Raw genomic sequence first — 71,774 nt, 5'->3', positions numbered from 1 at the left:
CCATGCACATGCGCGGCCACGGATCAGGCCATTCTGCGGGCGTATCTGCATGGGGGCTTTACGCTGCACGGTTGCTATCCTCCCATCGTACGGGGGATCAGTGCGAGGGGCTGGGCCGACTTTCTGGTCGTAAGAGCAGAGGGATCCTACGGACATAGCGGCAGGTTCGGAGAAACCAGCCCTTAGTCACAAGAAGTGGAATTCCGCAGAATGCATGCAAAGTGGCAAAGATTAGTGGGAAACTAGAGGATTGGGAAATCTTTAAAGGTCAACTGAAAGCCACAAAAAAGCTATAAAGAAAATTAAGATAGATCATGAGAGTAAACTAGCTCAGAATATAAAAAAAGATATAGCAAATGTTTCTGCAAATATAGAATTTGAAAAAGAGTGGCTAATATTGGACCTTTAGTGGATGAGTAGGGAGATTAAATGTTGAAATGGCCGAGGCATTGAACAGGTATTTTGTGTCAGTCTTCACAGTGGAAGACACAAATGACATACCAATCATTGATGGCAAAGAGGCTATGGCAGGTGAGACCTGGAAACAATCATTATCACTAAGGAGGTAGTGTTGGGCAACCTAATATGGCTACAGGTAGACAAGTCTCCTGGCCCTGATGGAATGCATCCCAGGGTACTAAAAGAGATGGCGGAGGTAATAGAAAATGCGCTCGTGTGAATTTACCAAAAATCGCTTGACTCTGGGGCAGTTCAAACAGATTGGAAAACAGCAAATGTGACGCCACTGTTTAAAAAAGGAGGTCAACAAAGGGCAGGTAACTATAGGCCAGTTAGCGAGATAACAGCTACTTATCGTGAGAGTTCTGGTGGCGCTCGCAAGTGGCGCAGCCGCATTAAGAAGAGGCTCCCACCAGCGGACATTATTTTTGGTGTTTTTTGGGGGATTTTCCCGTTTTGTTTTTCTCCCCGACTTTTTTCGGCCTTTAGAGCCTATGGGATGGGCACCAAACCAAACCGGTTTAAAACCGGTGAAGGACCCCGCGGGAGTGTCGGTCAGCCAGAACGGAAGCCCCGAGCTCGGAGTGCGCGGCAGTTAGAGCAGTGGGGGCGGAGCCTAACATGAGGCAGTTGAGGCGGCAGGCCTGAATCCAGGAGTGAGGCAGCTGAAATGGTGACAGGCGGTGAGGCAACTGGAGCAGCAGAACTGAAGGCAAAGAGTGGAAGAGCAGGGCTGATGTTTAAGTTAAAGTGTGGAACAGCAGGAACAGTGCAACTGAGGTCAGTGTTTGAAACAGCTGGAGCAGCGGGGCAGGGCCCAGAGCATGAGCATGAGGTAGCCGAACACAGCATGTAGAGGGGCCGGCATACGCAGAGCAGTCACAGGCAGGCACTGTTCTAGTTGATTAAAGCCACTGTTCACTTCAACTCTCTGTTTCGTGTGAATTGATGGTCGCATCAATTAAATCAACTACAACATCGCAATGGAATCAGCCCTCAAACCTGACCGACTGGAACTCAACCCACAAGCCAAAGGGATTTTTTCACACTGGCTCCGATGTTTCGAGGCCTACCCGCCGCCTCCTCCTCGCCCTCCCTCACTGACGGTCGGAAGCTGAGCCTGCTCGACGCCCAGGTGAGCCATCGAATCTCCGTACAACTCGAGGAAGCGACCACATACGCAGATGCCCTCGCAATGCTGAAGCGCCTATACGTGAGGCCGGTGAATGAAGTGTACGCACGGCATCTCGTCACCACTCGCCACCAACGACCCGGGGAATCACTGGAGGAGTACCTACGCGACCTCAAAGTCCTCGCGCGAAGCTGCAACTACCAGGCCATCACGACCTCCCAACACATGGAACCCGCCGTCCGGGACGCCTACGTGGCTGTAGTCCAGTCCAACTACGTCAGACAGAGCCTGCTTGAGAAAGGCGTGCTCGACCTAGAAGAGATGGTAAAACTAGCCACCTCGCTAGAAATAGCGTTCCAAAGCCTCAATGCATTCCCGTCCGATCACGCGACCCCCTCGTGGACCCCCGACCAGAGAGTACCCCAGGTCTGTGTCGCGCGGCTACCCGCCCAACCCAGGGGGCTACCCTGCTATTTCTGTGGCCAGCACCAGCACCCCAGGCAACGCTGCCCGGCTTAGAACGCGAACTGCAGCGACTGCGGCAAGAAAGGACACTTTGCCAGAGTTTGCCTGGCCAGGTCCAAGTCCTCCAAATCGCAGGCCCGACTCTCGGACTCATAGGCCCTCAGACCCCGCAGTGTGGCTGCGTGCTTGCCGGCTCCGCCCCTCCGGACGTGTAATCTGCCTCGTGTTGTCCGTGGGGGCAGCCATCTTCAACTCCGCACAACACGTGCGACTTACGGGTGCCGCCATCTTGCTACCGTCTCCCAAATCACCCGCCATGTGCGACTCATGGGGGCCGCCATCTTGGACAGCATCTTCCTTGCTGCCCGACACGTGCGACCGATGGGGGCCGCCATCTTGGCCGCCGTCTGCAATGCCGCCCGAAACGTGTGACCGACAGGGGCAGCCAGCTTGGGACCACCCCACCACCTCTGACCACGCCGGCTACCAGCAACTTGGCACAGTCACCCTCGACCAGTCACGCCCAAAGCACCTCCGGAACTCCATGATAACCGTCCGGGTCAATAGACACAAAACGCCTTGCCTGTTTAACTCCGGGAGCACGGAGAGCTTCATTCACCCAGACACCGTAAGGCGCTGTTCGCTCCAAATCTCCCCCGCACTTCAAACAATTTCCCTCGCTTCCGGATTGCACTCAGTGCAGATCCGGGGGTGCACTGCCGCAAACCTCGTGATACAAGGCGTCGAATACGCAAACTTTAAGCAATATGTACTCCCCGATCTCTGCGCTCCTCTCCTGTTGTGACTGGACTTCCAGTGCAACCTCAGGAGCCTAACCCTGAAGTTCGGCGGGCCCCTACCCCCACTCACCCCATGTAGCCTCACAACCCTGAAGGTCGACCCTCCCCCGCTCTTCGCAAATCTCACCGCCGACTGCAAGCGAGTCGCCACCAGAAGCAGGCGGTGCAGTATCCAGGACAGGACTTTTATCAGGTCCGAAGTCCAGCGACTCTTGCAGGAAGGGATCATCGAGGCCAGTAATAACCCCTGGAGAGCTCAGGTGGTGGTCGTCAGGTCCGGGGAAAAGAACCGGATGGTTGTAGATTACAGCCAAACCATAAACCGGTACACGCACCGTGATGCGTACCCCCTTCCCCGGATTGCAGACATGGTAAACCAGATCGCACACTACCGGGTGTTCTCCACGGTGGATCTGAAGTCCGCATACCACCAGCTCCCAATCCGCCCCAAGGATCGCCACTACACGGTCTTTGAGGCAGATGGCAGCCTCTTCCATTTCCTCAGGGTCCCTTTTGGCATCACCAACGGGATCTCAGTCTTCCAAAGAACGATGGACCGAATGGTGGACCAGTACCGGCTGTGGGCCACATTTCCATTCTTGGTCAACGTCACCAACTGCGGCCACGTTCAGCAGGGCCATGATGCCAACCTCCAAAAGTTTCTCCAAACTTCCCAAACCCGCAACCTCACTTATAAAAAGGGAAATTGTGTTTTCTGCACAACCAGACTAGCCATCCTTGGCTATGACGTGGAAAACGGAGTTCTAGAGCCCGTCTCTGTCCCCATGCACCCCCTCCTGCAACTCCCCCGTCCCCACTGCCCCAAGGCCCTGAAGAGGTGCCTCGGGTTCTTTTCTTATTACGCTCAGTGGGTCCCCAACTATGCGGACAAGTCCGCCCACTGATCAAAGCCACCATCTTCCCACTGGCAGCTGAGGCCCGCCAGGCCTTCAGTCGCATCAAGGCAGATATTGCCAAAGCCGCGATGTGCGCGGTGGACGAGTCTGTCCCCTTCCAGGTGGAGAACGAGGCGTCAGAGGTCGCCCTCGCTGCCACCGTCAGTCAGGCGGGTAGGCCAGTAGCATTTTTCTCCCGTACCCTCAACGCCTCTGAAATTCGACACTCCTCAGTCGAAAAAAAAGCCCAAGCCATCGTGGAAGCCGTACGGCACTGGAGGCACTAACTCGCTGGTAGGAGGTTTACCCTCGTCACCAACCAACGTTCGGTAGCCTTCATGTTCGACAATACGCAGCGGGGCAAGATCAAGAACGATAAGATCTTGAGGTGGAGGATCGAACTTTCCACCTTTAATTACGATATAGTATATCGTCCTGGGAAGCTCAACGAGCCCCCAGATGCCCTGTCCCACGGCACATGCGCCAGCACGCACGATGACCAACTCCGGGCCATCCACGGTGACCTCTGCCACCCAGGGGTCACCCGGCTTCTCCACTACATCAAGGCCCGCAACCTGCCCTACTCCACCGAGTAGTAGAGATGACCAGGGTCTGACAAATCTGCGTGGAGTGTAAGCCGCACTTCTATCGACCAGATAAGGCCCACCTGGTGAAGGCATCCCGGCCCTTCGAGCGCCTCAGTATCGACTTCAAAGGGCCCCTCCCCTCTACCAACCGCAACATGTATTTCCTCAACATCGATGACGGGTTCTCCTGCTTCCCCTTTGCAATCCCATGACCGCGGCCACTGTCATTAAGGCCCTACATAGTATCTTCACCTTGTTCGGTTTCCCCACTTACATCCACAGTGACCGGGGCTCCTCGTTTATGAGCGACGAACTGTGTCAGTACCTGCTCAGTAAGGGCATCGCCTCGAGCAGGACTACCAGTTATAATCCCCGGGGAAACGGACAGGTAGAGAGGGAGAACGCGACGGTATGGAAGGCCGTCCTCCTTCCCCTACGGTCAGGGCTGGATTAAGACCCTTAGAGGCCCTAAGCACTTAAAAGATTTTGGTGCCCCCATATATATGTAATTCAAAATATAAACAATAATAAACCATAAAATAAAATTTTATTTATCTAAATTAAACAAAACTTACAGTAAGATGGAAAATAATGTTTATTTTTGTATACTTCCACTTTATTTATATTTGAAAAGTTTTCTCCTACTTTTTTTAATTGCAAAGTCTTTGATCAGATCCTCAAAACTAATCTTATGTAACACATCTGCTTCTGTACTTAATAGAGATAAGGCATCCAGCCTGCCTTGTTGCATAGTTGTTCTGATGGGATTTTTAATAGACTTCAACTGAGAAAATGAACGCTCAGCTGAGCAATTTGTGACCATTAATGTTAAAAATATACGAAAGCCAATGTCTACATTTGGAAAGGCACACTCAATATTGTCTTCTACAATTATTTTATAAAGTTCAGCATGACTGAATCTTGTTTTTACATTTTTTGTTGCACTGAACTTATGGCGCACATATGAATGAAACTGCTGAAGCTCAGCTGAGAAATTACTGCTGAAGTCCTCTGGGTAAGCATCAATCAGCTTTTGACAGCACTGAGAATACCTTTCAATGTTAGTAGATGATGAAGTGACATTATGTGGCACATCACTTAGAAAAGAAAATCTCTCTGCTATTTCTTTGTATATCTCTCCTCTTCTTTTCATCTCAGTTTCAAGTTTGTCAATAATTGTGTAAAAGGTGGTGATACAAAATTTATCTCTGGCATTCAGATATACTTCTAATGCATCTCCGTCATTGGGTACCTTCTTTCTGATATGTTTGCGAGTTGTAGCTGCCTTGTAATCAACATCTGGTAGCATTTCCTTTGTAGCTGCTTCATATCTTTCAAATTCATCTCGTGAAGTGTTGGTCAGCTAATGATACATACAGATCTGCACATGTTTTTAAGTTCATATCCTCATTTTGTAGAACTTGGCTTACTCTGTGAAAATTCTGCAAAATCTCATTCCAAAAATTCAACATAAAAACAAATTCTAGCTCTTGCATCTTATCTGCAATATTATTTGCTTCTCTTCTAGCGTCTCCCTTTTGTGACTGGTCTTCGGCTATATATTCTAATGCTTCTAAAATTTTAAGGAAAGATTTCAAAATTGCTGCTGTTGCCATAGCATGTGCCTCCCATCTGGTATCAGAGAGGGATTTTAAGACACTTTCATTTCCAATACAACCTTTAAGAATTTTCCACCGGCTGCTTGAGGCTGAAAAAAAGGTATAGAGTTACTGCACTGTAGAGAAGGAATTAACTGCCTCTTGACAGCAGTCAACAGCACTTTGGCCTACCAGATTTAGTGAATGAACTGCACAGGGCACATATATAGCAAACTTGTTTGTTTCTAAAATGTTTTGCTGCATCCCCTTATAACGCCCAGACATGTTAGCAGCGTTGTCATAAGACTGACCCCTACATTTTGAAACGTTTAGCCTACAAGCTTCACGTAAGTACTCCAACACCTGATTTGCCATTTCCTCACCGGTATGGCTTTTCATTTCCAGAAAGGTTAAAAAGCGTTCAATAGGCTGTCCATCTTTTAAGTACCTAAGTACAACACTTAACTGATCGACATGTGATAGATCTGGTGTTGAATCAACTGACAAACTAAAATAACCAGAAGATTTTACTTCGTCAACAATGAGCGCATGGACCTTTTGTGCCATGGAAAATTTCTGTGGTGCCCCCTTCCCTTGATGCCCTCAGCACGTGCTTATTTTGCTTAATGGTTAATCCACCCCTGCCTACGGTCCAGGAATCTCCCAGTCTCCCACTGGCAGGAGGTCCTCTCCGACGCGCTGCACTCCATTAGGTCCCTCCTTTGCACAGCCACGAACGAGACCCCTCATGACCGCCTGTTTGTTTTCCCTAGGAAATCCACCTCCGGGGTCTCGCTTCCAGCCTGGCTGAAGATACTGGGGCCCGTCCTACTCCGCAAACACGTAAGGAGCCATAAGTCCGACCCCCTGGTCGAGGGGGTCCAGCTCCTTCACACCAACCCCCAGTACACATAGGTAGAGCACCCTGACGGCCGACAGGATACGGTCTCCCTCCGGGACCTGGCACCCGCAGGATCCCCTACCATCACCCCAACCTACCCCCCCCCCAACCTACACCGAACAGCGCCCCTGCCCCTACATGGCCTCTACATCCCCTCCTATACCCTCTCCCCAGTTCGCCGACCTACAAGGATGAAGCTCCTGAAGACACGCTCCCGGAGTCCCCGCCCATGCCCGCACCGACGAGTTCGACACCCGTGCCCACTGCGAAATCAGCGCTCCGGCGATCATAGCACACGATCAGGGCGCCAGACAGACTGAACCTGTGGGCTCTTCACCCCCGCCGAACTTCAATTTTTTGACAGGAGCCCTTGTGGGCTCCGCCCCCTTGAGGGGAGGTACAAAGAGCAGCTGCCCTGTAGGTGGCTCTCATTGCAGAGTAGTCACAGGCAGGCACTGTTCTAGTTGATTAAAGCCACTGTTCACTTCAACTGTCTGTCTCGAGTGAATTGATGGTCGCATCATGTATATGTTTTTTTTTTCTTTTTAGGAATTTTTAATGCCCGGTCCTGGGGATAATTCATGAAGGACTAAGAACCGGCAAAGAGGCAAAAGATATCCAAAAATCAGAGGAAAACAGCAGCGAGGAGGGGAGAGAATGAGAGCTTGCCGCCGAGCGTGAGGACCAGCCCCGGGGGCTGACAAGAGGGTGGAGGCCGGGCCGCTGGTTGGAGCCACACTGCTTCCATCAGAGAAGATGGCTGAGGTGGTGTCTCTAGAGCTCAAAAAGCAGTTTGCAAAGCATATTGAGGTGATGAGAAAGGAGCCGGCGGTGGTACTGAAGGCGTGGGTCGGGGGGCAATTACCCCAGTGAAGGTGGCTGGTGCAAATGTGTCGGCTGAGGTGAGGGAACAGAATGAGAAGATGAAGGAAGTGGAGGAGGCCATGTTGCGGCACAGTAAACAGCTCACCTCGATGGGAGGTGAGCTGCAGAGGATGGTTGAGGCCAATAAGGGGCTGCAAGCAAAGCTGGAAGAGCTAGGGCAGCACGGTAGCATGGTGGTTAGCATAAATGCTTCACAGCTCCAGGGTCCCAGGTTCAGTTCCAGGCTGGGTCACTGTCTGTGCGGAGTCTGCACGTCCTCCCCGTGTGTGCGTGGGTTGCCTCCGGGTGCTCCGGTTTCCTCCCACAGTCCAAAGATGTGTGGGTTAGGCGGATTGGCCATGCTAAATTGCCCGTAGTGTCCTAAAAAGTAAGGTTAAGGGGGGGGGGGAGGGGTTGTTGGGTTGCGGGTATATATAGGGTGGATACGTGGGTTTGAGTGGGGTGATCATTGCTCGGCACAACATCGAGGGCTGAAGGGCCTGTTCTGTGCTGTACTGTTCTATGTTCTATGTTCTATATGGAGAACTGCTCAAGACGATAACATTTAAGGATTGTGGGCCTGCCCGAGGGGGTGGAGAGCCCAAGGCCGACAGTGTACTTTGCCTAGTTGTTGGCAGAACTGATGGGGGAGGGTGAGGAGCCCTCCTGGTAGGAATTGGACTGAGCTAATCGGTCACTGAGGCCTAAGCCTAAGTTAAACGAGCCACCAAGGGCAGTGATTATCTGTTTTCACAGATATCACATGAAGAAGAAGGTATTGAACTGGGCAAAGAAGGAACGGAGGTGTAATGGGCTGGTGCCAAGGTTCGTATCGTTCAGGACATGATGGTGGAACTGACAAAGCGGCGAGTGGCTTTCAGCTGAGTGAAGGCGGCATTGTACGATAGTGGAGTACGGTTTGGAGTGGTGTATCCAGCAAAGCTAAGGGTGACGTACAACTCCAGAGACAGTTATTTTGAGACGGTGGAGGTGGCAGAGGCATTTATAAAGGCGGAAAGCATGGAACGGAAGTAAAGAGTGGGAGAATGTATATATATATAACTTTGAATAATGGTCCTACTTCATACTGTTATAGAGGTTAATAGTTTTTTGTTGTTCTTTGTAGCTTTGAATAATGTTCTTACATCATGTGGTTATAGAGGTTAAAGTTTTTTTTGTTGTTGCTGTTCTTTGTAGTTTGAATAATGTTCTTACTTCATGCTGTTGTTGAGGTCAAAATTTTTTGTTGCTACATACGACATTTTCTTTAATGAAAAGTGTATATTTGATTGTTTTTTTTCCTCTGGGACTGGGCGGGAGGGGAGGAATGGTCTGAGCAGGGCCCCCCGGACTAGCTAACTTTAGCCGGCTAGTGAGCAGAGGTGTTTGGGGGGGGGGGGGGGGGGGGGGGGGCTGCGGACATTGGAGCCTGGTGAGCAGGTTTCAGTGGGCAATATGCAGGTCAATATGTTGCCACCCAGTGCTCCTCCTCAAGTTCAGTGCCATAGGGTCAGCCTGGGTCACGGCGCCTAGTGAGTTAGGCATTTTACCAAAGTCCTCAACCATGGCCGTCACTGACTGTGCAATGCCTTGGATGCCTCCATTAATGGTGCTGACATCGTGCACCAGGCTCTCCACTGCGGTTGCCACCATTGTTGGCCTCGGTGACACGCATTGCTGATGACATCTCCTGCGCCCGTAGCCTCTGGGACTCCTCCAATGGGCTACGAATCATCTGGAGTACCATTGACACCTCCCTCTGAACATCCCGGCCGCACCCTAACATCTCCATCAGCTCTGGGATAGCATGTTCCACAGGCCCGACATCTGGCTGGGACCCAGCTGGGTCCTGATATCCAGCTGCCCTCTGACTGCTGTCTCACCTGAGCATTATTGCCTCCACCTGATGTGCATCAGCAGTGTGGTGCCTCAGCAGTGTGCTGCCTCAGCAGTGTGGTGCCTCAGCAGTGTGGTACCTCAGCAGTGTGGTGCCTCAGCAGTGTGGTTCCTCAGCAGTGTGATGCCTCAGCAGTGTGATGCCTCAGCAGTGCGATGCCTCAGCAGTGTGGTGCCTCAGCAGTGTGGTTCCTCAGCAGTGTGCTGCCTCAGCAGTGTGGTTCCTCAGCAGTGTGGTGCCTCAGCAGTGTGCTGCCTCAGCAGTGTGGTTCCTCAGCATGTGTGCCTCAGCAGTGGGTTCCTCAGCAGTGCGATGCCTCAGGAGTGTGGTGCCTCAGCAGTGTGTTACCTCAGCAGTGTGCTGCCTCAGCATGTGCTGCCTCAGCAGTGTGTGCCTCAGCTGCGATGCCTCAGCATGTGGTGCCTCAGCAGTGTGTGCCTCAGCAGGTGTACCTCAGCAGTGTGGTGCCTCAGCATGCGATGCCTCAGCATGTGTACCTCAGCAGTGCGATGCCTCAGTAGTGTGCTGCCTCAGCAGTGAGGTTCCTCAGCAGTGTGTTCCTCAGCAGTGTGGTGCCTCAGCAGTGTGGTACCTCACATGTGGTGCCTCAGCATGTGCTGCCTCAGCAGTTGATGCCTCAGTAGTGTGGCTGCCTCAGCAGTGTGGTACCTCAGCAGTGTGATGCCTCAGCAGTGTGGTACCTCAGTAGTGCGATGCCTCAGCAGTGTGCTGCCTCAGCAGTGTGATGCCTCAGCAGTGTGATACCTCATGTTGTGCTGCCTCAGCATGTGGTACCTCAGTAGTGCGATGCCTCAGCAGTGTGCTGCCTCAGCAGTGTGATGCCTCAGCAGTGTGATACCTCAGTAGTGTGGCTGCCTCAGCAGTGAGGTTCCTCAGCAGTGTGGTGCCTCAGCAGTGTGGTGCCTCAGCAGTGTGCTGCCTCAGCAGTGTGATGCCTCAGTAGTGTGGCTGCCTCAGCAGTGTGGTACCTCAGCAGTGTGATGCCTCAGCAGTGTGGTACCTCAGCAGTGCGATGCCTCAGCAGTGTGGTTCCTCAGCAGTGTGCTGCCTCAGCAGTGAGGTACCTCAGCAGTGCGATGCCTCAGCAGTGCGGTGCCTCAGCAGTGTGATGCCTCAGCAGTGCGGTGCCTCAGCAGTGTGCTGCCTCAGCAGTGCGATGCCTCAGCAGTGTGGTGCCTCAGCAGTGTGATGCCTCAGCAGTGCGGTGCCTCAGCAGTGTGCTGCCTCAGCAGTGCGATGCCTCAGCAGTGTGGTGCCTCAGCAGTGTGGTACCTCAGCAGTGCGATGCCTCAGCAGTGTGATGCCTCAGCAGGGTGGTGCCTCAGCAGTGCGATGCCTCAGCAGTGCGATGCCTCAGCAGTGTGGTACCTCAGCAGTGTGATGCCTCAGCAGTGTGATGCCTCAGCAGTGTGGTGCCTCAGCAGTGTGCTGCCTCAGCAGTGCGATGCCTCAGCAGTGTGGTGCCTCAGCAGTGCGATGCCTCAGCAGTGCGGTGCCTCAGCAGTGTGCTGCCTCAGCAGTGCGATGCCTCAGCAGTGTGATGCCTCAGCAATGTGCTGCCTCAGCAGTGTGGTGCCTCAGCAGTGTGCTGCCTCAGCAGTGCGATGCCTCAGCAGTGTGGTGCCTCAGCAGTGTGGTACCTCAGCAGTGTGGTGCCTCAGCAGTGCGATGCCTCAGCAGTGTGGTGCCTCAGCAGTGTGGTACCTCAGCAGTGTGCTGCCTCAGCAGTGCGATGCCTCAGCAGTGTGGTGCCTCAGCAGTGTGGTACCTCAGCAGTGTGGTGCCTCAGCAGTGTGCTGCCTCAGCAGTGTGGTGCCTCAGCAGTGTGGTACCTCAGCAGTGTGGTGCCTCAGCAGTGTGGTGCCTCAGCAGTGTGGTGCCTCAGTAGTGTGGTGCCTCAGCAGTGTGATGCCTCAGCAGTGTGGTGCCTCAGTAGTGTGGTGCCTCAGCAGTGTGATGCCTCAGCAGTGTGGTTCCTCAGCAGTGCGATGCCTCAGCAGTGCGATGCCTCAGCAGTGTGGTTCCTCAGCAGTGCGATGCCTCAGCAGTGTGGTTCCTCAGCAGTGCGATGCCTCAGCAGTGCGATGCCTCAGCAGTGTGGTGCCTCAGTAGTGTGGTGCCTCAGCAGTGCGATGCCTCAGCAGTGTGGTGCCTCAGCAGTGTGGTGCCTCAGCAGTGCGGTGCCTCAGCAGTGTGGTGCTTCAGCAATGTGGTTCCTCAGCAGTGTGCTGCCTCAGCAGTGTGGTGCCTCAGCAATGTGGTTCCTCAGCAGTGTGCTGCCTCAGCAGTGTGCTGCCTCAGCAGTGTGGTTCCTCAGCAGTGTGGTACCTCAGCAGTGTGCTGCCTCAGCAGTGCGATGCCTCAGCAGTGTGGTGCCTCAGCAGTGTGGTACCTCAGCAGTGTGGTGCCTCAGCAGTGTGCTGCCTCAGCAGTGTGGTGCCTCAGCAGCGTGGTACCTCAGCAGTGTGCTGCCTCAGCAGTGTGGTGCCTCAGCAGTGTGGTTCCTCAGCAGTGTGGTACCTCAGCAGTGTGGTGCCTCAGCAGTGTGCTGCCTCAGCAGTGCGGTGCCTCAGCAGTGTGGTTCCTCAGCAGTGTGGTACCTCAGCAGTGTGGTGCCTCAGCAGTGCGATGCCTCAGCAGTGCGCTGCCTCAGCAGTGTGCTGCCTCAGCAGTGCGATGCCTCAGCAGTGTGATGCCTCAGCAGTGTGCTGCCTCAGCAGTGTGGTGCCTCAGCAGTGTGCTGCCTCAGCAGTGTGCTGCCTCAGCAGTGCGATGCCTCAGCAGTGCGATGCCTCAGCAGTGTGCTGCCTCAGCAGTGCGGTGCCTCAGCAGTGTGCTGCCTCAGCAGTGTGCTGCCTCAGCAGTGTGCTGCCTCAGCAGTGCGATGCCTCAGCAGTGCGATGCCTCAGCAGTGCGATGCCTCAGCAGTGTGCTGCCTCAGCAGTGCGGTGCCTCAGCAGTGTGCTGCCTCAGCAGTGTGCTGCCTCAGCAGTGTGGTGCCTCAGCAGTGTGCTGCCTCAGCAGTGTGCTGCCTCAGCAGTGTGCTGCCTCAGCAGTGTGCTGCCTCAGCAGTGCGATGCCTCAGCAGTGAGGTACCTCAGCAGTGCGATGCCTCAGCAGTGTGGTACCTCAGCAGTGTGATGCCTCAGCAGTGTGCTGCCTCAGCAGTGTGGTACCTCAGCAGTGTGATGCCTCAGCAGTGAGGTACCTCAGCAGTGTGGTGCCTCAGCAGTGCGATGCCTCAGCAGTGTGGTGCCTCAGCAGTGTGCTGCCTCAGCAGTGCGATGCCTCAGCAGTGTGGTGCCTCAGCAGTGTGGTGCCTCAGCAGTGTGCTGCCTCAGCAGTGTGCTGCCTCAGCAGTGTGGTGCCTCAGCAGTGTGCTGCCTCAGCAGTGAGGTACCTCAGCAGTGTGATGCCTCAGCAGTGTGCTGCCTCAGCAGTGTGGTACCTCAGCAGTGTGGTGCCTCAGCAGTGTGCTGCCTCAGCAGTGTGCTGCCTCAGCAGTGTGATGCCTCAGCAGTGTGGTACCTCCGCAGTGTTGTGCCTCAGCAGTGAGGTTCCTCAGCAGTGAGGTTCCTCAGCAGTGTGGTACCTCAGCAGTGTGCTGCCTCAGCAGTGAGGTGCCTCAGCAGTGCGGTGCCTCAGCAGTGTGATGCCTCAGCAGTGAGGTACCTCAGCAGTGTGATGCCTCAGCAGTGTGCTGCCTCAGCAGTGTGCTGCCTCAGCAGTGAGGTACCTCAGCAGTGCGATGCCTCAGCAGTGTGCTGCCTCAGCAGTGTGGTGCCTCAGCAGTGTGCTGCCTCAGCAGTGCGCTGCCTCAGCAGTGTGCTGCCTCAGCAGTGCGATGCCTCAGCAGTGTGCTGCCTCAGCAGGGTGGTACCTCAGCAGTGTGCTGCCTCAGCAGTGTGCTGCCTCAGCAGTGTGGTGCCTCAGTTTGTGCTGCCTCAGCAGTGTGGTGCCTCAGCAGTGTGGTGCCTCAGCAGTGTGATGCCTCAGCAGTGTGGTGCCTCAGCAGTGCGATGCCTCAGCAGTGTGCTGCCTCAGCAGTGTGGTGCCTCAGTTTGTGCTGCCTCAGCAGTGAGGTACCTCAGCAGTGTGGTGCCTCAGCAGTGAGGTACCTCAGCAGTGAGGTACCTCAGCAGTGTGGTGCCTCAGCAGTGTGGTGCCTCAGCAGTGTGGTGCCTCAGCAGTGTGGTGCCTCAGCAGTGCGATGCCTCAGCAGTGTGGTACCTCAGCAGTGTGCTGCCTCAGCAGTGTGCTGCCTCAGCAGTGTGGTGCCTCAGCAGTGTGGTGCCTCAGCAGTGTGGTGCCTCAGCAGTGTGGTACCTCAGCAGTGCGGTGCCTCAGCAGTGCGATGCCTCAGCAGTGTGGTGCCTCAGCAGTGTGGTTCCTCAGCAGTGTGGTTCCTCAGCAGTGTGGTTCCTCAGCAGTGTGGTGCCTCAGCAGTGTGCTGCCTCAGCAGTGTGGTTCCTCAGCAGTGTGGTTCCTCAGCAGTGTGGTTCCTCAGCAGTGTGGTACCTCAGCAGTGTGCTGCCTCAGCAGTGTGGTACCTCAGCAGTGCGATGCCTCAGCAGTGTGGTACCTCAGCAGTGTGCTGCCTCAGCAGTGTGGTGCCTCAGCAGTGTGCTGCCTCAGCAGTGTGGTGCCTCAGCAGTGTGGTTCCTCAGCAGTGTGGTTCCTCAGCAGTGTGGTGCCTCAGCAGTGTGCTGCCTCAGCAGTGCGATGCCTCAGCAGTGTGGTTCCTCAGCAGTGCGATGCCTCAGCAGTGTGCTGCCTCAGCAGTGTGGTGCCTCAGCAGTGTGCTGCCTCAGCAGTGTGCTGCCTCAGCAGTGTGATGCCTCAGCAGTGTGATGCCTCAGCAGTGCGATGCCTCAGCATTGTGCTGCCTCAGCAGGGTGGTGCCTCAGCAGTGTGATGCCTCAGCAGTGTGATGCCTCAGCAGTGTGGTGCCTCAGCAGTGTGGTGCCTCAGCAGTGCGATGCCTCAGCAGTGTGATGCCTCAGCAGTGCGATGCCTCAGCATTGTGCTGCCTCAGCAGTGCGATGCCTCAGCAGTGTGCTGCCTCAGCAGTGCGATGCCTCAGCAGTGTGATGCCTCAGCAGTGCGATGCCTCAGCATTGTGCTGCCTCAGCAGTGCGATGCCTCAGCAGTGTGCTGCCTCAGCAGTGTGGTTCCTCAGCAGTGTGCTGCCTCAGCAGTGTGCTGCCTCAGCAGTGTGATGCCTCAGCAGTGTGATGCCTCAGCAGTGCGATGCCTCAGCAGTGTGATGCCTCAGCAGTGTGATGCCTCAGCAGTGCGATGCCTCAGCAGTGTGCTGCCTCAGCAGTGCGATGCCTCAGCAGTGCGATGCCTCAGCAGTGTGATGCCTCAGCAGTGCGATGCCTCAGCAGTGTGCTGCCTCAGCAGTGTGCGTGCCTCAGCAGTGTGATGCCTCAGCAGTGTGATGCCTCAGCAGTGTGGATGCCTCAGCAGTGCGGTGCCTCAGCATTGTGGCTGCCTCAGCATGTGGGTGCCCTCAGCAGTGGTGCCTCAGCAGTGGTGGTGCCTCAGCAGTGTGCTGCCTCAGCAGTGTGACTGCCTCAGCAGTGTGGCTGCCTCAGCAGTGTGTGCCTCAGCAGTGTGGTGCCTCAGCAGTGTGATGCCCTCCAGCAGTGTGGTGCCTCAGCGTGTGGTGCCTCAGCAGTGTGCTGCCTCAGCAGTGTGATGCCTCAGCAGTGTGGTGCCTCAGCAGTGTGGTGCTCAGCAGTGCGATTGCCTCAGCAGTGTGGTGCCTCAGCAGTGTGTTGCCTCAGCAGTGTGGTGCCTCAGCAGTGCGGTACCTCAGCAGTGCGATGCCTCAGCAGTGTGGTACCTCAGCAGTGCGATGCCTCAGCAGTGTGGTGCCTCAGCAGTGTGGTGCCTCAGCAGTGTGATGCCTCAGCAGTGCGATGCCTCAGCAGTGTGGTGCCTCAGCAGTGTGGTACCTCAGTAGTGCGATGCCTCAGCAGTGTGATGCCTCAGCAGTGTGGTACCTCAGTAGTGCGATGCCTCAGTAGTGTGATGCCTCAGCAGTGTGGTACCTCAGCAGTGTGCTGCCTCAGCAGTGTGGTGCCTCAGCAGTGTGGTACCTCAGCAGTGTGCTGCCTCAGCAGTGTGATGCCTCAGCAGTGTGGTACCTCAGTAGTGCGATGCCTCAGCAGTGTGATGCCTCAGCAGTGTGGTGCCTCAGCAGTGTGATGCCTCAGCAGTGCGATGCCTCAGCAGTGTGGTGCCTCAGCAGTGTGGTACCTCAGTAGTGCGATGCCTCAGCAGTGTGATGCCTCAGCAGTGTGGTACCTCAGTAGTGCGATGCCTCAGTAGTGTGATGCCTCAGCAGTGTGGTACCTCAGCAGTGTGGTGCCTCAGCAGTGTGGTGCCTCAGCAGTGTGGTACCTCAGTAGTGCGATGCCTCAGCAGTGTGATGCCTCAGCAGTGTGGTACCTCAGTAGTGCGATGCCTCAGTAGTGTGATGCCTCAGCAGTGTGGTACCTCAGCAGTGTGTTGCCTCAGCAGTGTGGTGCCTCAGCAGTGTGCTGCCTCAGCAGTGTGGTGCCTCAGCAGTGTGGTACCTCAGCAGTGTGCTGCCTCAGCAGTGTGTTGCCTCAGCAGTGTGGTGCCTCAGCAATGTGATACCTCAGCAGTGCGATGCCTCAGCAGTGTGATGCCTCAGCAGTGTGGAACCTCAGCAGTGTGGTGCCTCAGCAGTGCGATGCCTCAGCAGTGCGGCGCCTCAGCAGTGTGGTGCCTCAGCAGTGTGGTGCCTCAGTAGTGCGATGCCTCAGCAGTGAGGTACCTCAGCAGTGTGGTTCCTCAGCAGTGTGGTTCCTCAGCAGTGTGATGCCTCAGCAGTGAGGTACCTCAGCAGTGTGGTACCTCAGCAGTGTTGTGCCTCAGCAGTGAGGTTCCTCAGCAGTGAGGTTCCTCAGCAGTGCGATGCCTCAGGAGTGTGGTGCCTCAGCAGTGTGGTACCTCAGCAGTGTGCTGCCTCAGCAGTGTGCTGCCTCAGCAGTGTGGTGCCTCAGCAGTGCGATGCCTCAGCAGTGTGGTGCCTCAGCAGTGTGGTGCCTCAGCAGTGTGGTACCTCAGCAGTGTGGTGCCTCAGCAGTGCGATGCCTCAGCAATGTGATACCTCAGCAGTGCGATGCCTCAGTAGTGTGCTGCCTCAGCAGTGAGGTTCCTCAGCAGTGTGGTGCCTCAGCAGTGTGGTGCCTCAGCAGTGTGGTACCTCAGCAGTGTGGTGCCTCAGCAGTGTGCTGCCTCAGCAGTGTGATGCCTCAGTAGTGTGGCTGCCTCAGCAGTGTGGTACCTCAGCAGTGTGATGCCTCAGCAGTGTGGTACCTCAGTAGTGCGATGCCTCAGCAGTGTGCTGCCTCAGCAGTGTGATGCCTCAGCAGTGTGATACCTCAGTAGTGTGGCTGCCTCAGCAGTGTGGTACCTCAGTAGTGCGATGCCTCAGCAGTGTGCTGCCTCAGCAGTGTGATGCCTCAGCAGTGTGATACCTCAGTAGTGTGGCTGCCTCAGCAGTGAGGTTCCTCAGCAGTGTGGTGCCTCAGCAGTGTGGTGCCTCAGCAGTGTGCTGCCTCAGCAGTGTGATGCCTCAGTAGTGTGGCTGCCTCAGCAGTGTGGTACCTCAGCAGTGTGATGCCTCAGCAGTGTGGTACCTCAGCAGTGCGATGCCTCAGCAGTGTGGTTCCTCAGCAGTGTGCTGCCTCAGCAGTGAGGTACCTCAGCAGTGCGATGCCTCAGCAGTGCGGTGCCTCAGCAGTGTGATGCCTCAGCAGTGCGGTGCCTCAGCAGTGTGCTGCCTCAGCAGTGCGATGCCTCAGCAGTGTGGTGCCTCAGCAGTGTGATGCCTCAGCAGTGCGGTGCCTCAGCAGTGCGATGCCTCAGCAGTGTGGTGCCTCAGCAGTGCGATGCCTCAGCAGTGCGATGCCTCAGCAGTGTGGTGCCTCAGCAGTGCGATGCCTCAGCAGTGCGATGCCTCAGCAGTGTGGTGCCTCAGCAGTGTGCTGCCTCAGCAGTGCGATGCCTCAGCAGTGTGGTGCCTCAGCAGTGCGATGCCTCAGCAGTGCGGTGCCTCAGCAGTGTGCTGCCTCAGCAGTGCGATGCCTCAGCAGTGTGATGCCTCAGCAATGTGCTGCCTCAGCAGTGTGGTGCCTCAGCAGTGTGCTGCCTCAGCAGTGCGATGCCTCAGCAGTGTGGTGCCTCAGCAGTGTGGTACCTCAGCAGTGTGGTGCCTCAGCAGTGCGATGCCTCAGCAGTGTGGTGCCTCAGCAGTGTGGTACCTCAGCAGTGTGCTGCCTCAGCAGTGCGATGCCTCAGCAGTGTGGTGCCTCAGCAGTGTGGTACCTCAGCAGTGTGGTGCCTCAGCAGTGTGCTGCCTCAGCAGTGTGGTGCCTCAGCAGTGTGGTACCTCAGCAGTGTGGTGCCTCAGCAGTGTGGTGCCTCAGCAGTGTGGTGCCTCAGTAGTGTGGTGCCTCAGCAGTGTGATGCCTCAGCAGTGTGGTGCCTCAGTAGTGTGGTGCCTCAGCAGTGTGATGCCTCAGCAGTGTGGTTCCTCAGCAGTGCGATGCCTCAGCAGTGCGATGCCTCAGCAGTGTGGTGCCTCAGTAGTGTGGTGCCTCAGCAGTGCGGTTCCTCAGCAGTGTGGTTCCTCAGCAGTGCGATGCCTCAGCAGTGCGATGCCTCAGCAGTGTGGTGCCTCAGTAGTGTGGTGCCTCAGCAGTGCGATGCCTCAGCAGTGTGGTGCCTCAGCAGTGTGGTGCCTCAGCAGTGCGGTGCCTCAGCAGTGTGGTGCTTCAGCAATGTGGTTCCTCAGCAGTGTGCTGCCTCAGCAGTGTGGTGCCTCAGCAATGTGGTTCCTCAGCAGTGTGCTGCCTCAGCAGTGTGCTGCCTCAGCAGTGTGGTTCCTCAGCAGTGTGGTACCTCAGCAGTGTGCTGCCTCAGCAGTGCGATGCCTCAGCAGTGTGGTGCCTCAGCAGTGTGGTACCTCAGCAGTGTGGTGCCTCAGCAGTGTGCTGCCTCAGCAGTGTGGTGCCTCAGCAGCGTGGTACCTCAGCAGTGTGCTGCCTCAGCAGTGTGGTGCCTCAGCAGTGTGGTTCCTCAGCAGTGTGGTACCTCAGCAGTGTGGTGCCTCAGCAGTGTGCTGCCTCAGCAGTGCGGTGCCTCAGCAGTGCGGTTCCTCAGCAGTGTGGTACCTCAGCAGTGTGGTGCCTCAGCAGTGCGATGCCTCAGCAGTGCGCTGCCTCAGCAGTGTGCTGCCTCAGCAGTGCGATGCCTCAGCAGTGTGATGCCTCAGCAGTGTGCTGCCTCAGCAGTGTGGTGCCTCAGCAGTGTGCTGCCTCAGCAGTGTGCTGCCTCAGCAGTGCGATGCCTCAGCAGTGCGATGCCTCAGCAGTGTGCTGCCTCAGCAGTGCGGTGCCTCAGCAGTGTGCTGCCTCAGCAGTGTGCTGCCTCAGCAGTGTGCTGCCTCAGCAGTGCGATGCCTCAGCAGTGCGATGCCTCAGCAGTGTGCTGCCTCAGCAGTGTGGTGCCTCAGCAGTGTGCTGCCTCAGCAGTGCGATGCCTCAGCAGTGCGATGCCTCAGCAGTGTGGTGCCTCAGCAGTGCGGTGCCTCAGCAGTGTGCTGCCTCAGCAGTGTGCTGCCTCAGCAGTGTGGTGCCTCAGCAGTGTGCTGCCTCAGCAGTGTGCTGCCTCAGCAGTGTGCTGCCTCAGCAGTGTGATGCCTCAGCAGTGCGATGCCTCAGCAGTGAGGTACCTCAGCAGTGCGATGCCTCAGCAGTGTGGTACCTCAGCAGTGTGATGCCTCAGCAGTGTGCTGCCTCAGCAGTGTGGTACCTCAGCAGTGTGATGCCTCAGCAGTGAGGTACCTCAGCAGTGTGGTGCCTCAGCAGTGCGATGCCTCAGCAGTGTGGTGCCTCAGCAGTGTGCTGCCTCAGCAGTGCGATGCCTCAGCAGTGTGGTGCCTCAGCAGTGTGGTGCATCAGCAGTGTGCTGCCTCAGCAGTGTGGTGCCTCAGCAGTGTGCTGCCTCAGCAGTGAGGTACCTCAGCAGTGTGATGCCTCAGCAGTGTGCTGCCTCAGCAGTGTGGTACCTCAGCAGTGTGGTGCCTCAGCAGTGTGCTGCCTCAGCAGTGTGCTGCCTCAGCAGTGTGATGCCTCAGCAGTGTGGTACCTCCGCAGTGTTGTGCCTCAGCAGTGAGGTTCCTCAGCAGTGAGGTTCCTCAGCAGTGTGGTACCTCAGCAGTGTGCTGCCTCAGCAGTGAGGTACCTCAGCAGTGCGGTGCCTCAGCAGTGTGATGCCTCAGCAGTGAGGTACCTCAGCAGTGTGATGCCTCAGCAGTGTGCTGCCTCAGCAGTGTGCTGCCTCAGCAGTGAGGTACCTCAGCAGTGCGATGCCTCAGCAGTGTGCTGCCTCAGCAGTGTGGTGCCTCAGCAGTGTGCTGCCTCAGCAGTGCGCTGCCTCAGCAGTGTGATACCTCAGCAGTGAGGTGCCTCAGCAGTGTGCTGCCTCAGCAGGGTGGTACCTCAGCAGTGTGCTGCCTCAGCAGTGTGCTGCCTCAGCAGTGTGGTGCCTCAGTTTGTGCTGCCTCAGCAGTGTGGTGCCTCAGCAGTGTGGTGCCTCAGCAGTGTGATGCCTCAGCAGTGTGGTGCCTCAGCAGTGCGATGCCTCAGCAGTGTGCTGCCTCAGCAGTGTGGTGCCTCAGTTTGTGCTGCCTCAGCAGTGAGGTACCTCAGCAGTGTGGTGCCTCAGCAGTGAGGTACCTCAGCAGTGAGGTACCTCAGCAGTGTGGTGCCTCAGCAGTGTGTTGCCTCAGCAGTGTGGTGCCTCAGCAGTGTGGTGCCTCAGCGGTGCGATGCCTCAGCAGTGTGGTACCTCAGCAGTGTGCTGCCTCAGCAGTGTGCTGCCTCAGCAGTGTGGTGCCTCAGCAGTGTGGTGCCTCAGCAGTGTGGTGCCTCAGCAGTGTGGTACCTCAGCAGTGCGGTGCCTCAGCAGTGCGATGCCTCAGCAGTGTGGTGCCTCAGCAGTGTGGTTCCTCAGCAGTGTGGTTCCTCAGCAGTGTGGTTCCTCAGCAGTGTGGTGCCTCAGCAGTGTGCTGCCTCAGCAGTGTGGTTCCTCAGCAGTGTGGTTCCTCAGCAGTGTGGTACCTCAGCAGTGTGCTGCCTCAGCAGTGTGGTACCTCAGCAGTGCGATGCCTCAGCAGTGTGGTACCTCAGCAGTGTGCTGCCTCAGCAGTGTGGTGCCTCAGCAGTGTGCTGCCTCAGCAGTGTGGTGCCTCAGCAGTGTGGTTCCTCAGCAGTGTGGTTCCTCAGCAGTGTGGTGCCTCAGCAGTGTGCTGCCTCAGCAGTGCGATGCCTCAGCAGTGTGGTTCCTCAGCAGTGCGATGCCTCAGCAGTGTGCTGCCTCAGCAGTGTGGTGCCTCAGCAGTGTGCTGCCTCAGCAGTGTGATGCCTCAGCAGTGTGATGCCTCAGCAGTGCGATGCCTCAGCATTGTGCTGCCTCAGCAGTGCGATGCCTCAGCAGTGTGATGCCTCAGCAGTGCGATGCCTCAGCATTGTGCTGCCTCAGCAGTGCGATGCCTCAGCAGTGTGCTGCCTCAGCAGTGTGGTTCCTCAGCAGTGTGCTGCCTCAGCAGTGTGCTGCCTCAGCAGTGTGATGCCTCAGCAGTGTGATGCCTCAGCAGTGCGATGCCTCAGCAGTGTGATGCCTCAGCAGTGTGATGCCTCAGCAGTGCGATGCCTCAGCATTGTGCTGCCTCAGCAGTGCGATGCCTCAGCAGTGCGATGCCTCAGCAGTGTGATGCCTCAGCAGTGCGATGCCTCAGCAGTGTGATGCCTCAGCATTGTGCTGCCTCAGCAGTGCGATGCCTCAGCAGTGTGATGCCTCAGCAGTGTGGTGCCTCAGCAGTGCGATGCCTCAGCATTGTGCTGCCTCAGCAGTGCGATGCCTCAGCAGTGCGATGCCTCAGCAGTGTGATGCCTCAGCAGTGCGATGCCTCAGCAGTGTGATGCCTCAGCAGTGCGATGCCTCAGCATTGTGCTGCCTCAGCAGTGTGCTGCCTCAGCAGTGTGCTGCCTCAGCAGTGCGATGCCTCAGCAGTGCGATGCCTCAGCAGTGCGATGCCTCAGCAGTGTGATGCCTCAGCAGTGCGATGCCTCAGCAGTGTGATGCCTCAGTAGTGCGATGCCTCAGCAGTGTGGTGCCTCAGCAGTGTGGTACCTCAGCAGTGTGGTTCCTCAGCAGTGTGGTGCCTCAGCAGTGTGATGCCTCAGCAGTGCGATGCCTCAGCAGTGTGATGCCTCAGTAGTGCGATGCCTCAGCAGTGTGGTGCCTCAGCAGTGTGCTGCCTCAGCAGTGTGGTGCCTCAGCAGTGTGCTGCCTCAGCAGTGTGGTGCCTCAGCAGTGTGCTGCCTCAGCAGTGTGCTGCCTCAGCAGTGTGGTGCCTCAGCAGTGCGATGCCTCAGTAGTGCGATGCCTCAGCAGTGTGATGCCTCAGTAGTGCGATGCCTCAGCAGTGTGGTACCTCAGCAGTGTGGTGCCTCAGCAGTGTGATGGTTCAGCAGTGTGCTGCCTCAGTAGTGTGATGCCTCAGCAGTGTGGTACCTCAGCAGTGTGGTGCAGAGAGTGTGTGTCTCTGCGCTGATGCAGGGTGGCGATGACAGCTGTGATGCATTCATTGTGGCATCCTCGGAACTCTCCTCCAAGGTGGTCTCAGGGGAGACACCAAAGGGGACCACCCCGGATTGGCCCACGCCGTCGGCTGGAGCATCTGTGGGAGAACGAATACGTGGTCAGTGGGAGGGATAGGTCAGTCTGTAAGGCAATAAGAACTCACGTGTGATAGGTCCTCCGGGTGGGTCCCGGTGGGTCCTCGCCTCTGTGGCGCGCGCTGACCTCTGCATTTGTGACCACCCTGTCCTTGGCCATCCCTGTCACCTCCAGGGCCCGTTCCTCTAAGGTTGTGAGGATTCCTATGACTGGCAGCCCTCCACCAGTCTGGGTCCTCTCCCGATGATTGTGGGACAGCTTCTCCTACGGAGACACAGAAAGGGCATTGTCAGCCACATGAGTGGTTCACAGTGGTGGGGAGTGGGTGGTGTGAGGAAGGGTTGGGGGTGATTGAGGGGAGGGAGGGTTGGGGGGGAAAATGGAGGGTTGGCGGAGGCTGTTCGCATGGGGACAGGAAGGTTTCGGGCGGTGCTGGGGTTGTCAACTCACGCATGTGGCCCAGTGTAGGTCACTGACCTTCTTGTGGCACTGGAAGTCTGTCCTCCTGGTCATGCTGCCTGAGCTGATGGCCGCTGCCATTTAACCCCAGGCGGCACTGGATGTCCTGTGACACCCTGTGTTAGCCTCTGGGGAACAGCACATCCATCCTGGCCTCAACCGCATCTAGGCGTCTGCCCATGTCTGCGCCTCCAAACCTTTGGGCCGGTCGTTTCGATGTCATGGCTGCGAGCTGAGTGGGGTTGGCTGTGCAAGTGCTGATTAAGTGCTTCTCGAACCTGGAAGTGGGGGATTGGCGAGCGCGGTCCCGGCGAATCGAGCCTTCATTTTTGTGTGCAGCCCGTGAGGCATTGCTAAGTGGACCAATTAATGTTGTATTGCATTGCCGGCCTTGCTGGCCGAGCACCGGGAAGCTCGCGGCAGTTCCCGCTCACTACCACACTTAGAAATTGTTCCGGAGAATCACGGCAAATGTCTTCAGAGAAACCTTGCAGCAAGGTGCTTCAGGAGACAGGTGATGATGCCAGTATGCTGCTTTCTTCCATCTGGAGGAGCTGTCCTATTCCACACAGGACGGCAGTGCCTTATCTTCTTTCCTTCCTTGTCCTTACAGGAGAAATGGACGCACAGTGCCAGGGATATGGCCCAGACGTGGGCTGGGGGTGACCCCAATAATCAGAGCAATCGAGGAAATGGCTGTGCTGATTGCCAGGATCCTAGAGCAGCAGCAGCCTGGTGAAGGCAAAACTGTTGTCCCTGGCAACATGGCATTGAGGCCGCCCATGTGCACATGGTATAATGGTGGGGCGGGAGGGGGGGGGGGGGGGGGGGCATGGTGCCATCGCACAGAACCTTGTCCGAAAGCATGCCAAGCACCGAGTGGCGCGGAAAGCCTCAACACTGCAAATTCTTTAAAGTCTCCAAGGTTAACTCTCATTAATTCCTCTTGTGTCTCACAAAAGTAGTCTCAGGTCACCCCACCCCACCCCTCTGATAACTCCTTTGGACAGGAGCAGGAGGAGGAGACACCCTAGGATTCACCATCTTGGTGAGCATAGCACTAGAGTGAAGGAGGTGTCGGCTGAGGCTAAGGCATCTGTGGACAGTTCCCCTCAGAAGGGACAGGACAGGCATGGTGATGTTCTGCTGGACAGTGAAGAAGGGCCTCGGCAGGCTGCATGCTAATATTAAGTTTGACTCACCATGTAAATAAGTTCACTCTGTTATAATGGGTCAAATAATCTTTATAACTTTGTGCTAAACCGCAATAACAGTGTGTGGACAAAACAACAGCTTCTCACTGGTGACAGTGAAGACTGCAGCCTGTAGTTTATCTCTCTGTGGTGATATGATTGCATCTGTTGGATGCACAGTAGTCTTTCCTGTGCCAGGGCAGCCTTGCTGCATTCACAGCCATGTGGTTAGTTCCGCAAGCTTCAGAGTTTATCTGCTGAACCTTAGCTGGATCAGACTGTTGCTCCAACAGTGACTTCCTACACAAACCTTGTTGTGACACCACAGGCCTGGCCACCCCCATGATCACCCAGACCAACTTGCACCGCAGAAGGCCCCCCTCCATGTCCCTTTCCACATCCTCTTCCACATCCTGCTCACCCTCTTACTCAGAGTAGATCATCTTTCTCTCTCTCTCTCTCTGTCTGTCTGTTTGTCTCTCTCTTTCTCCTCTGCAAGGGTTATTTCCCTTTGCTTGGTCATGTAATGAAGTACACAGCAGACCACAATCATTTGAAAAACCCAGGTAAGTAAGTATTGCAGGGTGCCCCAAAAGTAGTCCAGGCGAAGAAAGTCCAAATTAAGAAAGCCAATGGACTTCTCCATGAGGGTTCTTGTCAGCAGATGGTTGACATTGAAGCACCATCCATAGAGCACATGCAGGGGTGATTAAACATTGCCTTAGGGGGTGGTCTTTATCTTCTAGGAGCCATCCACACACCTTGGGGTAGGCATGATTGGCAGAGAATATATTCATCATGGCAGCTTCCTGGAAAGTGTGTACAGGCATGCCAGAGGTTTTTCTTGTGGTTGGACAGATACTGTCCATTCAAGGCGTGATAGGGCCTTCCGGTCGTTGAACTTCTCTGGACTGTCACTTTGTGCTCTGATGGGCACATGGGTTCATTCAATGATGCCCGTATTTGTGGAAACCCAGTGATTGTGGCAAATCCAAGTGCCCTCTGAGTCTATGAAGACTCATTGGTGGCGAATCTGATGTTGTCTTCAGCCTTGGCAAAGGTGGCATCTGTGATCACCACAATGCAGCTGTGTGCAGCTGGCTATAAAATGCTGCAGTCGCCCATGGCTGAGGCCTGAGGTGACCCAGAGGTGAATAGATTCAAGGCCACACTTACCTGGACAGGGCCTGGCTATGCGTGAAACAAGGTACTCCAAGGAAGAAGGGTACCATTGGTTGTATACATCTCCCTAGATGGAGAATCAGTTTCTTTCAGCACTTTATTTTTGACATATCCAAGTGGTTTTGGTACTTCAGGAGATCCTACGTTCTGGGTAGTCTCTCCTTCTTTGGCTTTGGCTCTGCAGCTATGCACACCTGATGTCCAAGGACCTTTCTGCTGCTGTTGCGATGCCAAGACTGTGATGGAGCAATCCCATGCAAGTGCATCCAAGCTGCTGCCCAGGTGATGTCCAAGCAACCTAGTTCAGTGCGCCAGTTCCCCGGCGATGTCCGTAAAGTTCCCAGTCCCCATGCTGGAAGGGGCATCACTCTTGACTCTCTATTCTCCCTTGTTGAACCCCTGCAACCTTTCAGTACATGCAGTTCAAACAATCTCAAAGAAGTTTCAAGATGTTCATTGCTTGTTCACACCTCTATTCACTGACCCTGATTGCAGGCAACTCCAGATTCCCACCTGCCTCTTACAGTGCATCTGCAGTTGAACCTTTTCATAAGGCCTCAATGTGCTTCATTGCTGCACTAATAGACATGGGTCTCGTTTGCCATTCGTGCCCTTTCCTGTGCTGTACAAAATGGCGGAAACAGAGGCAGGATTCTGAGCTGTTCATTTTGTTTGTTAACCTGCCTCCATTTCACCCTAATTTGGAATGAAAAAATTCCAACTCCATCCCACTAATTCTTGAGCAGCCTCTAATCACAAACCCAGTCTCCTCCCTGACCATCAATGCCCCATTATCCAGAACCAACACAACCCTGGACCAAGTTGGCCTGAATTTCTAGGCCACGGAGTCAATTCAGATACTTTATCTTATTAGAAAAAAAAGAGCTTGGAGGAAATGGGTAACAAAATACTAGTTTTCTGTGGGTCAGTTTTGGTAATGTATTTCAGCAGAGCTGATGCTAACCACAAAGAAAACATTATTTCCATTCAGGTTATGACTAAGGTCACGCCAACACATAAAAGATAAAGTTTGTGACAAGGAATGTGTTAGTCATTTGCAAGACTGACCACAACAAAAACACACCCTGTGCTTCTGACCCTTCAGAGAACCAAGCTTGAACGGCAAGTGACAAACAGCTCGATACACACGGCAGTCGTTTTCAGCTTGTGGTAAGTAGCCAGCTAATTCTGGAGGTGAAAGATTACTCATGTTTCAAATGGCTAAAAATATACAATTAATTCTATGGAATGTAAGAAAGATACTTATATTTGGAAACAAATATCAATTTGTTGATAAACAGCAACATGTGCAAATTCTGCTGCAGGGTGAGCATCCCTTATCCAAAATTCTGAAAACTGAAAAATTCCAAAATCCCCACTTTTTTGAGCGCGAAGGTAATGTAACAAGTGGGAAAACCCACAAGGCTCTGGGAAGATTCCCGGGCAATGCACAGGTCCCAATGTGCCGCACATTTGCAGTTCCCAATGTGCCGCCAATGTGCAGTTCCCAACGTGCCGCATATGTGCAGTTCCCAATGCACCACACATGCACAGTTCCCAATGCGCCGCACATGCATAATTCCCAATACGCCGCACATGCACAGTTCCCAATACGCCGTACATGTGCAGTTCCCAATGTGCTGCACATGTGCAGTTCCCAATGCACCACTCATGTACAGTTCCCAATGCACCGCACATGCACAATTCCCAATACGCAGCACATGCACAGTTCCCAATACGCTTCTCATGTGCATTTCCCAACTCACCGCACATGCACAGTTCCCAATACGCTGCACATGTGTAGTTCCCAACGTGCAGCACATGTACAGTTCCCAATGCGCCGCACATGTGCAGTTCCCAATGTGCCACGCATGTGCCGTTCCCACCGTGCCGCACATGTACAGTTCCCAATGCACCACACATGCACAGTTCCCAATACATCACACATGCACTGTTCCCAATGCGCCACACATGCACAGTTCCCAATGCGCTGCACGTGCACAGTTACCAATGTGCTGCCCATGTGCAGTTCCCAATGCGCCGCACATGCACACTTCCCAATACGGCGATCATGTGCAGTTCCCAATGCGCCGCAAATGTGCAGTTCCCAACGCGCTGCACATGTGCAGTTCCCAATGTGTGCACATGCACAGTTCCCAATACGCTGCACATGCACAGTTCCCAATACGCAGTACAAGCACAGTTCCCAATATGCCACACATGTGCAATTCCCAACGTGCCACGCATGTGCAGTTGCCAATACATCGCACATGCACAGTTCCCAATGCGCCACACATGCACAGTTCCCAATGCGCTGCACATGCACAGTTCCCAATGTGCTGCCCATGTGCAGCTCCCAATGCACCATACATGTGCAGTTCCCAATACGCTGCACATGTGCAGTTCCCAATACACTGCCCATGCACAGTTTCCAATGCGCCGCACATGTGCAGTACCCAACACGCTGCACGTGTGCAGGTCCCAACGTGCCGCACATGCACAGTTCCCAATACGCCGCACATGTGCTGTTCCCAACGTGCCGCACATGCACAGTTCCCAATACGCAGCACAAACACAGTTCCCAATACGCCGCATATGTGCAGTTCCCAATGTGCCGCACATGCACAGTTCCCAATATGCAGCACAAGCACAGTTCCCAATACGCTGCACATTTGCAGTTCCCAATATGCTGCACATGCACAGTTCCCAATGCGCCACACATGCACAGTTCCCAATGCGCTGCACATGCACAGTTCCCAATGTGCTGCCCATGTGCAGCTCCCAATGCACCATACATGTGCAGTTCCCAATACGCTGCACATGTGCAGTTCCCAATACACTGCCCATGCACAGTTTCCAATGCGCCGCACATGTGCAGTACCCAACACGCTGCACGTGTGCAGGTCCCAACGTGCCGCACATGCACAGTTCCCAATACGCCGCACATGTGCTGTTCCCAACGTGCCGCACATGCACAGTTCCCAATACGCAGCACAAACACAGTTCCCAATACGCCGCATATGTGCAGTTCCCAATGTGCCGCACATGCACAGTTCCCAATATGCAGCACAAGCACAGTTCCCAATACGCTGCACATTTGCAGTTCCCAATATGCTGCACATGCACAGTTCCCAATACGCTGCACATGTGCAGTTCCCAATGCGGTGTACATGCACAGTTCCCAATACACCACACATGTGCAGTTCCCAATGCGCCGCACATGCACAGTTCCCAATACGCTGCACATGCACTGTTCTCAGTACGCCGTACATGCACAGTTCCAAATATGCCGCACATCTGCAGTTCCCAATATGCCGCACATGTGCAGTTGCCAATGTGCCTCACATGCACAGTTCCCAATACGCTGCACATGCACACTTCCCAATATGCCGCACATGCACAGTTCCCAATACGCCGCACATGCACAGTTCCCAATACGCCGCACATGTACAGTTGCCAATGCACCGCACATGCACAGTTCCCAATACGCCACACATGTGCAATTCCCAATGCGGTGCACATGCACAGTTCCCAATACACCGCACATGTGCAGTTGCCAATGCGCCACACATGTGAAGTTCGCATCGCGCCACACATGTACAGTTCCCAACATGCCGCACATATGCAGTTCCCAACGTGCCATACATGCACAGTTCCCAATGCACAGTTCCCAATACGGCAATCATGTACAGTTCTCAATGCGCCACGCATGCAGAATTCCCAATGCACTGCGCGTGCACGGTTCCCAATGCACCACACATGCACAGTTCCCAATACGCCACACATGTGCAGTTCCCAACACATCACACATGTGCAGTTCCCAATGCGCCGGACATGCACAGTTCCCAATGCACCACACATGCACAGTTCCTAATATGCTGCACATATGCAGTTCCAATGCGCTGCACATGCACAGTTCCCAAAACACCGCACATGTGCAGTTCCCAATGCGCCACACATGTGTAGTTCCCAACGTGCCATGCATGCACAGTTCCCAATGTGCCATACATGCACAGTTTCCAATGTGCCGCACATGCACAGTTCCCAATACGGCAACCATGTGCAGTTCACAACGCACCACGCATGCAAAGTTCCCAACGTGCCGCGCATGCACAGTTCCCAATGCGCCGCAGATGCACAGTTCTCAATTCACCACACATGCGTAAGCCCCAGTGTGCCAGGGATGCACATTATATTTCAAAATCCGAAAAATTCCAAAATCAGATACACACTTGGCCCCAAGCATTTCGGATAAGGGATGCTCAACATGTATTTGCGAGTGAATGACTAACCTTGCCGAATAATCTAATTATTTGAATATTTTTCTGATGGCCCGATGTATTGCTTATGGGAGGCTAGAAGCACAGTGGGAGGTGAAAGCCAGAATATTGGTACAATTTTGGATTTATGGAACATGACCAGCATTTGTTGCCCATCCCTAAGAGGAGGTGGTGGTGAGCTACCTTTTTGAACTGCTACAGTCCATGTGGTGTCGGTACACCCACAGGATCCAGGATTTTGTCCCAGCGACAATGAGGGAACAGTGATATATTTCCAAGTTAGAATGGTGAGTGGCTTATACCTGTAAGAACCAGGATATACCAGTTGAAACCAGCATGTTAAGGTTGTACTTGTGGAGATATTTAACCATATTTTAGGACTCAGTGCACACATTGGAAAAAAAAAGATTATACTGTCATAAACCATTGACACTCCTGGTTGGTACCCCACATCCTACCCAGCGTAAACTTGGATTTATCCAGAACTCTGCTACTTGGGTCTGAACTCACACCAAGTACATTGCACCTATCACCACCAAGTAATGACCTACATTAGCACCTGGTCAACAAAGGTTCAATTTGGAATGTCCGGTGGTGTCTATGATGAGGACATTCAATGAGGCAGGGAGAGAGTGGTGCTGTCCCTGACGATGTTACAGGCCATGATTTTGCTGATCCTTAAGTGGGACAAGAACCAGGTGTCTTGTTATGCTCTAGGTGTAGCATAAGTGGCTTCCTTGTGGTGCAAAGGAAGACAAAGGAAAACAAAGGAAGTTCAGACGTGGAGGTAACTTCAACACGTTTATTTAACTATTTACACTTCTATTACTCTGGTTCGACACTACTGTTAATCCTTCTATAGCTACTCAGACTGACTAACCAGTCTGCTACAATCCACGTGGTGGGAGTGATATTGAATCAACCCTGTGGGGGGGGGGGCACAGACTCTCACTTTATGCGGATGACCTGCTTCTGTATGTATCGGATCCAATAGAGGGGATGGAAGAAATCATGAGGGTTCTTGGGAAAATGTGAGATGTTTGCGATCCAGGCGAGGGGACAGGAGAGGCAATTGAGGGAGCTGCCGTTTAGATTAGTAGGGGGAAGCTTTAGGTACCTAGGCATCCAAGTGGCGCGGGAACGGGACCGGCTGCATAAATTAAATCTGGCCTGGCTAGTAGACCAAATGAAGGATCATTTTCGGAGATGGGACGCGCTCCCGTTGTCACTAGCTGGGAACGTGCAGACAGTGAAGGTGACGGTCCTCCTGAGATTCCTGTTCGTGTTTCAATGTCTCCCCATCTTTATTCCGTGGTCCTTTTTTAAACTGGTCAACAAAGTGATCACTAGCTTTGTCTGGGCGGCAAGAACCCGTGAGTAAGGAAGGTAATGCTTGAGCAGAGTCGGGGAGAGGGCGGGCTGGCACTGCCAAATTTTAGTAACTATTACTGGGCGGTGAATATAGCCATGATTCAGGAAGTGGGTGGTGGGGGGAGGGTCGTCATGGGAGCGTATGGAGGCGGTTTTATGCAAGGGCACCAGTTTGGGGGCGTTGGTAACTACACCTCTACCGTTCCCGCCGACACAGTACTCCACCAGCCCCGTGGTGGTGGCAGCCCTGAGAGTCTGGGGGCAATGGAGGAGACATGTGGGAGCAGAGGGAGCATCTGTTTGGTCTCCAATCTGTAATAATCACTGGTTTGCCCCGGGGAGTATGGATAGAGGGTTCCGGAGATGGCAGAGAGCAGGGATGGAGAGGATGGGGGATATGTTTATAGACGGGAGCTTTCTGAGTTTGAGGACACTGGAGGAGAAGTTTGGATTGGCGAGGGGAAACAAATTCAGGTACCTGCAGGTGCGGGACTTCCTGCGTGGACAGGTTTCAACCTTCCCGCTCCTACCACTAAGGGGGATTCAGGACAGGGTAGTTTCTAGAGGGTGGGTCAGAGAAGGGAGCATCTCTGACATTTACAAAGAACTTTGGGGTCAGAGGAGACGCAGACTGAGGAGCTGAAGCGTAAGTGGAGGAGGAGCTGGGAGGAGAGATAGAGGATGGTCTATGGGTGGACGCGTTGAGTAGAGTCAACGCGACCACAACATGTGCCAGACTCAGCCTGATACAATTCAAGGTTTTTCATCAGACTCACATGGCAGTGGCCCGGATGAGGAGATTCTTTGGGGTGGAAGACAGGTGTGCAAAGTGTGCAAAGTCGGAGACCTGGCTATTGGACAAGGCTAGCTTTCTCTGTCTGGAAAAAATTAAGTTCGCCTTGAGTGGGTCACTGTTAGGATTCGCCCGGAGGTGGCAGCCGTTCGTCGACTTCTTTGCGGAAAATTAATCGTCGGCAGAATTGGGGGGGGGTTAGTTTAGCTTAGAATAGGGGGTTAGTAAAGGTGGGACCTGTAAGGGAGGGAGATGGCTTTTGCACTATCTTTATAGATTCATGTACATTGTTTACTTTATTGTTGTTGTAAAACCAAAAATACCTCAATAAAATGTTTACAAAAAAAAAACAAAGGTTCAATTTCTAAATTCTTATCTTTGTTTTCGAATTCCTTCATGGCCTCGCTGCATGGCCACAACCCTCCATAGACTCTTCTAATTCTGTCCTCTTTAGCATGCCTTGTTTTAATTGGTCCAATATTGGTCCTTCATCTGCCAATACCATATGGCTTGCAATTCACTTCCTAAACCTCTCTGCCTCTCTTTCCTCCATTATGAAGCTCCTGAAGATCTGCCCCTTTTTTATAAGCTTTGCTCATTTGTCCTGATACCATCTTATCTCAGTGTCAGATTTTGTTCTTGTGAAGCATCTTGGGACATTTTATCATGTCAAAGTAGCTGTATAAATACAAGTTATTAATGTGAGATTGGTGTTTGATTCTCTTGTATGACAATGAGGTACTGTGCTGATGTTGAGTTCTGAGATTAGGGTGCAGTAACTAACTTTGAAGGACAATTTACCTACACATGGATGATTTGGTGACTGGAGCTAGATTTTGATTTTCAACTATTGGGTGCTCCATTCTAATAATAATAATCTAATAATCTTTATTATTGTCACAAGCAGGCTTACATTAACATAGAATATAAAACATACAGTGCAGAAGGAGGCCATTTGGCCCATCGAGTCTGCACCGACCCACTAAGCCCTCACTTCCACCCTATCCCCGTAACTGAATAACCCCTGCTAACTTCTTTGGACACTAAGGGCAATTTAGCATGGCCAATCCACCTAACCTGCACATCTTTGGCCTGTGGGAGGAAACCAGAGCACCCGGAGGAAACCCACGCAGACATGGGGAGAATGTGCAGACTCCGCACAGACAGTGACCCAGCGGGGAATCGAACTTGGGACCCTGGCGCTGTGAAGCCACAGTGCTATCCACTTGTGCTACCCTTAATAATAATAATCACTTATTGTAACAAGTAGAAAAGCCCCGAGTCGCCACATTCTGGTGCCTGTTCGGGGAGGCCGGTACGGGAGTTGAACCCGCGCTGCTGCCTTGTTCTGTAACAAACTAGCTGTTTAGCCCACTGTGTTAAACCAGCCCCTTAACACTGCAATGACGTTACTGTGAAAATCCCCTAGTCGCTACATTCCGGCACCTGGTTGGGTACACTGAGGGAGAATTCAGAATGTCCAATTCGCCTAACAAGCACGTCTTTCAGGACTTGTGGGCGAAACTGGAGCACCTGGAGGAAACTCACGCAAACCTGGGACCCTGGCGCTGGAAGGAACAGTGCTAACCACTGTGCTACCATGCCGCCCATGACTAATGGTCTGTCTCTTAGTTGCCGAGGCAGCACTTGTCACAGAATCTATTTCCTGTCTCTCAAATGCCGGAGTTTAAGCATGAGTAATGTCATTATTGGTATGCTCCCTGCAACCTCTGAAACATTTATCAATAGTCCTTTCCTGTTTGGAAATATACAACACAGTTTGCAAGCCTGTGTTAAGGGAATAACTATAAGCGACGTCAGGACATTTCCAGAAAAATAGGCTGTAAGTTAAAGGGATAGTTGCAAGGAGCAGACTTCAAGTGAATCAACCTTGAGAGGGGCCAGAAGGTGCGAGAGGGTAGCCAAAGTGTATGGCTCCGTACTGTGAACTGTAAGGTAAGCCCACACTATAGGCACAGCAAGGATCTGAAAGTGTATAGAATATACTTGGAGATCTAAGGAAACAGGTGGCATGGTGGCGCAGTGGATAGTACTGCTGGTTCAATCCTGGCCTCGGGTGACTGTGTGGAGTTTGCACTTTCTCCCCGTGTCTGCGTGCATTTCCTCCCACAGTCTAGCGATTGGCCAAGATAAATTGCCCCTGAGTGTCCAAAGATTGGGTTGCGTTACTGGGTTATGGGAATATGGTGGGTTGAAGCAGGGTGCTCTTTCCAAGGGCTGGCGCAGACCTAATGGGCCGAATGGCCTCCTTCTGCACTGTAAATTCTATTAAAAGGAATCGTGGAAGGTGAAACTGAAACTCTGGAGTTACCCAAGTGGGATCGACTTTTGGAGAGAATTCCAAGGCCAGTTATTCAAATGTAGAGTGGAAACCATCGTAAGAAAGACCAGTTGGCTCACAGTGTGACTGGTGACGGGATGGGGTGTTGAGAAATCCATAGAATCTGCTTGGGTCGGGTCTCTCATTAACTTTGCTGTGTGGTGTGTCTGATCACAGTTCATCTGCTAATTCACATGTAATGTATACTTACGCTGAATATTAGAGTATAAGTTGGATATGATAAATTGTTTCATCTATTTGTGCCTATCAGGATATAACAGGGATGAAGGGAATGCTGAATATTTGAATAATTTCCTTGTGTGCTTTCAATTGTTTGTCGAACATAGAACTATTTTTCTTGTTTAATAAATGTTTCATTCTTTGTGTTAAAACTTCATCAGCGATGACTTCCGGTGTGCAGCATGACGTGAGTGAGCACACAGTGGCAGCTCCTGCCCAAGGTTACAGAAAAGAGCTCTTTTTTGGGCTGCACAGGTTGGAATTTCGATGAAAAGCCGTTGGTGAATGTTCAAGGAGTACTTTCCCCCAGGAATAGTATGTTTCTGGGTTATCAGACCCTCAGAAACAGTGCAAGATTGGGCGGAAGCAGCAGCAAACAAGAGCCTCTACAAGCAGGCAGGCGGGGGAAGGGCTGGCTCAGATTTCTCAAGCTGACCTGAGGGCCTTTATGAAAGCTGAATTCTAGCAGCAGTCGACGCTGTCCCGACGAATCCCAGTGGGGGAAGGTGTCTAGAGGAGCATTCCCCATAATTTATGGTGCTCACCCGGAGTGGGGCAAAGGAAAAAGCTGCAGCAGCTCCCCAAGAAAAGCAGGGGAAGAAAGACAAAATGGCGGCCGGCGGAACACCCGAGGACTTGTGGAAGTGGGCGCAGGAGCAGCAAGCCTCTCTTCTGCGCTGTTTTGCGGAGCTGAAGGCTGAGTTGCTGGACTCCCTGAATGCAACTACAAGCAAGCTGCTTGGGACCCAGGCGGCACAGGAGGTGTCGATTCGGGAGTTGCAGCAGCAGGCCGCTGAGAGGGAGGAGGAGGCCGTGGTCCTCGTGGGGAAAGTGGAGTTGCACGAGGCACTTCACAAAAAGTGGCAAGACCGCTTGGAGGAGCTGGACGTTCGCACGAGGCGAAAGAATTTGAGGATCCTGGGCCTGGCGGAGGGGCTGGAGGGGTCGGATCTCCCGGCGTATGTGACCACGATGTTGAGCTCGTTGATGGGAGCGGGGTCCTTCCATTTGCCCCTGGAGCTTGAGGGAGCTCATCGAGTGATGGCCAGGAGGCCTAAGGCAAATTAACCCCCGCGGGCGGTGCTGGTGCGGTTCCATCGATTTAGTGACCGGGAGTGTGTGCTACGCTGGGCCAAGAAAGAGAGGAGCAGCAAGTGGGAGAATTCGGTGGTGCGAATCTACCAGGACTGGGGTGCGGAGGTGGCAAAGCGGCGGGCCGGGTTCAACCGGACGAAGGCGGTGCTGCATGCCAAGCAGGTCAGATTTGGAATGCTGCAGCCTGCGCGTCTGTGGGTGACATATAAGGACCGGCACCACTACTTCGAGTCCCCGGAGGAGGCGTGGGCCTTTGTACAGGTGGAGAAGCTGGACTCAAACTAGGGTCTGGGGACACACTATGGCCGTTGCTGTTTTCGCTGTTGCTGTTCTTCAATTTTGACAGGTGTTATTTTTATGCTGGTTTTCTTTTTGCTCTGTTTCCGGGTGGGTTTGTCTGTTGGGTATGGGTGTGGGGTATGTGGGGAACGTTGGGGGTATGTGCTTTATATGTTCTCTTCTGTACGGGGCTGGGGGTTGGGGTGAAACTGGATTTTGAGGAGCTGTGTCAGAAGGGTGGGGTGTGGCAGTGTGAAAGCGCGGGCTTTCCTCTGGATGTCCGTGCTGCGGGGCACGGGGGGCGGAGCTGGAGGTGGGGGCGTGGCCTTCACTGGTTTTCTTTCCCCCGCTGAAGCGGTGTCAAGGAGGTGTGGCAAGAGGGGGATGACCCCATGCCGGGAGGAGATGGGTTTTGGCGGGAGCTGCCGGGTCAGCAGAAGTCAGCTGACTCACGGAAGTACTATGGAGGGTGCGTCGCGGCTAGGAGGGGTCCTAGCCTGGGGAGGTGGGGGGGGGGGGGGGGGGGGGTGGGGGGGGGGGGGGGATACCGGGTTGCTGCTGGAATGGCCAGGAAGGAGCTGGTGTGGGCTGGGGGGGGTAGAGGCGAGGCGTTATCGCCATGGGGAACGGGTCAGGCGGGGTGAGCTGGCCTGGGGCGAGCAGTCGATAAGCTATGGCTAGCCGGCGGGGGAGAGGGGCGGGTTGCCCTCTGATCCGGCTGATTACCTGGAACGTGAGGGGACTGAATGGGCCAGTTAAGAGAACTAGGGTATTTTCTCATCTGAAGGGGCTGAAGGCGGACGTGGCTATGCTCCAGGAGACCCACTTGAAGGTGGTGGACCAGGTTCGTCTGAGGAAGGGGTGGGTGGGGCAGGTTTTTCACTCAGGATTGGATGCGAAGAACCGGGGGGTGGCGATTCTGGTGGGGAAGAGGGTGGCGTTCGAGGCGGCTGAGGTGGTGTCGGACAAGGAGGGCAGATATATTATGGTGAAGGGTAGGCTGCAAGGAGAGAAGGTGGTGCTGGTAAATATATGCCCCGAATTGGGATGATGCCGGCTTCATGAGGCGCTTGTTGGGCCGCATTCCGGACCTGGAGGCGTGGGGCCTGATCATGGGGGGAGACTTTAACACAGTGCTGGATCCCCCACTGGACCGGCCCAGTTCAAGGACGGGTAGGAGACCGGCGGCGGCCAAGGTGCTGAGGGGGTTTATGAACCAGATGGGAGGGGTGGATCCCTGGAGGTTTGGGAGGCCGAGAGCGCGGGAGTATTCCTTTTTCTCCCATGTCCATAGGGTTTATTCCCGAATTGATTTTTTCGTCCTGAGCAGGGGATTGATCCCGAAGGTGCAGGATGCAGAGTATTCGGCCATAGCGATTTCAGACCATGCTCCGCACTGGGTTGATCTGGAGATGGGGGAGGCACGGGACCAGCGCCCACTCTGGCGCCTGGATGTGGGGATGCTGGCGGAGGAGGAGGTGTGTAGGAGGGTCCGGGGAAGTATTGAGGGGTATCTGGATACCAATGACACGGGGGAGGTCCGGGTGGGGATGGTCTGGGAGGCTCTGAAAGCAGTGATCCGGGGGGAGCTGATCTCCATCCGGGCCCATAGGGAAAGGAGGGAGAGGAAGGAGAGGGAGAGACTGGTGAGGGAGCTCCTGGATGTGGACAGGAGATACGCGGAGGCACCGGAGGAGGGGTTGCTGGTGGAACGGCGTAGTTTGCAGGCCAAATTTGACTTGTTGACCACCAGAAAGGCGGAGACACAGTGGAGGAGGTCGCAGTATATGAGTATGGGGAGAAGGCGAGCAGGATGTTGGCACATCAGCTCCGCAGGCGAGATGCGGCTAGGGAAATTGGTGGAGTGACGGATAGGGGTGGGAATGTAGTGCAGAAGGGGACAGAAGTAAATGGGGTCTTTAGGGACTTCTACGAGGAACTGTACCTGTCAGAACCTCCGATGGGGAGAGGGGGGATGGAGAGCTTCATGAACAGGCTATGTTTCCCAAGGGTTCAAGAGGAGCTGGTAGAGGGGCTGGGGGCGCCGATAGAGTTGGAGGAGCTAGTCAGGGGGATTGGACAAATGCAGTCAGGTAAGGCGCCGGGGCCGGACGGGTTCCCGGTGGAATTTTATAAAAAGTATGCGGATCTGGTGGGCCCCGTGTTGGTGCGAGCCTTCAATGAGGCATGGGAGGGGGGGGGCTTTGCCCCCGACGATGTCGCAGGCACTTATCTCTCTGATCCTGAAGCGGGATAAGGACCCCTTGCAGTGTGGATCATACAGGCCTATCTCGCTCCTCAATGTTGACGCTAAGTTGCTGGCAAAGATCCTGGCCACCAGGATAGAGGACTGTGTGCCAGGGGTGATACACGAGGATCAGACAGGATTTGTCAAGGGACGGCAGCTCAACACGAATGTGCGGAGACTGCTAAATGTTATTATGATGCCGGCAGTGGAGGGGGAGGCGGAGATAGTGGTGGCGCTGGATGCGGAGAAAGCGTTTGATAGAGTTGAGTGGGGGTACCTGTGGGAGGTGCTGGAGCGGTTCGGATTCGGGGAGGGATTCATCAAATGGGTGAGGCTGCTCTACGCGGCTCCGATGGCAAGTGTAGTTACCAATGGAAGGAGATCAGAGTACTTTAGGCTCTACCGTGGGACCAGGCAGGGGTGCCCCCTGTCCCCCTTGCTCTTTGCACTAGCGATTGAACCTTTGGCTATGGCGTTGAGGGAGTCAGGGAGATGGAGGGGTCTGGTGCGGGGTGGGGAGGAACATCGTGTATCACTGTATGCGGATGACCTGCTGTTGTATGTGGCGGATCCAGAAGGGGGAATGCCGGGGGTGATGGAGCTGTTAGCGGAATTTGGGGGCTTCTCGGGCTATAAGTTAAATTTAGGCAAGAGTGAGGTATTTGTAGTACACCCGGGTGATCAGAAGGAGGGAATTGGGAGACTCCCATTTAAGAGGGCAGTGAAGAGTTTCAGATACCTGGGGGTGCAGGTGGCCAGGAGTTGGGGGACTCTCCATAAGCTTAATTTTACCAGGCTGGTGGAGCAGATGGAGGAGGAATTTAAAAGGTGGGACATGGTACCGCTATCGTTGGTGGGTAGAGTGCAGTCCGTCAAAATGACGGTTCTCCCAAGGTTCTTGTTCCTTTTTCAGTGTTTGCCCATCTTTATCCCTAGGGCCTTTTTTAGAAGGGTGACTAGCAGCATCATGAGCTTTGTTTGGGCGCATGGGACCCCGAGGGTGAAGAGGGTCTTCTTGGAGCGGGGTAGAGATGGGGGGGGGCTGGCGTTACCCAATCTCTCGGGGTATTATTGGGCGGCCAATGTGTCGATGGTGCGCAAGTGGGTAACGGAGGGGGAGGGGGCAGCATGGAAACGGATGGAGAGGGCGTCCTGTGGAGATTCAAGCCTGGGGGCCCTGGTAACGGCGCCGTGGCCGCTCCCTCCTACGAGGTATACCACGAGTCCGGTGGTGGCGGCTACGCTCAAGATTTGGGGGCAGTGGAGGCGACATAGGGGAGAAGTGGGGGGCTCGATGGAGGCTCCGTTAAGGGGGAACTATAGGTTCGTCCCGGGGAACATTGATGGGGGATTTCAGGATTGGCACAGAGCGGGCATCAGACAGCTGAGGGACCTGTTTATTGATGGGAGGTTTGCGAGCCTGGGGGAGTTGGAGGAGAAATTTGGGCTCCCCCCGGGGAACATGTTCAGGTATCTGCAGGTAAAGGCATTTGCTAGGCGGCAGGTGGAGGGATTCCCTTCGCTTCCCGCGAGGGGGGTGAGCGACAGGGTGCTTTCGGGGGTTTGGGTCGGAGAGGGGAAGATATCTGATATCTACAAGGTTATGCAGGAGGCGGAGGGTGCGTCAGTAGAGGAGCTGAAAGCTAAGTGGGAGGGGGAACTGGGGGAACAGATCGAAGACGGGACATGGGCTGATGCCCTGGAGAGGGTTAATTCTTCCTCCTCGTGTGCGCGGCTTAGCCTCATCCAATTCAAGGTGCTGCACCGGGCCCACATGACTGGGACAAGGATGAATAGGTTCTTTGGGGGTGAAGACAGGTGTGTCAGGTGCTCGGGGAGTCCAGCGAACCATGCCCATATGTTCTGGGCATGCCCGGCACTGGAGGAGTTCTGGAAGGGGGTGGCGAGGATGGTGTCGAGGGTGGTGGGATCCAGGGTCAAGCCTGGATGGGGACTCGCGATTTTTGGGGTTGGGGTGGAGCCGGGAGTGCAGGAGGCGAAAGAGGCCGGTGTGCTGGCCTTTGCGTCCCTAGTAGCCCGGCGAAGGATCTTGCTACAATGGAAGGATGCGAGGCCCCCAAGTGTGGAGACCTGGATCAATGACATGGCGGGTTTCATTAAGCTAGAAAAGGTCAAATTCGCCCTGAGAGGGTCGGTACAAGGGTTCTTTAGGCGGTGGCAACCTTTTCTCGACTTTCTGGCTCAACGATAGGGTACGGGGACAGTAGCAGCAGCAACCCGGGGGGGGGGGGGGGGGGGAGGGGGGGGAAGGGGGAGGGAAAAAGGGGGGGGGGCGGACAATGACTATGTTTGTTTATTTAATTTTAATTTATTTTTAAGTTCTTTTGTTGTTCATTGGGGTTGGGGGGGGTGGGGGGATGTGATACATACGGTCTGGGGGTGTTACAGTTATTATGGGTTATTTTGTTGCATTTCATTGTTTGTCGTTATGTTTTATATTTTCTGTAAAAAATTCCAATAAAAATTATATTTAAAAAAAAACTTCATCAGCAGAATCCTGTGAATTTGTTCAGCAATTTACTCCACAATTTCTAGAAAACAAAAGTTAGAACCTATCAAGCCAGGCTTCACTCTGGGATTTGATTTGTTCAGTATTCACATCAGCTGCAATTGTAACACCATCAGCCAAAGAGCCTTTCTTCCCACCAATTTTTAATATTTTTATATCTGGGAAGGAGAAATATTCAAAGAAAATTACAAAAACAGAATGGGCGGATTCTCTGTCAGCCGGCGCCAGAATCGGGAAACGCGATTCAGCGGAGAATCATTTTTGATGCCAAAATCATGGCGGACGCCAGGTTCACGCCAAATCACAATTCTCCGGTGCCTCAATAGCGACGTCAGTACATTCCTCTCCGCACGTACAGTAAACGTCGTTGCCATTATGATGATTATGTGAACTATCAACTGTGTATATAAATATTAGTGCTTGTATGTATAGATTAAAATTCCAGCATCCAACCACAGGTGGCGTGGTGACAGGAGAACGTTACTGGAACACAAGCATTTGTGTATTTATGAATAGATTGCAATTCTAGCATCCGACCACAGGTGGCGTGGGGATAGGAGAACATTACTGCAACACAGCCACATGTGAGCCAGTATGTGGCTAGCAGACATACAGTCCAGTAGCATATCGATAGCTCCTCAGTCAATAGTAATTAATATTAGTTAATCATAGTTATTTGTATTTAGCCATTGTATCCAACTGTAATCATAGTAGACATCATAGAAACCCTTTTGTGTTTTAATTAGTTAATAAACAGTTTTGTTAATTTCCAAAGTAATTTGTTCTCTGATCACTTCAACAACAAAGATATCGCCATCTGTGCATACAGAGAACATTGCAGGCATATCATTAGCGAGCCTGACCCGGTTTTCTCCATGATATCTGTGATTCTCCGCCTCCACTGGGGGATTTCCGATGGCGAAGTTCACTTGTGCTTTGAAAAATAGAGAAAAAGACGCCATGGCTGATGAGGGAGAGAGAGGAGTTAGGGTACGCAGAGATTTGACCATGGGCCGCCAGGCTGTACACTGGCCAGGCTGGGGTGGGGGGGGGGTGGGGTGCTTCTACAGTTGAGGGGGGGGGGGGCTGGCCAGGGGACAGGCCGTGGGGCTAGGGTGACCCCCATAGGACTGGAGCAATGCTCTCAGGCATGGTCTGCCATTTCTGCAGTCTGCAAGGCAGCCAGCTTGCGGTGCACCACACAGACCACCTACCTTGGCCCCTGGTTCTGCAGAGTGACACCAGCCATGTGGGTGCTCCCCCCCCCCCCACCCCTGCACCCCAACCCCCAACCCCCTCTCTTCCACCCCACCATCCCCGCACCCCACCCTCCAACATACCACTCTACCACCCCAACTGGCCACCATCCGCCGATGGGGCATCTCATGGCACGCCCATGGGCAATGCACCCTACAGAGGTGGCGCGGGACAGAGGCCGTGGAGTGTACTGCTGGCAAGGGTAGTGGCAGCCAACAGACATCCGCCCACGGGGAGCTCACGCGCATGCACGCAGCCACATCTAAACAATCGTTAATTTAAATTCAGGGTGCACCAATCGCCGCCTGTCGCCCAGCAAGTTGTTTTATTGATGATCGCCGGGGGTTTCTGAGAAAGTTCTGACATGGGTGCCAGGGCCAGACTCACAACTTTCTGGCAGAGCTCTCAGGCAGGTTGTAACCTACGGCAGCATGGTAGCATTGTGGATAGCACAATCGCTTCACAGCTCCAGGGTCCCAGGTTCGATTCCGGCTTGGGTCACTGTCTGTGCGGAGTCTGCACATCCTCCCCATGTGTGCGTGGGTTTCCTCCGGGTGCTCCGGTTTCCTCCCACAGTCCAAAGATGTGCGGGTTAGGTGGATTGGCTATGATAAATTTCCTTTAGTGTCCAAAATTGCCCTTAGTGTTGGGTGGGGTTACTGAGTTATGGGGATAGGGTGGAAGTGTTGACCTTGGTAGGGGTAGGGTGCTTTTTCCAAGAGCCGGTGCAGACTCGATGGGCCGAATGACCTCCTTCTGCACTGTAAATTCTATGTAACACTGTGCACAGGTGTTTGATGTGAAAACACATATACAGATTTGTGCCCGAGCCTCTATCACTAAACTGTGCCCTGCACCCGTGCCAACGTAATTGATGTCTAACTTTCTGGCCTTACGGCCCTAACGCCACGACTAGGTGGGTCCCCAGACCGTACAGCAGGAGTGGAGTCAACCTGTTCTGATCCTTGCCCGGCGATCTGTGTCCCCTTTGGCATGCAGTCCCTGGACTGGCGACTGCATCTCCACAATCTACAGGGCTGTCCGTTCCAGAATCCTGAAATCCATCTAGATCGCTGCTAGTTCCTGGGTCAGCCTGCCCTCCACACGCCCACCCCCTCAGGAGTTCCTACCTCCATCAGCTGTACCGGAGCACGTGTGCGGTGCGTACCAGAGTGTGTAACAGGAGCCTCTTCACTAACATGCCCAACCGAAGTGAGTGTCTCTGGGATGGTGGAGGGTGTTGGAGACAGCTGTGACAGGATATCAGTGTCATCATCAGACATGAGTTCCGGGGTGTCCTTGGCCTTGGGTTGGTAGCCCCCCTCCGTGTCGGTATCCTCGTTACAGCTCGGTACATGGGGTCTAGCTGTGGCTGGGGGACACCAGAAGTGCCCACCCCATCACCAGCAGCTCCTGCAAGACACAACGCATGATTAGACTGCGGAACAGGGGGTGGGGGAGTAGGGGTGGGGGCGTGGTGTGGAGTGGGGCTAAGGGAGTGGGGCTGTGTGATGCAAGAGCGGTGTAGGTGTTAGGGTAGTGTGAGGGAGGCGCGAGGGTGGTTTTGGGGGGGGGGGGGTGACACACATGCCACAGGGTACCGCAACTCAGCGGGGTCCAACTTCCTCGGCCAATGTCAATCTCCACCCCTGCAACTGCCCTTTCCATGGGCCTGCCGATAACATCCAGGGAATCTGCTCTGTCATGGTGAGGGGGCCGCAGGTCCAGCGGTCCCTCTCCAGTCTTTTCCCTTTTCTGGTGATTATGGGCAGTCTTCTTTTGGAGGGGAGGAGTGGATGGAAACAGAAAATGCACAGTGTTAGAAGGTCTGATGCAAGCAGGCGAGGGGGTGGGTACCTGGTGGACAGTAGTGGCAAAGGCACCTGGCCATGGCGGCCAATATGGGTGCCAGCATATGGTGCAGGGTGGGGTTCGGACTCTGGGTGGGGGGTGTTATGGGTGTGTGGGACAGGAGTTGGTGCCAGGGACACAGTGCTGCCTACTCACCTCTGCCGCCCTGAAGATGTTCTGCAGTATTTTCCTGCACTACTGGATGGTATGAATGGTGTTGCTTGTGGCGCTGATGGCCTCTGCCACTTGCGCCCAGGATGGCCACTTACAACCAGGAACAGGGAAGGTCGCAAAGCATAGCGGGAAAAATGGACAATGCGAGATTCAAGCAAGCTCAGAGCCTGAAAATGTATATTTGCGAAGTAAGGAATCCAGACGGTGTTGAAACCCCAACCGATTAGCATTTGATGAACCAATTAGTCTTTGATGGCCCATCTCACCCAGACAAAGAACTGGTACTTGATCGACCGGTACAGTCCCAGACATTTCGGCGCCAGTGCCTGTACTAGGAAAGCAATAACAACAGGGTCAATGACCGCTTGCGATACGCCCAGTCATCAAGGCACCCGCCCATTTATTAGTTCAAATCGAACATAGTGATCAGGGATCACCCAATTAGTGGGGTCCAAACGAAGCAAGTTCAAGTTCAACGCTCGCTACCAGACGGATGAGCCTAGCTGAGCAGCAGTTACTTCTACAGACCTGATAGATCCAGAATCGAACAATGGCCACTGTTCCTCTGACCAAAGCTGGGTGCCTGAAGTTAAGTACAGGTTTTCATAGTCGATAGGTGTAGTTTAACTAGTAGTGTTTATGTTTCATGATTAATTGTGTGTATAAATAAAGTACTCTTGACCTTGAACTAACAAACTGGTGTTTGGCTCTTTGATTGATAGCTGGTTGAACCTTGCGGTGGTATCATTTGATACCTGGCGACTCTGAGCATTAGAATATAGATATCTAAAGGAAGGAGGGCAACCTCACTGACTGTCATATTTACAGAAGATCCAAAAAGGCAACAGACCCCACTTTGCCATCAGCACAGGCACGATCCAGCTCCTCCCCGGACAGCTCAAGGGCTCTTTCCTCATGTGGCGTGAGGATGCATTATTCTGGGTGGCTGGGCCGTCTCACGTTGGTTGTGCTCAATTGTGTCTTGCAGAGATACAGATGGGGAGAGTGTAGGTGCGAATCTTGCCAGTTCAGATGGTTGATAAGTAAAATACGTAGGACTTGAGTGGGAGCGGGGATGTGAGGGAAGAAGTAGAGACTGGGGGAGACCATGGGAGGAAAAGGACCCAGTGTCAGGTGGGCAACCTGCAAGGTGGCTGGGTGAGAGATCACCTTGGAGATGCAAGGGTTTGGTGAGGGGTGCATTGAGAGACTGGGTGTGGCAGACGTACCCTGGCTGCAGGAAGAAGGTCATTTGGTTTTTTTACGGCACAGCTGACTCATCCTCTTCCGCAGGGAATTGGCATTTACTAAAGCAACAATACCCCCACAGGTGGGGGTGGTCAATTTGCCAGAGGGACACCTTTTGGAATACGGTTGCAGGAGGTCCCACCTCGACTGGTTTCCATTCAGGGAACTGGTGAAGGCTCCCTCCGAGAATTTCCAAGCTGGCTCCCTGGCTGCCATTCCCTCGGTTGGATCTGTAACAAGTGCTGGGGAATTCTGGGGAGGTGTTTAAATGGAACTCCCCACTGATTGCCTAGATTAAGTTTTCCCGGGGCGAGCAAATCAACGGGAGGCCACCAAGAACATGGCATGATTCACATGAAGAAAAATCTTTTGCCTGGGATGGTCAAAATTCTGTGAAATTACCCGTGAACGGCAGCGGCGGGATTTGCACTATTTTTCCCACCAGAACTGACACTGCCAGTTTTTGGTAAGATTCCGCCCAACAGAACCTTGTGGAATGTCATAAAGAAAGCAAAATGTATACAGAGGTGTATCAATATTTCCATTTCTTTCAAGACAGATAAGCATTCAAAACAGCTAACGTGCTGTACTAAATGTAAAACATCAACAAAAACAACTCCATGGATATTTTGGGAGAGAGCTGAGACGAGCAAGGAGGGGACATGAGAAGTCTTTGGCAGGTAGGATCAAGGAAAACCCAAAAGCTTTCTATAGGTATGTCAGGAATAAAAGAATGACTAGGGTAAGAGTAGGGCCAGTCAAGGACAGTGGTGGGAAGTTGTGTGTGGAGGCTGAGGAGATAAGCGAGATACTAAATGAATACTTTTCGTCAGTATTCACTCAAGAAAAAGATAATATTGTGGAGGAGAATGCTGAGACCCAGGCTATTAGAATAGATGGCATTGAGGTGCGTAGGGAAGAAGTGTTGGCAATTCTGGACAAGGTGAAAATAGATAAGTCCCCGGGGCCGGATGGGATTTATCCTAGGATTCTCTGGGAAGCCAGGGAAGAGATTGCTGAGCCTTTGGCTTTGATTTTTAGGTCATCATTGGCTACAGGAATAGTGCCAGAGGACTGGAGGATAGCAAATGTGGTCCCTTTGTTCAAGAAGGGGAGTAGAGATAACCCCGGTAACTATAGGCCGGTGAGCCTAACGTCTGTGGTGGGTAAAGTCTTGGAGAGGATTATAAAAGATACGATTTATAATCATCTAGATAGGAATAATATGATTAGGGATAGTCAGCATGGTTTTGTGAAGGGTAGGTCATGCCTCACAAACCTTATCGAGTTCTTTGAGAAGGTGACTGAACAGGTAGACGAGGGTAGAGCAGTTGATGTGGTGTATATGGATTTCAGTAAAGCGTTTGATAAGGTTCCCCACGGTCGGCTATTGCAGAAAATACGGAGGCTGGGGATTGAGGGTGATTTAGAGATGTGGATCAGAAATTGGCTAGTTGAAAGAAGACAGAGAGTGGTAGTTGATGGGAAATGTTCAGAATGGAGTTCAGTTACGAGTGGCGTACCACAAGGATCTGTTCTGGGGCCGTTGCTGTTTGTCATTTTTATAAATGACCTAGAGGAGGGCGCAGAAGGATGGGTGAGTAAATTTGCAGACGACACTAAAGTCGGTGGAGTTGTAGACAGTGCGGAAGGATGTTGCAGGTTACAGAGGGACATAGATAAGCTGCAGAGCTGGGCTGAGAGGTGGCAAATGGAGTTTAATGTGGAGAAGTGTGAGGTGATTCACTTTGGAAAGAATAACAGGAATGCGGAATATTTGGCTAATGGTAAAATTCTTGGTAGTGTGGATGAGCAGAGGGATCTCGGTGTCCATGTACATAGATCCCTGAAAGTTGCCACCCAGGTTGATAGGGTTGTGAAGAAGGCCTATGGTGTGTTGGCCTTTATTGGTAGAGGGATTGAGTTCCGGAGCCATGAGGTCATGATGCAGCTGTACCAAACTCTGGTACGGCCGCATTTGGAGTATTGCGTACAGTTCTGGTCGCCTCATTATAGGAAGGACGTGGAAGCTTTGGAACGGGTGCAGAGGAGATTTACCAGGATGTTGCCTGGTATGGAGGGAAAATCTTATGAGGAAAGGCTAATGGACTTGAGGTTGTTTTCGTTAGAGAGAAGAAGGTTAAGAGGTGACTTAATAGAGGCATACAAAATGATCAGAGGGTTAGATAGGGTGGACAGCGAGAGCCTTCTCCCGCGGATGGAGGTGGCTAGCACGAGGGGACATAGCCTTAAATTGAGGGGTAATAGATATAGGACAGAGGTCAGAGGTGGGTTTTTTACGCAAAGAGTGGTGAGGCCGTGGAATGCCCTACCTGCAACAGTAGTGAACTCGCCAACATTGAGGGCATTTAAAAATTTATTGGATAAGCATATGGATGATAAGGGCATAGTGTAGGTTAGATGGCCTTTAGTTTTTTTTTCCATGTCGGTGCAACATCGAGGGCCGAAGGGCCTGTACTGCGCTGTATCGTTCTATGTTCTATGTTCTATGTCTGTGTCCACCCTTGGGACTGGAAAAGTGGAATGTTGATTCATGCTGTTGGCCAGCATATGGCACTGTTGCACTTTGCAAGTGTTGGAGCCTGTTGGAGAAGAGCTCTCAAAGGCAGAACCTGTCACCGTGGCAACTAAAGGAGTATTGGGTTTAACATCACATGGCTGCAAACTCCAGAATTTAACATACAGCTACTGCTGCACACTCCAAAACACCACAAAATGGGAAAAGGAACTGGCAGGTTTTAACATAAGTTGCATGGTTACACCACTTAAAGCTGCATTCTCCTGATCACAACTATAATCAATCTAGTTGATAACTTTGCATTCTTAAAAGAGTTGGGGGTGTGCTACATAAAATTTTCCACTTGAATACCTATGCAGGCTATAAGCACATTACAAATCCTGATGCATCCATGTAAAGTCCTTAAAGGTGATGCTTTGGAAACATGGTCAAACTATATTTCTTAAGAGCGACATATACACAATCTGCCCAAATGAAATATTAAAACTTTATTTATTTATTTATAATAAATTAAGAATATCCAATTCATGTTTTTTCCAATTAAGGGGCAATTTAGTGTGGCCAATCCACCTACCCTGCATATCTATGGGTTATGGGTGTGAGACACCCTCAATGACGACGCGAGAGCGAGGTCGGTAATCAAAAGGCTTTAATCTACAGAGAACTGAACAGCATCCGAGAGAAGTGTGCTCACCACATGGAGCCTTATCCTATATACCGTTTCCTGGGGGCGTAGCCAGAGGCGGAGTCCTCCAGGGTTCCAAGGATCTTAAAGGGGCAAGGTATTAAAGGTCAGGTACCGTTTACAGCAGTTATTAATACCGTTCATCACAGCGGGGTGAAACCCTACCAGACATGGGGAGAATGTGCAAACTCCACGTGGACAGTGACCCCGGGTCAGGATCGAACCCGGGTCCTCCGTGAGGCAGTAGTGCTAACCACTGCGCCACCATGCCGCCCCATGAACTATTAAAACTGGCTCACAAGAGTCACTACTACCAAAACTGCTTTATCTTCTTTAACCATGAATTATAATTGTACAGATCTTTTTATACATTACTTCTCTTCAAGGAAAAAGTTAAAAAAATTTAGTGCTGCTTATTAGCTCTGTCTGACACAATGCAAACACCCAAATTCATTGGGAAGTATATTTTCCTCATTTTCCAATTTTTGTGAAAACCTGGGGTCAGCTGAACTATTGGCATACTGTTGGGGCAATACAGTTTCTAGTCACTATATTGGCGATATGAATGCACTTACAGAGATTTGAGTTTCTCCAGCAAGATCAAAAACGCATTTAGAAAGGACAATTTCAACAGAAAAATCCCTCATAAATGCATTTATGATGTCAGTAATCGAGCAACCAGCAGATTTCTGAACCCATTATTTTTCCATATTTGTGAGGATCCTACTGCTCCCGAAGCGGAGAGAAAGCCTTTGCTGCACTCACTGGTCAATAGTTTGCCAATGGGTGATTGCTTAGCAATGGCTGCTTGTTGTTAAGCATGAGATAATTTCTTTCCGCATTTTGCAAGAACTTATAAATTATGATTGAAAGGACTTTTAAATGATTTTTCATTCTTTCCAAGATTAGTGGAGAAGGAAAACAGTGGGTGACCAAGTAGCGGAATGACACATCACCCAAGTTTCCTGCTTGACCTCTGCATTAGTGTTGGAGCTGCAACATAAAGTGACTGTTAGGACAGTTGTTTGGTTTGACAATCTGGAGAGCCCTTGATAAAGGACAACAGTGGAGTCAGTGCTTAATATTCGAAGCCAGGTAAATATCGACCTCGAGGAAGCTAACAAAATCATACGATCTAATGATACCATTTACCTGGCAGTCTCCAAGTATTCATAGCAAAAGTATTTGCTATCAATCTATTCATATTTATATTTACTGCTGGCCCATGTTAAGCCTTCACACAATCCAACAGCACTTTTTAAATTGCTGAGCAACCGTACTGCAATTTGCAATTGAAAATCCTGGCATCGTGATACCTTCAAAGACTTTTGCACATCAAATTACTGAAGCATAACCTAGTGAGACAATACAGAGTCATTTGCTAACACAAAGGATAGACTGCTGTGTAGAACCAGCAAGATGCTCCCTTGGGAATTCAACCTTAAAAGACAAGGTTTAGCCGGATAATGGCATTTTAAATGTACAAACCCCAAAGTCCCCTAATCAGAAACCTCAAAATGTGAAACACAGGAATTGTCATAGTTTGACTTAATTTTCAAAAGTTTGTTCGAGTGCATATACTTTCCAATGATTTTTCAAGAAGCTTACAATTGGTATAATTGGTCTGATTTTCTATCTGGGTGAAATGTTGCTAACTGGAGTCAGACTCATAAATACTACGGAGGTAGAATTGGGGCCGGATCCGGGGTGCCAAGGAGGACTGTTTAAAAGGCCCGATTCAGTGCTCTGGTCCCAGTTACAAGAAAAACATCTTTCTGGGTCCATCCTTTGTGTCAGCAAATGAATCCTTATTATCTCACTAGGTTATGCTATAATAATTTGATGTGCAAAATCCTTTGAAGGTATGCCCGAGCTTTCAATTGCAAAGGAAAAAAGCAGCCCTCTAGGCATTACCCTCCTCAACACCCCTTTGTACACTGCATGCCCCATTCATGCCAACTCATGTCCCGCCAGCCGCACAATTCTGAGCCAGAGGAGGGTTCAGAAAATACAACCCTCAATGTCTTCTGAGCAGGTGAGTCTGGAACTTCCCTGCTCATACCTTGCCTTTATCCTCATTCGTTCTCAGCTACCACAGGGAAAGAAGGCCAGGAGTAGGAAATAATTCTACTCAAATTTCATTCAGAGGAACAGATTGGGTTAATTATTTTTTGTGTCCAATTTTGTACTTATAAAGGTGCCTTTATTATGCATCAAACATTGGCCTTGATTTTAACTTCCCCAGCCAGTTGGAAGCCAAGCATGAATTTTCATAAAGTCAAAATGGATTCCCACCTGAAGCAAATTGGTGCTGGATACTGGAATTTAGAAGTCCCGAACCCAAATCTTGCACCCATAATTTCCAAGGGGTGGGAGGGAGGGCTGCGATGGGGGAATGTGGATGGGATGCATTTCACATGTTCACAAAGCAGCTGTACATTTAAAATTGTAGCTTATTACAGACATGCTATTTTGTCATTGAAGTTTCTAAAACATGACGCATGGATTTTAGACAATTGAGGAAATGTCTATAACTGGCAGAGTTATTTGGAGAGGTAAGGTGCCCCTTTTGGGTTGCTAAGTGAAGACATGAATGTGCATAAAAAAGTGGATACGCTCTGTGGAACTGTAAAGTTGTCAAATAATTTAAATTCCTTTCCCTTTCATTTTTGAGAAAAAATGTTTGCTGTGACTCTCAGTTGAAAAAGAATCTGTGCTTGCAATTTCAAGAGTTATTTGTTGACGTAAGCCTGAGAGCTATCATTAGGGGATTATTGTTGTTTGACTGCTTCCAAAGCCTAACATAATCATAATGGGGTCTGTAAATTCACAGTTTGAATAACAGCTCCAAGTGGTCATCTGTCTTTGATGTGAGGCTGTGAATACAAAATGCTTGTTTTTATGCAGGATGTATTTGAAGGAAATGCTTGTTTTTATAAAGTATTAAGTATTTGAGGAGACTTAAATGCCTGGAAAGGGCTTTTTATCAATGTGAGTTAAAAAAAATATATAGTGTGAAGTCTATTATACATAGTTAGAACTTTATTTTATTGAATATCGCCATGGCGCCTGAAGGGCTATGAGGAATGGATAGGGAGGCACATGAAGTATATGAGGGTCCATGAGGGAATTGGGTGCAGGGCATGAGTTGGCATGGATGTGGCATGAGGATATATAGGGGTAATGAGGGGTGAGGCCTAGGGGACTCTGTTTTCCTTTATTGTTTCTCTGGTAACTGGAGCAAGGTCCCACAGCACTGAATGGGGCCTTTTAAACAGTCAGACCATTATGGGCACTTCCTCGCAAGTTAGGTTCCTGACGCTGTGCTCCTGATTTGGGAGTAAAAATTTAGCCCAGGTGTGGATGGAGTTGGGGGAAAAGGCCAGAGCTCATCAGAGCTTCATCAGGCCTCTGACAGAGAGTCATCCAGACTCAAAACGTTTGCTCTGTTCTATCGCCACAGATGCTGTCAGACCTGCTGAGATTTTGCAGCATTTTCTTTTTTTGTTTCAGAAACCTCCCCCCCACCCCCGAACCCCCCAACCCCCCCCCCCCACCCCCCCACCCCCCCACACCCCACCCCCATCCTCGTGAGAGTTCTCACAGCGATACAACCTGTTGCATATGGCAATGGTCTGTTATATAGATATATACTGTTGTGTGTGGCTATGCAGTATGATGTATGGGCATATCCTGTAATGTGTGGCTATGCCCATTTATATGGGTATATCCTGTTGCACGTGTCTCTGCCATGTTGTGTGTGGATATATCCTGTTTTTTGTGGTTGTGCTGTGTTGTCTGTAGGTGTATTCTGTTGTTTGTGGCTATGCTGTGTCATGTGGCTATGCTGTGTCGTGCGACTAAGCTGTGACTTGTGGCTATGCTATGTTATATTAGTATATCCTGTTGTGTGATGCTCTGTAATGTTATGTGTGGGTATATTGTGTATGGCTAACTTCTCTATATAGGGCATGTTTTAATGGTTGCGTTGCGCTTAAGCGAGGGCGCCAATGTGTTTATGATCTAACTGGCCTGTTCCCGTTGGTGAAATCAGGATCCCGCTTTAGCGTGGCTAGAAACCAATAGTCACCACTTAAGCTGATTCTCCATACAATTAGTGGGAGCAACCCTCTATCTTACGGCCTTCCATGAGGGCAGCACGTTAGCACAGTGGTTAGCACTGTTGCCTCACAGTGCCTGGGTCCCAAGTTCGATTCCCGGATTGGGTCACTGTCTGTATGGAGTCTGCACATTTCCCTGTGTCTGCATGGGTTTCCTCCGGGTGCTCCGGTTTCCTACCACAAGTCCCAAAAGACATGCTGCTAGGTAATTTGGACATGCTGAATGTTATAGTACCACTACTGGTAACGTATATTCTTTGCCTTTTCCTCTACGATAGCCAGATATGTAGCGTTGACAAAGAATATACACATAAGGAGATTGAATCAAAACTAATTTATTTTACACTACTAACTAAAATGAAGTTTGCACACTCTACTGAGTTATAGATAATGAACAAATGATATTGAATCTGTACTAAAGTATTCAATATTCTATTTAAACACTAAACTACACTAGGACTTGTCCTCGTGCTGTATATCTCTATTCAACTTTCACTCTGCTCTCTTCATGTTCTCTCAACTTCTCCTCATGCTTCTCCCAGACTTCCTAGAGAGACTGTCTTATATACAGTGAATTAGTAACACCCTCTAGTGTTTGATTTACGCATAGATTCAAATATTAACCCTTCACTATACTTTTAAATATAAATTTAGAGTACCCAATTATTTTTTCCAATTAAGGGGCAATATAGTGTGGCCAATCTGCCTACCCTGCACATCTTTGGGTTGTGGGGGTGAAACCCACGCAGACACGGGGAGAATGTGCTAACTCCACATGGCCAGTGACCCAGGGCCGGGATTCGAACCCAGGTCCTCAGCGCCGTTGGCAGCAATGCTAACCACTGTCCCGCCAGTCTGGTTTCCTCCCCTACCACCATGGTGTAACAGCTCTCATCAAGGTCATGAATTACATCCTATTTGACCACATCAAAGATAAACATTCCCCCCTCACCCTACTCAATTTTCTATAGCCTTTGACATGATTAACAACATCACCCTTCAATTCCTCTCAACTGTGGTTCAGCTGGGTCGGCCTGCAGTTTCTTGGTTCCATTCCTATCTATCTCATTGTAGTTGGGGCAGCATTTACTGTGGGTTATTTTCTCCGTCGTGCAACATTCTCTCTGACGACCCCAAGGATCTATACTTAACCCCCTCTCATTTTTATCTTCATTATTTTCCCACAGTGACATAATCTGTAAACATATTATTAGTTTTCACAGGTACACTAGCAACATCCAACTCTACCTCACAACAAAGAACAAAAAAAATTACATCACAGGGACAGGCCCTTCGGCACTCCAAGCCTGCACTGACCATGCTGCCCATCTGAACTAAACGTCCCCATCCCTCTATTCCCATCCTATTCATGTATATGTCAAGACACCTCTTGAAAGTCACTATCATATCTGCTTTGACTACCTACCCCAGCAGCGAGTTCCTGGCTCCCACGACCCTCTGTAAAAAATATTTGCCTCGTACATCTCCTTTCAACCTTGCCTCTCGCAAACCTGTACCCCCTAGTAATTGACTCTTCCACCCTTGGAAAACGGTTCTGACTATCCACTCTGCCGATGCCCCTCATAATCTTGTAGACCTCTATCAGGTCACCTTTCAACCTCCGTCATTCCAGTGAGAACAAACTAAGTTTCTTCAACCTCTCCTCATAGCTAATGCCCTCCATACCAGGCAACATCCTGGTAAATCTCTTCTGCACCCTCTCTAAAGCCTCCACATCCTTCTGGTCATGTGGCGACCAGAATTGAACACCATTCCAAGTGCAGCCTAACTAAGGTTCTATACAGCTGCCAACATGGCTTGCCAATTTTTATCTCAATGCCCCGGCCAATGAAGGCAAGCGTGCTGTATGCCTTCTTGACTACCTTCTCCACCTGCATTGACATTTTCAGTGCCCTGTGTACCTGTACACCCAGATCCCTTTGCTTATCAATCCTCTTAAGCGATCTGCCATTTACTCTGTCTTCTATGACCGAGCCAGTTCTGTACCCACCTTGCCAGCTCACCTCTGATACCCTGCAACTTCACCTTCTGTACCAGTCTGCCATGAGAGGCGTTGTCAAAGGCCTACTGAAGTCCATGTAGACAACATCCACTGCCATACCCTCATCAATCATCTTCATCACATCCTCAAAAAACTTGATAAAGTTAGTGGGACTCGAATAGGGAAGGCTGAAACTATCGTATTCATCCCCTGTTCCAACCATTGTTGCCTAACTACTCACTGTACCCTTCTTTCTGGCAATAGTCTAAGACTAAACCAGGCTGATCACAATCTTGGTGTTATATTTGATCCTGAGATTATCTTCCAACAAGCTATCCACACTATCATTGAGTCGCTTATGTGCATTTCCGTAACATCACCTGACTTTGCTCCAACCTCAGGCTATTTGTTGAAACCATCATTGAAGCCTTTATTACCTCGAAACATCTCTGTGACTCTATGTCTAGACGTGACTGTTCCAGCACTGGGCTCCCACACTCTATCCTCCATGAATGTGAGGCATCCAAAATTCTATGCTCTATGAATTTTCACCTATCATCTCTGTACCTGTTGACCTACACAGGTTCCTGGTCAAGCAATGCCTTGATGAAACATTTTCATCTTTGTTCTCAAATCCCTCATGAACTCCCTGGGCTGGATTCTCCGTTCCTGATTCTAAGTGCTGACGCCAACGGAGGATCCGTAAAGTTCCACATCAGAAAAATCGCCACCACACCTGCGCCGATTCTGCTCTGGTGAAGAGCTAGAACCGGCGTCGCATGGAACACTAACAACAAACGGAAAATGGTGCGGGAATCGCCGGATCTGTGATGGATACTCGCAGGCTGGCAAGCTGCAGCTGCACTGTACACTGGTTGTGTTGGACCGCCCATACAGCTGATGGGTCGACAGGGGCCAGAGGGCACCCAAGGGGGTGCACCGGGGGCAGTCGCCTGTATAACCAGTGCATTGATTTCTAGCGGGCTGTCAGCGGCACGTGCAGCCAATTGGTCGCCCTGCCAGCTGCGATGATGGTTCAGCGTACCCATCCAGTCCGACCCCGCAGCTCACCTCCTGGCCACCCCCCACTACTCCCCCCAGCCCTGGCAGAAGCCCCCTGGCCAGTGACACGACTGTCGGCGAAGTATAGCGCTGCTGGACACTGTCCGCATGCCTCTCTCTCTCTCTCTCAGCATCCGCCACATCAGGTTCACAATTGTTGAGAGTACACGTGGACCCCGCCATCGAGAACTCGGCCCATCGGAGGTGGATCATTGCGGGTGGGCTCACTAATAAGATGCAAACGGGGTTTCAACTACGCACAGCGTTCCTTGCAATGACGCCATTTTGGAGGAGGTGGCGCATCGCGATTCAGTGTCAAACCAGCGGCTGCCATTATTTTGGCGTCGGGAGCTATTCTCCGCGTGATCGCCTTTCCCGATTTTGGCGTCGCCCATGGAGAATCCCGCCGACTATCTCTGTAATTTCCTCCAGCCCCACAAACCTCTGAGACTTTTGCTTTCATCTAATTTTGGCTTCTTGAGCATCCTCAATTAAAATTTCCCCACCATTCATGGCTGGGCCTCCAGCTGAAGGAGCCCTAAGTCCTGAAGTTCCCATCCAAACCGTTCCAACTTTCTCCCTCCCTTCTTTCTGTTAAGGCACGTAGTTAAAAACTAGCTCTTTAATCCAGCTTTTGGCCATCTGCCCTATTAGTGCCTTGTGTGGGCTTGCATCTAATATTTGCTTTATAACTTTGTAAAGTGCCAGTGACATTAAAGGTGCTGTATAAATATAAATTGTTGATTGTTTTAACTTGCCTCCTCTCTCTGTGCCATAGCAACTGATGCTGGGGTTACATGGAACCTCATCGAAGTAGCTCTTCCTTGGTCCCAAGAGTGAGCATGAATATTATTAAAAATTCTGACTTAATTCTACTGCTGAATATGACAAGATAGCAGGATCAAACAATATGACAGTCATTTCATTTCCTCTCGTCAGATTCCTTAATAATTTCCCATCAAAAGGCAGAATCAGAGGCAATTAAAACATTAGTAGAGTTCTAACTCATGTCCCTTTATTTCTAGTCTTCTCAAATAAATTGGGCTTAAAGCCAATATCAATCTGACTTTTAAAAGAATTAATTAACTTATTTGAATCCGTTTGCTTCTCTGCATAATTGTCACATTGAACATGCTCCTATTGTTAGTCTTAAAATGCTATGATTTTCCCAAAAGAAAAGGATTATAATGGCATCAAACCTTTTGATTTACTCTTTGACAATAGTCTCTTTTTTCACAAACCTGTATTAATTAAAAAATAAATTGAGGTATCCTGAGGGTGTATTGAACTGATTTGCCAAGTGCTTTAGGAGGGAATTATTTTTTTTTAAACAGGATGCATTTTGTATCTGGACACTAGATCATAAGCCAACTATCAAGAAATTATTCATTAGAATGTGGTATAGCAATAATTAAAATAATTAGTGAATTATCTGGAAAACAAAAAGTATATAATACTATCAGTGATTCATTATTTTTCAGTGTTCCAGGCTCTTTCCCCTGAGCTTGTGAAAACAAATGGGTTTTGATTTGCAGCCAGAAGGCTTGATTTACAATCAAAACATTTTAGCATTGGAAGTTTTACTTCAAATTGCAAGAGCTAAAACCAAAGGCTGCTTGTAATGTGTGGTAATGCATGGGTTTAGAAGGGATTTAAAACAAGTGATATTCGGGAAGCCTGCTCCAACCCACTGTCTCCCTTATTTCATTGCGGCTGACAAGGTGGAAGCAAAATCCTCAGAGCAATTTTGGCTTGGGGTTTCAATGTGAACTTTGGGTTCACAGGTTTCCTGGGCTTCCTGTACAAAGGGGCAATTCAGGGAGCTGAAGCCATATCAAGGAAAGAAGACAAATATCCAGTTCTCCCAGCTATTTTCTCACTGGCCTTTTGGAAAGGGTGGATTCACAATATTTGTGCTGAGAAGTTATTTTACATTCTCTGGCATTGTCACTAAACCCCTGTACAGATTTGGAGGTCCGTTCTCCATTTTGGAGCTCAAATCAGCATGGTTGCTGTTTACTTTACTTCAGGTTGGACCTCAGTTGAGGCGCAAGATGACCAGCAGCATACTGCTGCTCAAAGACCCATCGTTCCACAGCAAAGAGGGGAACAACAGAGAGGCGCAGTGGATACGGGGGGTCATGCCAAAACACGTATTACCAACATTGCCCCAGAAGACTTCATTCAATGCGAACAGAAGAGAGGAAGGGATCTTCAGAATCATGGGTTAATAGTAATAGTAATGAGATAGCGATGTGCACCATGATTTAACAGTGACATGATAATATCGGAGAGACTGAGAAGATAGAATAGTTACTACAAGAGATGTGTACTTATATCGAAGTTTATAGTGTACTATAGTGCAAATAAAGGAGTTTTGAAGAAGCCAATTGGGGTTAGACTTAAGCTATTCATAAAGAGTGGGAAATCTTACCAATCCAATATAGGCCACAAGTTACCCAGGGGTTGCTTTAGCACTGTGGGCTAAATAGCTGGCTTGCAATGCAGAACAATGCCAGCAACGTGGGTTCAATTCCTGTACCGGCCTCCCTGAACAGGCGCCGGAATGTGGTGAGTAGGGTTTTTTTTGCAGTAACTTCATTGAAGTCTACTTGTGGTAATAAGCAATTATTGTAGAGGCTGGTTTAGCACAGTGGGTTAGTAATGCAGAACAAGGCCAGCAGCGTGGGTTCAATTCTCGTACCAGCCTCCCCGAACAGGCACCGGAATGTGCTGACTAGGGCTTTTCACAGTAACTTAATTGAAGCCTACTTGTTACAATAAGCGATTATTATTATTACCCAAAATGAGATCCAAATAATTATCAAAGTGGAATCAAACCATAAAGCTACGAGTGTGAGTAATAGGTTACGTTCATCTGGAGAACACTTGTTGAGGGTGATGAAGGAGAGATGTGCCATTGCATAATGAATGTGATATAAAGGAGTGATGGTCAGAGAGAATTGGGTTCACCTGAAAGTTGTGAGGTGTGATATGCTGCAGCAGGCTTAAGATGAGAGAGTGAGTGGGTTGGGATGAACAATCAGGATTTTGGTTGAATGCACTGCCAAGGTGCCCAGGTGGTGTTGCCAGGGTCACTCCCTGGTGCCAGACTGGGATTTTTCCTGTGTTGTGGATCAGGTCCAGGGGTACCATGTGGGCCGTTGTGGTGGGGGTGGGGGTTGGGGGGGGGGGCTGCCCAGGGACGCCTTTATGTGAACTGGGGCTTAGGTGGGGTCGGGGGGTTACATCAGGGGTTGAGAGATTCGGGATAGATTTTAAAATGGTGAATGGAGATCCTCAGTGCAGAAAACGAGACTAAGTGCTGCTTGACCATGCTTCTCCGCTGAGGCCCCCAATCTACTCAAATGGCCGTTCAATAGAGTGGTGTTTCTCGGTGCTCCAAGCACCAGAAAACACCTGGCTAATCGCATGTATTATGATATTCTGTTCCCATTCGGGTAGATCCTTCTCTCTAAGTGTTATTTCCAGTGGGTTTGGTTGGGTGTTCCGCTGGCTTTGTCGATGACAGCGACACTTTGTCATATTTTGGGGCCTTGGGGAGTATCTCTCCAGGTGAGCCCACACTCAGACGTTTTTACAACACTGGGGAGCTGAACCCGTAGGCCAGACCACCTCCCCAGATATCAGGCCACCATTTTGAAAGGGTGCCTGATCTCTAAGGGAGTTTCAGGGTCCCCACACGCACCCCCATGAGTAATGTAACCCCCCACACACATGGGCATTACCCCACACCCCCGCAAGTGAGATCACCCCACTATGGGTTTGCTGCGGGGCCCCCCTTTTCAGGCCCCCCCATGCTCCCTTTTAGGCTCCACCCTTTCCGGACCCCCACCCTTCACCCCCTCAACATTTCAGAGGCTCTCCCTTTCATGGCACCCTCAGGCCCTGACCCTTGGCAGTGCCACCCTGGCACCTGACACCCACCCTGGCACTGCCACACTGCCACACTGGCACCCTGGCACTGCCACACTGGCAGTGCCACTTGGGCAACTTGGCAGTGCCCAGATGTCAGAGGGGAACCAGGGCTCCAAACTGCCCTATCCCCACCACCCAGGGGTCTACAATAGCCTGAGAGCTCCCAAGGGCCGTTCTGCCTGGTCAAGATTTGTGTGAACTAGTACTAATCTGCACCAGGCTGGGGTCTCCTTGGCTAGGTTGATAATCTCCTGAGCCGGTTAGATCTAGTGTTGTCATAGTTAAGTGAGCATTTAAGCTCACTTAACTATGTGAGTTTGGATCCTGCCCATTGAGGCCTCTTCCGGCTTTTACCGGCTGCATTCCGTCCTGATGGGACACGATCAATAAATCGTTCCCAATATCTCACTACTCACTTCCACTCTGCTATGGAACTTTGAACTTCAGACAACAGACTGCTTTTTACAGTCCCAAGACTTTTCTGGCTTGCCTGGAAAGCTGCATTTTCCCAACAGAGTGTCCCTCAGGAGGTCTGACAGAGCCTCTCCCAACACACCTCTCACGTCTCTCCTCAAGTATGTGTTTGCCACTTCATCTGTTTCATTCCATTGTCTTTAGCTCCCCTTTAAAACTGAACTTTCCCAGAATTAAAACTCTCTAATGTTCTCCCTATTACCCTCATGTACGAGTCAAATAAAATTTAATAACCATGGGCTGGATTCTCCGGACACCCCCCACCCCACACCCCCCCCCCGACCCCGGCCGGGTCGTAGAATTGCCGGGGGCCGGCATGAATCCCGCCCCGATCGGCTGCCGAATTCTCTGGCACCGGTTATTCGGCGGGGGCGGGAATCGCGTCGCGCCTATCGGCGCCCCCCCCCCGGCGATATTCCAGCCCGTGGTGGGCCGAAGTCCCGCTGCTGTAAGGCGTGAATGAAACAAGGTATTTACCGGCAGCACCAGGCAGCGCAGACAGGATCCGGAGTCCTAGGTGGGGGGGGGGGGGGGGGGGGGGGGGGCAGGGCGATCTGGCCCCGGGTGGTGCCCCCACAGTGGCCTGGCCGGCGATCAGGGCCCACCGACCCGTGGGTGGGCCTGTGCCGTAGGACCACTCTTTTCCTTCCGCGTCGGGTGTCAGCCTCCGCGATGGCCAACGTGCATCTGCTGACACTCCCGCGCATGCGCGGACTTCCGCCGGCCTTTGGCGCCAAACGCCTTTCCCTACGGCTGGCGGCACGCCAACCACTCCGGCGCGGGCCTAGCCCCTAAAGGTGAGGGCTTGGCTCCAAAAGGTGCGGAGGATTCGAGGGCGGCCCGACGCCGGAGTGGTACATGCCACTCCACCCCGCCGGGACCCCCTGCCAGGTTGGGGGGAATCCAGCCCCTTGTCTTTTTTATTTATCTTTTCCGAGTTTTATGAAATTTTACTGAAAACAACAAACTCTTTACTTATTTTCTAATGCAAATTTCTACCTACCGCTTGCTTGCTTATTGAAATTTAACTTGCCTTCCTTACTTCCAGTACATGGCTTTCACACGTCAATCTCTTTATGTCCTGAACCGTGTCAGTCCCCAGCATAATTAACTTAGCTTTATACACACATCGGCACAAGCCTGCTTTACAGAAAAACACAATAAATCTCAAGAGTATTCAAAATAATCTCAGCACTGCGGGATTGCCTGGGAGTTTCTCCACACTCCACAAACCACACTTTGGACGCAATCTTCCCAAAAGGAAACAAAGTCCCCAAGTGAACGCGTTTAGCTGCGTGTTTCCCGGCACCCGCAGTGCTGAGAAACACATGGCTATTCGACGCAACATGCATTGAATAAGGGGCCTGAATGGGGAACGAATGGCCGAGGCTGCACGTAGCTCCGTTTTTTACAATTGGAAGCTCCACGCGCCGGAACTCCTCAATGTAGCAAGAGATCTCCGTGGTCCCCCCAAAAATCCCCGACCTCCCCCACCCCCTCCCTGCAGCACGAATGCAATCCCCTCCCGCAAAGCCCGCCCCTGTCCTCAACACTCACACTGGGCAACGTCAGCCTGATCGCTTCCGTGCAAAAGTTGCTTACGTGTCCTGGCACCGCCCATTCCAGTTGGTTTTCCGGCGCAGCGTGGCCATAGGATTGCGCCCTTAGTCGTTTATTGAGGCCCTGGGAGTTTCTCTCTGGGTTAGCCCACACTTAAAATGTCTTTCATCACTGGGGAGCTGAACTCGTTGGCCAGGCCAGTGCCTCAGAGATCGGGCCACCATTTGAAAGGGTGCCCCGATCTCTAAGTGAGCTTGAGGGTCCTTCACATCCCCCATCCAAGGACAATGCCAACCCCCCCCCCACATACATGGGGATTAGACCCCACTATGGGGTCGGTGAGGGCTCCCTTTTTCAGGCATTCCTAGGCCCCCTTTCGGGCCCCCCTTCATTCAGAAACCCTACCCTTCACCTTCCCGCCCAACATTCTGGAGGCTCGTCCATACCTGCTCATCCCTCTCCCCACACCTGTCCCCCCACCCTCATCCCTTTGTTCATGGACTTGACCCTCTTCAGGCCCCAGCCTGCAATTGCCACCCTGGCATCTGGGCACCATGGCACTGTCACCAAGCATGCTGGAAGTACCCCTGCCAGCCTGTCAGTGCCACCTGGGCACCTTGGAAGTGCTAGGTTGGCAGCCCAGCAGTGCCAAGGTTCCCATGTGCTTGATGGAGAGCCAGGGTGTCACACTGCCCTGTTCCTGACCACCCAGGGGTGTTCAATAGCCTAGGAGACTCCCCAGGTGCCGGAACGCCCGGTCCACATTTGTGTGCACCAGTACTAATCAGCGCATGCGTGACCTCTCACCGTGGAGCCAATTAGATCATGGGATGCCATTATATCGGTCTTCCATCTTGCTAATGAGATGGAGATTGCCCTTAATGGGCCTCAATTAGCTTCGCGCAGAGCCTTGGCAGGATCAGGATTCCTCCAACGGGAGCCTGCTGGTTAGATTGTAAACTGCTCGGCACCCAGCATGGATCCCGATTTGGGCCTCGCATATGATCTAAGCGGCCCACACGGATCCTTGGCGTTAAATTGCACCCAACGGGCGAGATTCTCCGCAAATGCGGAGAATCGTAAAGGATGCCGTGGGACAGGCCGTGATCCACGGCAGCCTTCACGCCCACTTCCGGGGCCGATCCTCCCCCCCGGGCGGGGCTAGGAGCGCGGCCCCATGCGTCACGCCGGCTGACGCGGCCGATGATGTCGGCCGCGCATGCGCAGGTTGAACAACGCCAACCCGCGCATGCGCAGTTGGTGTCTTTTCCCTCAGCCGCCCCGCAAGACGTGGCTGCTTGATCTTGCGGGGCGGTGGAGGGAAAAGAGTGTGTCCATTATGGATGCACGGCCCCCTTGGCACGGCCGTCGTACTGCCGTGCCAATCGGACCCCCAGATGCCCCAAACGGGCATCTGGTGCCCGTTTCACGACGGCAGCGAGCAGGTGTGTTTGCTGCCATGTTGAAACGGGTGTGAAGGCCCAGCCGCTCGGCCCATCGGCCTCCAAGAATCGCCGCTCGCCGTAAAAAACGGCGAGCGGCGATTCATGGCGTGGGTCGGGCGTGGGGGGCGAGAATAGCGGGAGGGCGTGAAAAATGTCGGGAGGCCCTCCGCTATTCTCCCACCCGGCATGGGGGGCGGAGAATCACTTCCGATCTGTCATCACACTTTATTTACTGGAGTTGACATGGTGCCAAGCACAGCGTTATCATACCCACTGACGTTATTCTGACAAGAAATACAAAATGGTAATGAAGTGATTCAGGTTTAAAAAAATCATTGAAATATTTGTAATTGTGACCCGAGCTCTCAGGGTGCCTTTACATTAAAATGCAGTCTCATCTGTTAATAAATACACGTCAAAGCAAAAGCAAAATACTGGAAACTGAAATTAAAACAGAAAGTGTTGGAAATACGCAGCAGTTCTGGAAGCATCTGTGGAGAGAAAAGCAGAATTAGCTTTCATTATGTGTTGAATGACATTGCTTGCTAAATTAAGTAAATGCATCACATTCTGCACATTTCCTTGAAGGGCTTCACAGATCGGCTCCCCTAACTTCATCGTAAATGCAATTTCTGTATCTATCTGCCATTACCATTAAAGCCTTGGGCGTAATCCTCTGGTCTCGTTGCGCACTTTCTCAAGCGTAACGAGGCCGGTGAATAGTGGGAGAGGCCAAGAACGAGATCCGCGCTGGGCATCAAACAGTTTGTGATTCAACCGACCCGCTCCCGTAGGTGAAATCGGAACCTTGCCATCGCGAGAAATATCACCACTTAAGCCCCATTTTCATATAATTAACGAGAGCCAACCCATATCCAACGGCCTCCTACCATTCAGAGGCCACCCCAGCAAGTGGTCTTGCTGGTGCCGATTAGTACTCCTTTTGAAAAACGTGAACCTGACAAAAGGGCTTCTGTGGGGAGCCGAGGAGGTGAGTAGCCATCTGTTCTCACAGGCAAAAAGCCTGGGGGCACTGGGCTTGCTGCCTCCGTGCTCGGCAGGGGGCGGGTGACCCTCTGAATGGGTGGGCCATGGGGGTGGGGTGGTGGGGAGGCATGGGGGGGTGCAAAGGGGGGACAACTGCTCGTGGCATCACCATGTCAATGTGTGATGCACTATCAATTACAACGAGACGAGAGTAGAGAGTAATCGAGGCTTTATTATGCAGAGATGCGTAGCCTCCAGCAACTGCTGCCGAAATGGCTGCAGCTCGGAGAGCCCACACATTTATACTCTGCCTACTGTGTGCCTATTCAGGGGCAACCCTTGTACTGCTCATCTGCCCCAATGATTGCCCATACCCCCCACCGACTGCTGAGGCCTCTAGCTGCGCGGCTGAAGGCTATTGTCGATAGGCAATTGGCAATGGTGGTTAAGTGAGCAGATCACGGATGCCAAGTGGATTCCCGTGGGTGGGCAGCCCAAGTAGCATGTGGGAGTCATTGCCCAGCATCCCAATCACACCTGGGATGGGCCCGCGCCGTCAGCTGGAGGAACTGCCGGTGAATGGACCTGTGGTCAGTGGAGGGGATGGGTCAGTCAGTTACGCAATCAGTTCTCACATTTGACAGATTATCCGGGTGGAACCCAATGGTTCTTCACCTCTGCGGCGTCCTCCATCCTCCGCACTGGTCATCTCCAGGATCTGCTCCTCGAAGGAGTTGAGGATTCTGATTTCTGGTACCTGACCGCCAGTTTGGGCCCTCTCCTGCCGATTGTGGGAGAGCTGTACCTGAGGAGACACAGAGAGGCATCATTAGCCACGCGCGTGGTTCACAGTGGTTAGAAGGGGTTGTGACCAGGGGGGTGTGAAGGCAGGGTTAGGGGAGGGGTTGAGGGGGGAGGGAGTGGAGAATGGGCTGGGAGTCGCCTCGGGGGGTGGGAGGGGGGGTGGGGGGGGGGGGGGGTGGATGCTCCTCCTGGTCACACTCCCCGAGCTAACAGCTGCCTAGGTCTCCCTAGGTCAGCATCCCCGAATCTTGGGGCTGGTCTCCAGTGCGCCATTGTTACGAGCTGGCTGTGGTTTGCTGAGCAAGTGCAGCTTAAGTGCTGTTCAAACTTGTTAGCAGGGGGCTGATGAGTGCGGTCCCGGCGAATCAGCTGCCAAGCCTTCATTTGCAGCGAGAAGCCCGTGAGGCCTTGTTAAGTTGACCAATTAGCATTGAATTGCATTGCTGGCCTCGCTGGGCCGAGCACCGGGAAGCTCGCAGCAATTCCCGCTCGCTACAACACTTCCAAATTTTTCCGGAGAAGCGCGGCCTTTGGGCTGGATTCTCCATTATTGGGACTATGTCCCCACACCGGCATCAAAACGGTAGAGTTTTACGCCAGAAAACCTGGCATCAAAGGGACACGAATTCCTGGCCCTGCAGTGGGCTAGCAGGGACCCGGAGTAGATCTCGCAGCTTTTGCTGCAGATACGGGTCCTTCACTTCGGGTCAGATGCTGTGCATGTGCACGGTGTTGGCCTCCAGTGGTTGCACCGTGCTCCATGGAGGACTCGAATCGCAGAGCTGGACCCACAAAACAGACCCCCCGATTGGCCGTGCGTCCGACCCTCAACCCCCGCACAAACATTCCCCGGCCGCCTATAAGGCCCCCTCTGGCCTCCGATCAACCCGCCCCCGACCAGGGCGGCCGCAGACTGAGTCCGCAGCCGCCGCACGAGTATCCCGACCGGCTGGAACACATTAGTTCCATGCCGTCGCGACTTTGGCCGGTCGGGGGAGGGGGATGGCAGAGCGGGCCTTTGGCAATGGCCTCACCCGGCGCGGTGTGCTCCTGAAGTACGCCGCTTTTCGGAGCCTGCCGAATCGGTGAACCGACGCCTGTCCCTATTTTTCTGTCTCACTTCCATTTTGCTATCCTCTTCTTTCCCCTTCTTTTAGTATCTTCTTTGCCACATTTGGATTGCCCCATTGTTCATTGCTCATTCTGTAGTTTACTACCCGCTGTGATCAAAAGCAGGCATTTTAATTTTTAATGCTCTGATTTTCTTTTTGACGTACGCTTGGCTTCTAGACTGTGCTCAGCTCTTCTTTATACTGAATCATACTGGAGAGATAGAGGACTGCATTCATTAACAATTCATGCTAACTATGCTACTATTTTGCTTTACCAAAATGGAGGTTGCACATTAATCTGATTGAATTTAATTAAAGTTATTAAATTAGTCATTTTAATTTATTTTTCCCAATTAAGGGGCAATTTAGCATGGCTAACCATGCACATCTTTGGATTGTAGGCATGGGGAGAATGTACAACTTCACTTGGACAGTGACCTGGGGCTGGGATCAAACCCGGGTCCTCGACATCGTGAGGCAGCAGTGTTAACCACAGCACCACCATGCCGCCCTGTTACTAAATGAATCATGACTGAACAGTTGTTGTGCTTTCTTCAATATTCACCTATTAGTATTGTTTAGATTTTCCCCCAATCACTTTTTGAGTAAATTGGAGTAACCTCTTCTGTGCATTGGAATGTGCTGTGGTTGATTAGACAACCCGCAGCATAGACCAGGGATGGGCAACCTCAGCTAGTGAATGGCTCACATGGGTGGCCCTCCTTCATCTCAGTTGGCCACAAGATTGAAATTGAGCATATTCACTAACTATGACCCTTGAATAAGATTGAATAAATTTAATAAATCGCCAAATATTTCATAACAAGTTACAGAAAATGCTTAATCACTTATGTATTAACAGAACTGTCATTTACTTCAAGTGGTAAAAGTAAAATAAATATTTACGCTTGATTGGCCATAACTCTCACAGTTGATGTTGTGAACAATCAGCACACACCTCACTTCACTTGCCCGAAGTCATAGAGTTATAGATGTTTACAGCATAGATGTTTACAGCATGGAAACAGGCCCTTCAGCCCAGCTTGTCCACGCCACCCAATTTCTAGCACTAAGCTAGTCCCACTTGCCCGCATTTGGCCAACATCCTCTTTACCCACCCTGCCCATGTAACTGTCTAACTGCTTTTTAAAGGAAAAAATTGTACTCTCATCTACCACTGCCTTTGGCAGCTCGTTCCAGATGCTCACTACCCTCTGTGGAAGAAATTTCCCCTCTGGTCTCTTTTGTACCTCTCACCTTAAACCTATGCCCTCTAGTTCTAGACTCCTCTACCTTTGGGAAAAGATGTTGACTATCTACCTTATCTATGCCCCCCCCCATTATTTTATAGACCTCTATAAGATCATCCTTAAGCCTCCTATGCTCCAGGGAAAAAGGTCCCAGCCTATCCAGCCTCTCCTTATAGCTCAGACCATCAAGTCCTGGTAGCATTCTCGTAAACCTCTTCTGCACTCTTTCGAGTTTAACAATATCCTTCCTATAATAGGGTGACTAGAACTGAACATAGTATTCCATGTGTGGTTTTACTAATGTCTTGTATAACTTCAACAAGATGTCCCAACTCCTGTATTCAATATTCTGACCAATAAAACCTAGCAGGCTGAATGCCTTCTTCACCACCCTGTCCACCTATGATTCCACCTTCAAGGAGCTATGAACCTGTACCCCTGGGTCTCTTTGTTCTGTAACTCTCCCCAACTCCCCAACTGAGTAAGTACTGCCCTGATTTGATCGACCAAAATGCATTACCTGACATTTATCCAAATTAAATTCCATCTGCCATTCATCGGCCCACTGGCCTAATTGGTCAAGATCCTGTTGCAATCTTAGATAACCTTCTTCGCTATCCACTATGCCACCAATCTTGGTGTCATCTGAAAACTTACTAACCATGCCTCCTAAATTCTCATCCAAATCATTAATATATAGAATAAATAACAGTGGATCCAGCACTGATCCCTGAGGCACGTCGCTGGTCATCGGCCTCCAGTTTGAAAAACCACCCTCCACAACCACCCTTTGTCTTTGGTCGGCAAGCCACTTTTGTATTCAATTGGCTACCTTACCCTGGATTCCGTGAGATTTATCCTTTTTCAACAACCTACCATGCAGTACCTTGTCAAAGGCCTTGGTAAAGTCCATGTAGACAACATCGACCACACTGCCCTCATCTACCTTCTTGGTTACCCCTTCAAAATTCTCAATCAAATTTGTGAGATGTGACTTTCCCTAATTACCCCTTGCCTGTCTAAATGCCTGTAGATCCTGTCCCTCCGAATACCTTCTAACAATTTACCCACGACAGAAGTAAGGCTAACCGGTCTGTAGTTCCCAGGCTTATCCCTACAGCCTTTCTTAAACAAGGGCACAACATTTGCTACCATCCAATCTTCAGGTACCTCTCCTGTGGCTGTCGATAATTCAAATATCTCAGCTAGCAGGCTGGCAATTTCCTCCCTGGCCTCCCACAACGTCCTGGGATACATGTCATCAGGTCCCGGAGATTTATCTATCTTGATACGCTTTAATACCTCCAACACTTCCTTCTCTGTAATATGTACACTCCTCAAGACATCACTCTTTATTTCCCCAATTTCCCTAACATTCGTGTCTTTCTCAACAGTAAATACTGCCGAGAAATATTCATTGTGGATCTGCACATAGATGACCTTGTCTGGTTTAGTACAGTGGACTAAACAGCTGGCTTGTATTGCAGAACAATGCCAGCAGAGCGGGTTCAATTCCCGTACTGGCCTCGCCGAACAGGCACCGGAATGTGGCGACTAGGGGCTTTTCACAGTTTCTTCATTGAAGCCTACTTGTGACAATAAGCGACTATTGTCTATCCTTAAGAGGCTCTAACCTCTCCCTAGTAACCCTTTTGCCCTTTATGTATCTGTATAAGTTCTTTGGATTTTCCTTTGCCTTATTTGCCAAGACAATCTCACGTCCCCTTTTTGCCCTCCTGATTTATGTGCGTATCACTTCCGTTGTAATGGCAGGAAAAAGCTATCTGGATGGAAACCTGTGAAATATGGCTACTTTATGCCTGTACAAAGGTCAACAAAATGCCCTGTGGGCTGCGCTCAGAACACTGACAGGCAGCATGCAGCCCCTGGGGCTACAGGTTGCCTACCACTGGCATAGATTGTTGCGATTATCGGAACAACATTTTTATTTGTTCCTTTAAAAACATTCTACCATTAATCATAGTTTTAACTCGTTTGAATTTAATAATGCCCACTTTTAAATATTAAACTTACTACATGATTACAAAGTGTAAGTGACTACTAATCCATGACATCCTTCACTGAAATACCATAGAAATCATAATTCAAGAATTTATTGTTTGAGATTGGCTGTATATTCCAGCAATGAATGAGTATCATCACTAAAATCACTCCTATTTTTATATTTACTCAAAGTATGTCTACCTTACTGGCCTCTTGTAATAAATGCAATCTTTATTAGTGCCACAATAGGCTTACATTAACACTGCAATGAAGTTACTGTGAAAATCCCCTAATCGACATTAACACTGCAATGAAGTTACTGTAAAAATCCCCTAATCGCCACACTCTGGTGCCTGTTCGGGTACACGGAGGGAGAATTCAGAATGTCCAATTCACATAACAAGTACGTCTTTCAGGACTTGTAGGAGGAAACGGAGCACCCGGAGGAAACCCACGCAGGCACGGGAGAACATGCAGACTCCACACAGGCAGTGATCCAAGCCAGGAATCAAACCTGGGTGCCTGGCGCTGTGAAGTAACAGTGCTAACCATTGTGCTACCGTGCCACCCATAAAGAAACAGTAAGAAAAAAGTGGCATGAAAATGGATATGAAACTTCTTCAAAATTTGTACACTTTCACATAGACCTGTGTGTGAAGTTTGTTATGAATAAACGAATGAATTAATCAAGTCAAAACTTACGTAACAAAATCCGCAATGGCTTAAATGCGTGCAGTTGGAATGTTTCCATATGTTTTTACTAAATACATCCATTGAACAGCAAACAGCTTGACATTCATTAGATTTAGATTGATTTAATCGATAGTTTGGTATCATTATTACATTTCAGCAGCCACAGCAGTTTGATATTGTTAAACGATAAGTGGGCCTGTGTACAATCAAAATGCCCTCTGTCTGGCTCAAGAATGCTGCATCGCAATGAACAGTGTCCAGCAGTAGTAATGCTCTGCCTAAGGGCAGGGCCGCTTCTCATCTCTCCTGCTCATTTCTCCATGTCCCATGGTCTTGTGCTTTCCTGTTCACCTGCTCTCACTGTCATTTACAATTTCCAATAGCCTGACATCACCATTCTCTTTCTCTCCCTCGGTTGACATCCCTCTAATCTTCAGTGCGGTTAGGGAAAGAGTTGTGGGATTTTGACCTAGCCACAGTGAAAGAACAGCAATATATTTTCAAGTCAGGATGCTGTGTAACTTGGAGAGAACTTGCAGACGGCGGTGGCTTCCCTTGGATCGACATGCTGTTGGTGAGAAGTTGCATAGGGATTAGCATTCTACTTGGAGATTTGCAGAGTGTATAATGCGAAGTAAACTATGTGCATATAGAATGCTGCACTCATTTCAGAGCACACTTTCAGTTTTTTTTTGGGGGGGGGGGTTGGAATGATAGCAATGTAGGTCGAATGTAGAGGTTAAAATTAATATTTATTGTTTGACAGCTTGAAGTTTGAGACCAGGAACTTATGGAAAGGCGAGCTGGCCAAAAGGTAAAGAGAGGAGAGGAGAAGAATGGCTCAGAAACTTTATTCAAAACTGCAATTAAGTATTTATCTGCAGCAACCTATCAGAGATGGAGTGGAATATATTTTTGGAAGCTTAACAATGCCACCTAGTGTTCAGAGGCCTGCAAATTAAAAAATGGTGAATATATCTGGTGCAATTCTCCACCTAAAATGTTCTAAGTGTGGCCTCCGTAGGAAACGCGGTGCAATTTCTGTCCGGTGGGTCAATGTGATCCAGATCGCAATCCACCCACACTTTGACATTATTTTGGAGGTCAGGGTGATTTGCGCCGTGAATGAGGTGTGTGGGACCTAACAACGCCGGCAAGCTTGGCTCCTCAGAGATCAGGGCACCATTTTTAAAGGGGGCTTCTATCTTAAACCATCCCGACAGAACCCCCCCGCCCCAATTGCCAGCAAAGACACCTCCTCCAATCACTGTCATCAGGCATCCCCCAACTGAGCAACACCCCACTATGGGGCTGCCAAAGGCCCCCTTCAGGCTCCCCCTTCAGGCTCCCTCTTCAGGCCCCTTCCTCCTGTCCACCCCTTCAAGTCCTGCCCTTTGGTGGTCCCATTATTGCACTGCCCGGCACTGCTAGGGTGCCAGTGGCAGTGCCAGTGCACTTGCCAGCCATGCCCCTGACCATCTAGGGGCTTTGGTGGCCTTCGAGCCCCCCAGCGTGGCCATCACGTCTGGCCCCTGTTCGTGGAGGCCAGTAATGATTCCTGTTGACATCATGCTGTACCAGCAGGTGGAAGAATTCTCCCTATCTATTCAGGCTAGGCCCCCCTCATGATTTTGAGCACCTCTATCAAATCTTCTCTCAACGTTCGCACCCATAAGGAGACCCACACAAGCTTCTCCAATCTACATAAATGAAGTCCCTAACCCCTGGAACCATTCTCATAAGTATTTTAATACCCTCGACGCGATTTAACCAAATTGCAACAGAGTCCCGTGACGAGTGCATTTAGTTGGGTGTTTCCCAGCTCTCACAGCACCAAGAAACAACACGCTATCTATTGGGACTCTGTTTCAATTTGTGGCCTCAGCGGGGTACGGCCGGCCAAGGCCGAATGTAATCTCTTCTTGCACCTAACCCTAACTCTAACCTTAACCTCTATTCTTAACCCTAACTCTTACCTGAACCCCTGAGAGCAGGAAGAGCTTGGGATGGCATTTTTAAATGGCACCCCAATTTCTCGACCCCCCAATGGCACCCCAATCTCTCGACCCCCCAATGGCACCCCAATCTCTCGACCCCCCAATGGCACCCCAATCTCTCGACCCCCCAATGGCACCCCAATCTCTCGACCC

The sequence above is a fragment of the Scyliorhinus canicula genome, chromosome 7 (genome assembly GCF_902713615.1).
Source record: "Scyliorhinus canicula chromosome 7, sScyCan1.1, whole genome shotgun sequence".
Taxonomy (NCBI): Eukaryota; Metazoa; Chordata; class Chondrichthyes; order Carcharhiniformes; family Scyliorhinidae; genus Scyliorhinus; species Scyliorhinus canicula.
This window is presented reverse-complemented; position numbering follows the sequence as displayed.